The sequence below is a fragment of the Embiotoca jacksoni genome, unplaced genomic scaffold, assembly GCF_022577435.1.
Source record: "Embiotoca jacksoni isolate LCO1_2020_lvr unplaced genomic scaffold, fEmbJac1.0.p SCAF_10, whole genome shotgun sequence".
Lineage (NCBI taxonomy): Eukaryota > Metazoa > Chordata > Actinopteri > Embiotocidae > Embiotoca > Embiotoca jacksoni.
Window position 1 is genome coordinate 6301405 of NW_027185230.1, and position 70849 is coordinate 6372253.

Sequence of the window (70849 nt, forward strand, 5' to 3'; positions counted from 1 at the left end):
AATGAAATATGCTGATGAAGGGTCTCTCATGGTTAAGACAAAGCATTTTGGCACTTCTGAGGCATCAGAGTGAGTCAGCCAGCCTGGGGTGGGTGGGGAGGGAGAAGCCTGAGATATTTCATCTGTCAGTCTTCTTGCTGCTCTCTTCCTTGTAGCGCTTTTTCTCAAACATGTCTGATGGGATTCTGTTAGGCACGGCCAAATCTGTTGTCTCTGATCATGTTAAAACTTTTTGCAAATGTCCAACTTCTGTGTTTGTCAGCAGTTGTACCTCCTAAAATGTTTTGATTGAATTAGTAAAACTGTAATTTGCAAGTCATCTATCAGTTTTTAATCTTACATTTTACGGTTTCCAGACATGGCTGCTGTTCAGTTACTTTTAAAGCCACTCATCGCACTGCCAAAAGCCAAAAATGAAAAAAAAAGTCCCCAAATGGATTGCGGGAGGCAGAAAGATAAATGGATCTGAAGTAAATAAAAAAAATTTATTAGCAATATAACAGATAATAAAATGGTCCTGGGCTGATTTTATTTCTGCGGGAAGTATTTGATCCACTTGGTTTGTAATGCACTTTCTACTCTACATATCAAGACAGTCAAGTCTGCACACTCATAATTCTGCACAGCAGTTTTCTGCAGCTTGCGTGAGTCTCATGAAATATGGAGAGTTAAGCTCAGTCATTGCCATTCACCAGTCGGGGCGCCGTGAGTTTGGTGACCCAAACTAAAGAGACAACTTACCCGACCGTGATACTACTGCGACTGTGTTCGGCCTCGCTGTCCTACAACACTGTAGAGAGATTATACTAGAGGAGCCATTGCCTGTATTTTATGCCTCTTGACCTGCCTGTGATTTAACTTCCAAAACTGTATATTGAATCTGTAAAAATAAAGTAAGTAAAACTTCTATTTTGTGAAATCAAGTGACAATAATCTGCCTTTGAGATGTGATTATTACAAATAAAATATTTCCACCTTTTTGTTTCAAATCAAAATCAGTCCTCTTTCACTTTACAATTTTTAAAATGCGAGATGCCGATGCAGTGAGAAAACAAGTACGGTAGGTCTATTTATAATCATATTTAGACTCTGTTGTCCCTGAAGGGAAATCCGGCAAACAATGAGGCACAGAGCTGCATACATTATCATTAAAACTGTAGTTACTGACTGTATATAAACAGTAGATTTAAATCATAGCATGAAAAAACACACAGGTAACAAAGGAGAGAGGAATGCTTATGGGATCGAGGGGGAAAGCAGAATTTGTTCATTTTTTTAAAGAAAAAACGCGAATGACTAACTTCAAGGAGTTTCATGTCAGAGCAAAGCTGATGCAAGGCTCCTCCAACCGTGAGTCATCTCCATTAAGGAGGCACCCGTTCCTCCACCCCCTCCTTCACCGTCCCTCCTTTTTCCCTTAATGCACCTCTACTCTGCATCTCATGGTAGTTTTTCTTAGACTGAGAGCCAGCGCACAGAGAAGCAAGTGCATTAACAGCCACAAGTATGTTCATATGTAATGCAGTGACACATAGAGCAGACCTTAGAGCGTTGCACGGCGTTTTTAAAAGTACAAGAAGTTTAAATATTTCTCAAAAGTCCTTTGAAGTATATTTCTTGGCAAAACTTTTGTGCCTATATTTGATACAAAATACATAAAAGCCAAAAAAAAAAAAAAAAGTCATTTGCTGCCAAATAAAAACACAGCCTGTGAAATAAGAGCGCAGCAGCCTCAGAGAGAGAAGCTTAATGAGGAAGGGGAGAAGGAAATGTGAGGAGAGCAAGATATAAGAGCACAAACAGAGACAATGACAGGTGTTAAACCTTCATCAATCGCTTTTAAATCCGTAGCCATGAGAAAAACTGTCACACACCTTTGAGCCCATTGACAGGAAGCTTTCCCTATCAGCAACCTTGACTATTAAACTAAAAACTTTTAGCCCCCAAAGAGCCATTTGAGGAGGGAACAAACTGTCATTCTTACACAGATGCATGCAAACACATATACTTGCTTGTGTTGCTGCGTTCGAATGGGGTTATATTTACCGTGGACATGAGAAGAGTCCACATGAACGACCACCTCGTGGTACTCAAAGACGTCAGAACTCAAAATATTTTATAAGCCTCACATTGTCAAGTTGTGACGTGTTTGCTGTTGACGCCATGGAAGCTCATTTTTAGTTGGATGTTACGCTGATATGTTTGTGACAGACACGTTGCCGTCAGTGTGGGTTCTTCCGGCACCAAGCCCAGTACAATTTGTAACCGTGTTTATTCCACATAAATAACGTTCTCCTTTACTTGTGCTCTCCTGCCGAGCATTAGAGCGTACGCCACACGTCGTGTCCACAGCCGGCCGGCCTGCTGCTCCGTGTCCTCAGGAGTGCAGACCCGTCTGGTGACCTGCTAGTCCTTTTATGTGGAGAGAGACCCAATCAGTGATTGCCTGCAGCTGTGCCAATTAAGCCTCTTCCAGGCACCGTTCCCTGAACCACTCCCCCAGTCAGTCCCTCCTGCAGCTGAGCCAAACCACGCCCCGCCACCACAATGTTGTAATTGTAGTCATGTAGAGTTTGTCTTCATAACTTAGACAGGAGCCTATGTCTGAAGAAAATGTTGAAATTCCCTAAAGGCCTCATTTTTCCTCGCTGTGGCTTCTAGACGCCGTCTGCATTGCCATTGCCCAACAACTATGTTTTTACGATTTAACAACTTCAACAACAAGCATACTGTGGACACAACTTCCCAGCAAGAAATCAAAAGCTCACGAGTTCCATTTGAATGCAGCATATGTCTGCAAGTTCTCATTCTCCCGACCATTAAGCATCATAATCTCTCTCTCTAAAATAAAAGGTGGAGAAAAGTATGACGCTATCTCCACTGGTGGCAGCTTCCAATCCACGGTGTCCATCCACTGACTCGAAGCATACGGCGAAAGCTGCTGTGTATGACGTATTTTATCCACAAACTCAAGTGTAATTGTAGAGTTGACACACAAGTGTACACACTCACACTTTCTGCTGGCAGTCACAGTGACGTGCAGGATTACATACTGTCTCAGAATAATAAATGGTGCTTAGAAAGATTGGCTACAGTCCCCGCACACTGGTGCCAGGTTCCTGAACCGATTAATGTCAGTAAATACATGTACCAGTAGCCTAATTCACCCCCAGCCATTCTCTGAATCATATTTACTTTAATCCAAAAGGCCCAAAAATACGATTGAAACCGAGACGCTGTTTTGGTACACTCAACATAGTGGAGCACCGAGCAGATAAAGGCCCGGATATCTTTCCCAGGAGTCGGTGGGGAAAAAAGAAAAAAGATGTCAAAACTTTAAATGGAACCAAACCTGACTCACTAAGATGGCTTAATGTGTAAACAAGCAACAACTTTAATGCTTTACATGTTGATTATATGACAAATAGGTGCCACAAAATATATTGTTGCATATTTAAATAACATGCCAAAATGTAGCCATTTAAATGCTGCCAAAAAAAAAAAAAACAGGTAAAATTTGTTACGACCGCCTCCCAGGCTGCAACAAAAGGCAGAAATGCATGCCAGGTTGTGCAATAATAAAATTAAATTGATCAAATAACATTACAAATTAGATTTACAGATAAGGTGTGGCAGTAAGTGGTGCATGTGGGTGCGTGAATATTAGTAGCAAATGTGAGGCGCACGTTGCAAGGTCAAAAACAACAAATGAAAGCAAAGAAACAGAATGGCAGCGTCATGGTGTATTCAAGGACCAACACACACACACTGGCGTCCGAGCAGGTGTGATTAAATAGCTGAAGGAACACCAGCCACGTTTTCTCAGTTAACACATGTTGCACCGCAACTCCACCAAGTCAAGGACATGTAAGATATTACCAACAGTATCCTGGCAACAGGACTCCGGGGCGGACAAAAATTTACCTGACAATATCAAAACATCTTTTAGATGAGATTGAGAACAATTTTAATCTGCAAACCCGGACATTTCCTGCAAATTACCAGGATAATGAACATTGTCTCCCACGTTTGGTTTGTGGAGCCCTATTCCCTCATTGGATGACCGGACGTAAAGGTTACACCATGTCTCCTACAGCCAAATGCTGATTTGATTTGATGACCTTGATTTTTCCCTAACCCTCATCAGAGATTTATCGACACCTAAATTTAACCAGCCACTAACTAAGAGGGGGCAGATCAGAAAACGGCCTCACGGGTTGTTTACGAGGTCGGGACAAATGTTTAAAAGAAGATGCCGTGCTGAGTGCAACGGTTCGACTGCATAGACAGAGACCATCCCCTTCACTGCAACAGTCATCTTCTGTGCTGCAGCAACAGATACGGTTACGTAATGAGTTTCGAATGGATAGTTAGCACGCACGCACGTACGCACGCACGCACATGCGCACACACACACACACACACAAGCCCACCTTTCTAAGCCTCAGTCCCTCTGTTCACACTCTCTCTCACCCGTTTCAGCTGTATCGTGATTCTGCAGCTCAACCTCTGCAGCATGACTCCACTTTCCTCTCTGCACCCCAGTCTGCCTCAGTGGCAATTTGTTGACAAGTCCAAGAGAAATACTGGAAGGGCTTAAAATAACTGGAGGCAGCCCTATAGCCCCACACACACACACACACACACACACACACACACACACACACACTCATATACTGTGGAAGATTTTACCTTACACACTTCTGTAAACAGACACGCCACAGACAACACACTAAGTGGTACATAAAGCAGCACAGACAGTTTATTCCCTCTTGATGTAGTCATTAGCCGTTTTAAAGATGCTCTTGCACACACAGTCTGATATAATGAGACAATATACAGCTGTTCCACTGGAGCTGGTAACGTTCTGCAGCACTGTGTAAACAATACAGACATTCTCCCTACATCTCTTGTTTAGAGAACTGGTTCTCAACCAAGATCCTTTCTGGGGTTGCCGAATTTCTAGCTTAAGGCTGAACTGTGTATTAAACATTAATGGAAGGGGAAAAAATGATTACGTCTCAAGACCCTGGTCAGCAGGAGGAGTCTCAAGGTGGGTCACATGAAAATCCATCAGCAGCACCATCAACTGAGAAATGCAAGATACAGATGGCCGTAACTCAAAAAGGTTGAGAACCAGTGGCCTACGGAGAAACTGGCCTCTGTTTGTCTGTATTCTTTACATGGAGCCACCGCAATCACAAAATAAAAACAGCATTATTCTACTAATTCATGTTGCAGTCACAAAAGACTTCAAAATGAAGAACACAATTGTGTTGTGAAGGCTGACAAAAATAAATATCTCTAGAATTTGACTGACTAGCTGCAGCGACTCGACTGCAACTCCCACGGTGGGTGATGTAGGCCACGTTTTGACGTGAAAACATTTTCATCATGAGTCAGACAATGTTATCCAAAGAGCAATTTTAAAGCTGTGAAGTGCTCTCGTACTGTGGAGTTCATGAATGTATCAATCAAATCTTATGTCAATCCATCCAATAGCTGTTATTAGGCTTTGTGGAGTGGGCTGGTAGAAATCACCTGCTCCTGAACGTGGCCAAGACCAGAGAGATGGTGGTCGACTTCAGCAGGCAGACGACGGCTCCACAACCGCTGAGAGTTCTGGGAGAGGAGGTGGACATGGTTGAGGAGTACAAGCACCTGGGTGTCTCCATCGACAACAGACTGAACTGGAAGACCAACTTTATACACAAGAGATAATTGAACAAGGTGGAGACAATCACGTCAGGGGAAGTCAATCGAAACAGCGGGAGGACACGAGGAAATGAAGAGAAGCAAGACGAGGAGACACACACACACACACACACACACACACACACACACACACACACACACACACACATACACACACACACAGGTGTTGTACAACAGCTACTGACTCATCACTTGGATGTAGGTGAGTCATTCAAGTGAAACAGAGAGGACCTGAATAGTATTAACAGTATCTTTCTCCTTCGCAGTGACATCACACCTACAACATTTCAGGGTTTCATTTAACTTTGTGCTGACAGATTTTGTCCAAAACAATACAACTGATTAGTGAAGGAAGTTTACCAATGTGATAAACTAAGTGCTTACAATGACATGGCTCAGCATGTGACAAGTGTTGGCTGTATTATGATCTATTTCATGCATCTCATTCATTAATGAAGGGTCTGGTTTGATTGGCAATTGTTAGTGAGACCTGTTTTCAGTGCTTGGGTGCACAACACACCAGCAAAGATGATCTGACTGAGTGTTCTACGACCGGGGGGAAATCTGTACGTCCAGCTTTAAAAATGTTAGCCACCACCGTCGTCTGCTACACCGTGTAACATTAAAAAGACCAGTACATTCCAGGAACATCTAGAGCCGCCAGCAACTTAAGGCAATCACAGTCTCATTCAGAGCTTCTTAACTACCTCGGAGACCAGAGCAAAGGATCAGAGAGACTCCGCCCGAGTCTCCAAACTCTCTACACCTTTGAGTTTACCAGAAAAATCTGAAAAGACACTTTACAATCCAGTATACTGCCTCAACTGGATTATGAAACTATCTTGTATCCTTGTGCTGCTGTCTGGATGCTGTCGACCGCAGCGCCACTCAATTTATTACTCTTACTTCAATGGAAAGGTTGTGTGGCCTTTAGTCTCGACTGTCTTTAGCTGAGTTCAGAGCTAATAGCCAGATCACAGGAGAGACCGGCTTTTAAAGGTCTTCATATCAGCTCTGGGGGGGAGTGGTTTCCAGTGCTATTGGACTGAGCTGCAACACAGTTTGAAGTTAAACAGACACTAATTTGTTCCCAGGTCTCTCTTGGAATAGAGGTGTTGATCTTAATGAGATTTCCTTGAATAAATAGTGCCTAACTAAGTCTATGTCACATTCAAATGTCATTAAAATGTGTCCACATCTGTCTGGTTTCCTTCCTTTGCCTGGTGCAACGGAAAAGACGCACTGAGTTAATATCCTGAAGCACAGGTCGCAAATAGACGATCCACAGAGGGCATTCGCATTAAAATGTCTTGAAGAAAAAAAAATGATGGCTGTGTGAAGAGACATAAAAAGAGAGACAGTGAATCTGCTTCTGTGTAGGTGGAGACAGCAGAGGAGGGAGGAGGGTTGCAGAGACGGAGGGCGATGAGTGACTCTGCAGATTAAAAAAAATGATGCCAGAGAACTGGAAATGAACTAGGATATTTCAAGATTGATAGACAGAAGTCAGGTGGTAATGCTGCTAACCAGCGATAAAAAATGTACAGTATTTCTTTATGAAATGATGTGTTTACTTTACTGAGTTCCTCAAATCCTACTGATGATCCTACTGATCACAGGCATGACTCAGGTACTTGGCACCCGGGGCTAACCCATCTGGTTACCAGCTTGTTCTCTCTCATGCATGTTTATTTGTATACAAGCGTTCGAAAGTGTCAGGTCGAGGAGTTTTTAAGTAATAATTCTCTTACATGATGAACTCAGCCTGATTCGGTGAAGGAAAACGAGACAGATAAAACAGAGGAAACGTTCGACACTGATGAAATAATTACACAGGGGTCTCAGAGTGGTCAGCCTCACTGGGGTAATTCAGTTTATTCTGCCTCGCTTCAGCTGATCGTTCACTTCCACGTGAGCAAAGCTGCTGACTTCAGCTCTGAAGACTTTAAGACTCATCGCGAGGCAGGACCTTGTCAGCATGTGTGAGGACGAGAGACGGAAAAAGACAGAAGCGCGGCGGTCTTCTCAGTACCGCGTGTCTGTCTCGACCCTGAGAAACTGCATCCTCCCACATATGTCAGGTCTGTGGGGGATGCTCTGCACCGATTTGCAAATGACAACATGTGTAAACGCATTTGTCTCGATGACTTTGGTGCAGGGACGTATTGACAACCTGCACACAATACATGCTGACACACGTGGTTCAGGGACAACAGGGGCTCACGAAGCTGGGGATGGGAGGACACTGCTGAGGGCGGGAGGATGTGCCTCACGCATATACAGTAAATACTCCATATGTACTGAAAGCATTGTTCCTATGTTGTCAGAGCACTACGAATGCACCATACTAACGTAAACAGGAGTACATTATTTTCAGTATGTTCATGAATAAAATCAGATTGTTTGTACTTTTACTGTTCTGCTATTCCAACTCCCTCCAGCAACCCCATAGATCCGCTGAAAAACTAAATGAAATGGGTGAATGTGATAATTCCATCAGGTGATAACCTTGAAGGGCATTCAAAAGTAAGTTATTTACATTAACTTTAATGTCAACCAATTTTCAAAGCATACTGTGTGTATTTCAACTGATTCCAAACTTTCTTGAGACAGATAATCCATCAAAATTGACAGTTTATTTAAAGTTTTTGAGCTTTTTTTTTGGCATATGAGGACTTATGTGATGGCCAAATTCAAACCATTTTTTCTGCGACACATGCTTGCTTGTTGTTTTTTGGTTTTGAGACAACATACAATCACAGACTGTGCCGAATTTTAGGCACTAAATGTGGAATAAGGATGCTTAAAAAAAAAAAAAAAAAAAAAAAAAAAAAAAAACATGAATCAGTTGATTTCACAGTAGTACAGTAAACAGAATCAAATCTGAATCAAATCAGGATTTGGTTTAACTACCATTTGCCTTTAAAACAGTTATAGCTCTCCTAAGAACAACTCATGCACAAAGTTTTTCAAGATCCACAAGTAGATCGTTCCAAACATCTTAAAGCAGTTGCTACATTTCAACTGCAGATTCAGGCTGTCTCACTCGGCTGTGTAATGATAACTGACTCCCTTATGTTGACATCACAGCTCTGTGGGGGTCACATCTGTTGCAGGACTCCTTGTTTTTCTAATCGCTAAAAATAGTTCTTTATGTCTCTGGCTGTAACCAAGACAGAGTTCTTTAATGTTAGGATGACAAAATGGACCAAATAACAGCCACATATTGTTTAGTATGGCTTTCCCAACTAATTGAAATGTCTGTGATACTTAAATTCTATGATCTAGTGAACAAAATGAATAGAATTGCGACTAAGAATAGGAAGAAAGTTCAATGTCATGCTGATCATCCTGTTGTTTGATCATAAAGATTTTTATTTTACTGTATATCAGGCACATACAAAGCAATCAGGGTAACTGATGGTGGTCTGACTGGAGGTCAGAGGGAATATCATCACAATACGCAGCGTGAATAAGCAGTCTAATTATCAGGGTAGACTGTAAATCATTTATCTGCAGCACCAAATGTTGCATAAAGTGCAAACAACAACAATATAAATCACTGCCTAAGCAACACTAAATGAGTTTTTGCTTTCATCCCAGGGACATGAGGAAACAAATTTAGTGGACTATAACGTGTGTGTGTGCGTGTGTGTGTGCATCACGTTGGTTTTGCATTAACTCAGCAAGCTGACAGATTTATAGTCCTCTCCCCACTTTGTGTGTCATATATTTTGCTGCGTAACTTCATTAGACAGCGAGAGATTGAAACATTTTATTAAAAGTTTGATGTCTCTTCTGCTAAAATACTGAAAAATATAACTGCTTAGGTTCCTTCTGAAACATTAAAGCAATTTGCGCGTTGCTGCTTCTTCAATCTAGGTCTTGTTTTCCCAGTTATTACCATTATTGATTGGCGCACATGAGCTTTATTGATTAACGGCTATAACTCTTAAGGGCAACTTATTAGCATTTCCACTGCTGATGCCTGAGATGCCCACAAGTCCAATCTGTGAGCTTCTTCTTGCGTTTGTGCTGTAATCAATGTGTGTGTGTGTGTGTGTGTGTGTGTGTGTGTGTGTGTGTGTGTGTGTGTGTGTGTGTGTGTGTGTGTGTGTGCGCGCGCGTGGTGACATACGTATTTCTTGGGTTTTCGCCAGCCATTTCCCCTGTGTGAGGAGAATGTGGATCAGTTTTATTTCTGTAGCTACTTAGCCGTCCACAGAGGATCACCTATAAGAAAAGACGCTGCATCTATACACTGAGAGGGAGAGAGAGAGAGAGAGAGAGAGAGAGAGACAGAGAGAGGGAGCTACTGATGCATTGCAGATAAACTGCAGATCCTAGTGTAACCCCTCCCTTTCTATTCTTCTATGCAACCCCCACACACACCCCCACCCTTTTTTCTTTTCTTGCTCCGCCACTGACATCACTGCCTCCATACCTTCCACCAACCCCATACAGCTATCTACAACCTGTCCCACCCTGCTTACCTCAACATCTGATCCTCTTACCCTTCCAACTCTCCCCCATCCATCTCGGGAGCCAGTGGAGCTTTGACCTTTCCAGAATGCTGCAGTCTCAAGTCTGAAGCTCCACAATGAATTGCTGTACTTTCTGCCAAAGACACATATAAGACAAGTGTGTTAAAAGTGCATGTTACACTCAATGCTTCGTCATACTTCTAAAACAGGTTGTTTGTGACCACGGATCAGATTCTATACTTTAGATTCACTCTGTTACAAGTACAAATATTTCATTCCAAATTTTACTTTGGTAAAAAAGCATAATTAAAAGCAATAGTGGAATATTATGAAAAATACATTATCAAGTAAGCGTTACTTTAGGTGGAGCTACTTTGAGCTACTTTGTAAGCCTATGAGATTGCAACCTGGTATCACAGCAAATAGTCACGCCGGTCCACTACAGCAAACGTGAGATAGCCACGCTTTGCCTGTCTATGTGTGACATTTACCCGTTTTTCTGTAGTGGACAGAAAATGAAACTTACTGCATGCTTAGAGCCGTGTGATTTACAGCAAAATTAAACTTTTAGCAAAAACACATAGTCGGGGTTCCAAAATAACCACATGGTTGTCAGAAGATTAGAAGTATAAAGTAGCATAATATGGAAATGCAGTAATTGAGTAAATGTAGATAGTTACAGCATATACGTGAGCCACAGCACTCAGGTTTTCTTTAAATTGTATTAATTAGTTTTACATGGACGACGTAGGCGTTGTAACTTTTAAATAAAATACCATTTATACACATGATTTTTATTTGTAGCTATCTTGCCGTCCTTGTCGCCATTTTGGTTTGAGAGACATGCTCCTTTATTACGATGAACAGGGGCACCAGTATACTTTAGCAGTCAGTCCCGCTGTCCTGTAATAACACTATCTTGCTGCCATACAGAAAGCGAATGAAGGAAATACACCATTTACTCCAGTTTGAGTAATGGTTGCTAAAAACTTGAGTGCCCAAATTTTGGACGAAAATGTCAACAAGGAAACCATAAATTGTTTGTGTCCAAACATTTCCCCCAATTCAGTTGGACGTTTTGCACAGCACTCGTTTGTAACGACTCACCCCCAACAGGTCAGTGAGCTTTGATGACTTAAACGGGTGAATTAAATTGATCTCACCAGCAGAACATGCCTGGATACCTAAATGTCCATCTTTAAAAGCAATATATACACATAAACAATCACTGTGCTTAAATCCCTGCAGGTTCGGTGTGCTGTTTTACAAAATTATTTTCTATCAACCCAAAAGACAACCCACATATAGATTTTCCTGGACAATATGCGCATCAGCAAAGCTGTGAAAACCTCAGGGAGAAAATGTTAATCAATATACAACGAGCCTCCAAAAGGAGCTGAACATGCATTCATGTAAATCCACTAGTGACACTCCATGTGTCTGTGAAGTGCACACATGCTCACTGATGCACATGAAGAAAATATGCGATGGAGTAAAACCGGAAGAAAATGCGATGAATTTTTGAAACGACACGGTCATTCTTTAATGCATCATTACAGAACATAAAGCACACATTTGCCTCGGGTGCAACAATGCATCAAAACACAGTTATGACCTTGACGTGTTTACGGTCTCTACGCTGCGAAGGACACCTGAGTAAAAAACTGCTCGCTGGTAACTGATGCCGGATATAGCAGATGGATGATAACGTTGTGGAGGGTGGAAAAGCAACAATGTTATCACGGCGAACAAAAGAAAGCGACCGTTACGGGGACGGGGGAGGGTGCGAGCCAGACACAGTGATGGAGGGAGAGACGGAGAGGAGGCGGGAGGGAGACAGCGGAGGAGAGAAGAGGGGAGCAGATGGCAAGAACAGGACTTGATGTGGGTTTCATACTTTGGTTTGGAGCACGTCCGGCCTACACAGAAGCCACAACTTCATCCGCCACCTGACTCACTTCAAATACAAACGTTTGACATTCATTTATACACTAAAAACAACGCAGTCTTCATTTCAGCTGAAAGTGCTTCTGTGTATATTGTCAGAGAGCCATGTTGGAGGTGATGCCTTCATAACAGTGACGTCACCCATTTAATGCTCTGGCCTCACACACACACACACACACACACACACACACACACACGTCGTACACTTGTGAGGTCCCGCTGCAGCAATGAACCATCAACTTAAATCTTAATTCACGATACCCTGCGTTTGTTTCCTTCTTAATCTCAGAGTCACTCTTCCTCCCCACTGGCTCACGACTCTCCTCATGAATATTTTAGGCACGCAAGTGCAACTGGCCGCCATGTTGATTGCGTGGCATACACAGCTGTTGTGAAAGAGGTATTCAGATCCTTTACTTTAGCTGTGGTAACTCAATACTCCATTACAAGTCCTGCATTAAAATCTTTAATGTAAATAAAAATTGTTTGACAATGCTTCATATTTTATATAAAAAAAAAATAAAAAAAAGATGAAATGTTCTTTATGTTCCAATCTTTCTGCACACACACACACACACAAAAAAGCATAACTGTAGTTGTTAAGATGTGTAGTATATCCATCCATTATCTATACCCGCTTTATCCTGAACAGGGTCATGGGGGGGGCTGGAGCCTATCCCAGCTCACATTGGGCGAAGGCAGGGTACACCCTGGACAGGTCGCCAGCCTATCACAGGGCCAACACGTAGAGACAGACGGAAACAAAGACCATCCACGCTCTCATTCACACCTAAGGGCAATTTCTAGAACCACCGATTAACCTGAGGTGCATGTTTTTGGATGGTGGGAGGAAGCCGGAGTACCCGGAGAGAACCCACGCAGGCACGGGGAGAACATGCAAACTCTGCACAGAAAGGCCCAGGACCAGGTTCGAACCTGGAACCTTTTTGGTGTGAGGTGCTAACCACTGCACCTCCCCATGTATAGTATACATAGTAAATATTTCCCTCTGAGATGTTGTGAGTACTTTACAGAGAACCAATACCTCTAGACTGAACTAAATTACAGTGGTTGAGAAAATTTACATTCCAATACTGCATCACATAGATTAATAAAGTCAAGCTTACGAGTCTTAAGAGAGACTCCTGGAGTCCAGAAACTAACCCAATAACTCTCATAATAAACTTTAAAGTGGAAATGTATGTTTCGTGAAGGAGGAAATAATAAAATTTTCCTCTCGCTGATGAATGGTTCTACTTTGTGTAGAGAAGAGCCTAAGGTGGCCTTGATTAGTTTTTTACTGTGACTGTGTAACTTGTATTATTGAGTCAGTAAGTCTTTTGGAGGAATTTTTAAATTTTCTACAATTACATTATGTTTAAAACTTACCATTATTCTATAGTTATTACTTATGATCACCCTGGCTGCCATTTCACAAAACTTATTAAGTTTTGCTATTTAAGTTCAGGTTTTTTTTTTTTTTTTGAGGATTTGGGAGCCACCTGCAACCTCTACAAAGACTAAAAACAACCAGAAACATTTAAACTTTTTCACTGGTCTGGACCCTCGTGACTTTCTTTTCACCAATTAAATTATCGAAGGATACCTTTGAAAAATACCCTCTGTACTACATTTATATATTTATTCCACTCAACAGCTGAATAAAAGGTCACACTGACCTTGCAGCAGACTGTATAACAACATGCCTTTGCAATGAAGGTAGCTGTGCTTTGACCCCATTCAAGGGGAGTGCACTGTTTATCCACTCCAGCTCTGTGGTTGGGTCTCTGCAGGTTGCAGCCGGGGACCGATTGGGACTAACTGGGATGGGCTCGTCTGCTTGTTAAAGCCTCTTTCTGCTGCAGTGCCATTTGAAAACACTCCAACCCTTCTGCAGTGCGCTGGATCCCAGAACTGATGTTGAATGACTCCCCTGTTTTCGCCCAACCCACACACCCTCACGCCAGCGTGTGCATCACACCACCACCGCCGCCCTCGTAGAGCAGCCAAAATTACCTCAAGGATGTCAGTGAACCCGGCAGTAAGATATACACGTGGGACAGCCTGCAGGGCCTGAACGGAGAAAGGTCATAACGACAGTGGTCAAGGACTCAGCAAGCGAGGGGAGTATGGGCGTGGCTCCTGGAGTTTAATCATTTACAATACATGTTAGTGCTTAAAATAGACAGACAGGACGCACAGGATGAGAAAGTCATTGTGACCGTCTCTCCCTCCCTCTCTGTCTCGCTCTCTCTGTTTCTCTCTCTGTCTGCCTTTCTGTCTCTGGAGCAATCTAAAATTGGCCATGCTTGATGCATTAGTTCGGCTTGACTGAAGCTCGCAATGGAAAGCCAATGAGGGAGGACAGGAAAGTGTTGATAAGTGACTATTATTCTTTGGGAGGAATTTGGTTCAGGGTGCATCAATAGCCAGTTGAATAACCACAAGCAATGCAGCACACGTTTGTTTTGCAAGATTTTCACTGTGGCTGCACCTGCAGAGGGTCGACTGATCCCACTCACTCCCTGTCCCACTACCTCTACCTGTACTGTACTGTCTCCCTGTGCTACCTTAATAGGACTACACAGACTGACTCACACAGACACAGGCTTTCGCTAAGCGGGTACAAGCCCACACAAACGATGTGAGATGTGCGGTATCTCTCTGGGGTTTGTCAGGTGAGCACCTCACTTTAAAAAAAAAAAAAAAAAAAACCTGATGCAGCTGTTTTTGGTGCATTACCTCCGACAATTGGTAATCGTTTGACATAGACTGAAGTGACCTGATATTTGCATGATGCATCAAGGTTGATAGAGGAATCAATAGCCTGTTGGTGAGGCGGGGCCACCAGGCAGGCGGCCCACACTCTGAGGCTGCACTGGTCGGCGGGGGAACGGTCTCATCAAATGCACGGATAACTCACAATTCCCATGAAGCTTTGCACCAACTAGAGTGAAGATCGTACAAATAGTTGTAGAGACACTCTCACAGAGGGGAAGTGTATGCATGTGCATGTGTGTGGGATACAAGTGATAACACCATACAGTGAAGCCAGCAGGGAGATATGTAACTTGGCAGTTGAAAACGTCTACATCTAGATCTCAACGTGTCCTTACATCTGCTGTGTTTTTTAGACTGTATTATATTTATAGTTGTGCTTTAGTGCTTTAAAGTCCAGATGTTTGAAAAGATTATATAGTGGCATTTTGCAGGCTTTTCAGTTTTACTGTTATTATCTATAATGGATAAATTACCATTTAATTTCTACGCATCCAACTAAATAAAACAAAAACATATAACACTCACCATACATTTTGTGTTTCACAAAGCATCTAAACACCAGCCTAATCTTTCATTGTTAGTCTGATCATGAAGACAGACCGAGCTCGTCCCAATCAATCAATTAGTGGATCAATAAACAGGAATACATTTAGATTTAAAGTTGTTAATTATCTGTATGTCACTAGTGATATTTTTTTTAAATGTACATCATTTCATTTTATAACTGGAACTAAACACTTGAGTGAGCCAAGCAGAACGACTATGGACAAAATATAAATGCAATAACACTCATTTCTAATTACTGCCAATTTTAATTAAACAAAAATATGACTAACTTGCTGTACTTCCTGGTCCTTTTATGTTAGTTTGATCAAAGGAAAAGTAGGAAATACTACTTATGCTGTGTGTTCATCAATATAGCCTACTACCAAATACAGGCTTGGTTATTTAGAGACAACAAGCACACTATTAACAAGCTGTGTATCTGTAACCTCCCTTTGAAATGAATAGACAAGCACGACAGTCTTCACATTTCTGAGACTTTGTGTCAGCAGTGTTGTCATAGAGTGGTGTTGCATTCATTGTTCAATTCAATAATCTGTGGGAGAAAAAAAAGAAGGTCTGCTGTCCTTTTATCAGAGTTTTTCAGCCAAGGAAACAACTGACTGCTGGTGGTGGTCGCTGTCCGTGGTGCTGAAAAGACAGGCCCACTTCAATGATTATTTCAAAAGATCTATCTATCTATCTATCTATCTATCTATCTATCTATCTATCTATCTATCTATCTATCTATCTATCTGTGTCTGTTTACTTTAAATTGGACACCCACGGAGCTCCTCCAGCCCACGTGGTTCAGAGTGAACGGGACCCTGGACCATTAGCAGACTGCCTGAGGGGGATGCGCCCTCCCCTCCCTTCCATCATCGACTTGCCTTGTAAGCGGCAGCGCCTCATATATAAGGAGCAGGCAGAGAAGGTTTCAGTCGCTGAGAGCCATACACCCCTCACCTGCACACACACACACACACACACATTACACATATACACCCACATACACGCCTCCACCTCCTGCACCGTGCCGCGTCATTCCTGCACACATCTCCCCCACGGTAGTCTGACCGGATGAGCTACCCGGTGGACACTATAGGGAGTCCCTTCAGGAGAGCTATGGATACCAGAACGACCAACTACGGCTACAGCCGCTCCAGCGGCACCCCATCCAGCGGCTTTCGCTCCCAGTCCTGGTCCCGGGCAAGCCCCGGCTCCACCATGACCTCATCCTACAAGAGGAGCGCGAATATGCCGGTATCCCGAGCATACAGCTCAACGGTGCTCAGCTCCGCCGACAGCGTTGATTATAGTCAAAACTCCATCCTGAACGGAGACTACAAGCGATCTAATGAGAAAGAGCAACTTCAAGGGCTCAATGACCGGTTTGTTAATTACATTGACAAGGTGCACTACCTGGAGCAGCAGAACCAGCAGATCGAGGCAGAGATCCAGGCACTGCGGCAGAAGCAGGTGTCACGCTCCCAGCTGGACGACGTCTATGACCAGGAGCTGCAGGAGCTGCGCTCCATGCTGGAGCAGATCCACCATGAAAAGGCGCAAATTCAGCTCGACACCGACCATATCGAGGAGGACATCCAGCGGCTCAGGGACCGCTTTGACGAAGAGGCTCGCATCCGCGAGGAGACGGAGGCAATAATCCGCGTCCTGAAGAAGGACATGAGCGACTCGGAGTTGGTGAAGTCTGAGTTGGAGAAGAAAGTTCAGTCGCTGCAGGATGAGATCGCCTTCATCCGCAACAACCACGAGGAAGAGGTGAGCGACCTCATCGCCCAGATCCAGGAGTCTCAGGTGACCATGGAGAGGAAAGACCTGCAGAAGACGGACATCACCGAGGCTCTCCGGGAGATCCGCTGCGAGTTGGAGGGCCACTCCAACCAGAACCTGCAGCAGGTGGAGAACTGGTTCATGTGTCGCTACGCTAAGCTCACCGAGGCTGCAGAGCAGAACAAGGACGCCATAAAGTCCGCCCGGGATGAGATAGCCGACTACCGCCGCCAGCTGCAGTCCAAGACGGTGGAGTTGGAGTCCGTCCGCGGGACGAGAGAATCGCTGGAGAGGCAGCTGAACGACATCGAGGACCGCCACAACAGCGACCTGGCCAGCCTGCAGGTAGGGAAACACCCCAAAAGGCAACCACGACCGTACAGAAAGAGAACTAAAGACACGCGGAACCGTTTGAAAAACTTTTTTACATATTAGAAATAGTCTATGATTTGAAAAATGTATAAACAAATCTATGTTTAAAAAGTAAGGGAGGGAGGGAGGAGACGGGGGGGAGGGGCTACTGTAACAACAAATTGGTTAAATCCATCTGTTTATTGTATTCTATTTTTGTCTTAATGACGCAGTTTTATTTCAGATAAGAAATAACGAACTTGCCTTTAAAAGGACAATATTTGTTTTTGTCATGATTCAAAGCTTTATGTTACAACATTGTCAGTTGCGCCAAGACCGTTATGAACGCGCCACTGAGCGCATAAAGTACACGGAGGTGACTTTCTTTACAAGCTGGAGAGATTTCCAAGTGCTAAGAAATTATTAAAGAGAGACGCTGCAGTAGAAACTCTCTCTCTCTCTCTCTTTCTCTATTTCTCTCTCTCTCTCTCTCCCTCTGTCTTGCTGAGTCAGAGGCAGGGGTCGATGCCTTCATTGGCTCTGCCCTTACATCACACCACTGAGGTTTTGGGGCGGGGGGGGACGGGGGGACGGAGGGGGGGGGTGTATTGCGTGGAGGCTGCCCTTGAAACAGAGGCCTTCAACATTTAAAAAAAAACAAAAAACGGATTGCGTCAGAATATATTAAAGCAACAACCTTGGTGCATTGAGTTTACAAAATATACACAGATTGCAGTGGCTTAGCGAGAAAGAAAATATTACACTTTTTCCAAAATTGTTGCCACGACTCCGATTGAACAACAAAAGAGAGAAAATAGCTTTGTCCTGCATGTAGCTCTGTTGTGCTTAATCAAGCATATCGTGCGTTTGCTGCGTGTTTCCTCAGGAGACAATTCACCAGCTGGATAATGAGCTCAAGAGCACCAAGTGGGAGATGGCTCGTCACCTGCGCGAGTACCAGGACCTGCTCAATGTCAAGATGGCCTTGGACATTGAGATTGCTGCATACAGGTACACATTAATGCACCTTTGACATTCGAAAAGGAGTGGTAGTTTCTTGAAAAGTCAGTTTTGAATGCGTAATATTTACATTTATCTTCCCACAAGGAAACTCCTGGAGGGTGAGGAGACCCACTTCAGCACTTTCCCTTATCGCCAGGCATTCACCTCCACCAAAATCTCCAAGCCTAAATCAGACGCCTCCAAGCTTAAGGTGCAACACAAGTTCGTGGAGGAGATCATTGAGGAGACAAGGGTGGAGGACGACAAGGGCGACATCGACGAGGACCTGGCAGAGATAGCCCAAGAGCTGTCCGCCGCACAGGCAGAGGGAGGAGAGGAGGGAGAGGAGGGAGAGGGGGAGGAAGGTGGAGAGGGAGAGGAAACCGAGGGGGCGGAAGAGGAAGAGGGTGGAGAGGAGGAGGTGGTAGCCGCCTCTGAAGCCAAAGTTAGCTCTAGCGCACCTACTAAGGAGGAAGAGGACGAGAAGGAAGGTGATGAGGAGGGAGAAGAGGGGGAGGGAGAAGGTGGTGAGGAGGGAGAGAAGGAGGAAGAAGGTGAGGGAGAGGACGAGGGGGACAAGGGGGATGATGCAGAGGGAGGAGATGAAGATGGAGAGGAAGGAGGAGAGGAAGAGGAAGTCGAGGAGACAGTGTTGTGCTCCAAAACTCCAGAGTCCAAAGCCTCTCCTGTCAAAGAGAAGGCTGGAGACAAGGAGGGCAGCGCAGGGGACGAGGAGGAGGCCGGCGCCGAAGAGGAGGGTGGTGAACAGGATGAAGATGCAGCTAGCGACAAAGCATCCAAAAGTGGAGATGAGAAAGAGGAAAAAGAAGATGCTGACAAGGGCAAAAAGGAAGACGAAAAGAAGGTGAAAGACGAGAAAGCAGATGACCAATCAGAAAAAGTTGTAGCCAAGTCAGAAGCTCCAAAGACAGAAGCTGCAAAGCCTGAGGCCAAAAAGGAAGAGGCCCCCAAAACAGAGGCATCAAAATCTGATTCCCCCCAGTCTGAATCCCCAAAGCCTGGCTCCCCCAAGTCTGAATCCCCAAAACTTGGCTCCCCCAAGTCTGAATCCCCAAAGCCTGGCTCCCCCAAGTCTGAATCCCCAAAGCTTGGCTCCCCCAAGTCTGAATCCCCAAAGCCTGTCTCCCCCAAGTCTGAATCCCCAAAGCTTGGCTCCCCCAAGTCTGAATCCCCAAAGCCTGTCTCCCCCAAGTCTGAATCCCCAAAGCTTGGCTCTCCCAAGTCTGAATCCCCAAAGCCTGTCTCCCCCAAGTCTGAATCCCCAAAGCCTGGCTCCCCCAAGTCTGAATCCCCAAAGCTTGGCTCCCCCAAGTCTGAATCTCCAAAGCCTGGCTCCCCCAAGTCTGAATCCCCAAAGCCTGTCTCCCCCAAGTCTGAATCGCCTAAACCAGAGTTTCCTAAATCTGAATCTCCCAAAGAAGGCTCACCAAAGGCCGGATCCCCAAAACCTAGCTCCCCCAAAGCCGAATCCCCGATGACCGAGATCGCCAAGCCCGAGGCTCCCAAGGCCACCGAAGACAAACCCGAGAAAAAGAGCGACTCCACAGACGAGAAGGCAGAAAAGAAGGATGTTGCCATGAACGGCGACGTGGACAAGAGCAGCCCGGAGGAGAAGAAGGACGAGGGGAAGGACGTGGATGTGATCGCGAACGGCGTCGACGAGAGCCCCGTGAAGGACGACGGCAGCCAGAAGGTGGTGATCACCAAGACGGTGGAGACCATCACCACCGGGGAGGACGGCTCCCAGCACGTCACCAAGTCCATCACCGTGACAGAAACGGTGAAGGAGGTGGAGGAGGTGGTGGAGGAGAAGCTGGTCTCCACCAAGAAGACGGAGAAGCACTCCAGCCAGTCCATCAAGCAGGTGACGGAGGGAGACTAGGCAACGTCGGCGAATCGTGGAACATGAAGAGAGAACATGACTTGCAATCAACCCAGAACTAACATTAACAAGAACATCATACAGCTAGAGCGATGTAATGTAAAGATAACCACTCTCAAGCATACAAAACAAATCATAGAGAGAAGCCAAAACTTAAAACGCTACGAATTTCAAAATTGCATGTTGAGAGAAAGCTTTAAAGGGGCTTCGCTGCAGATGCAGTCGGGAGCAAAGCGACCGAGACATTTTATCCTCCTTTTTTTTTCTTTCTGTCTGCAATTCACGAGGGGAGCTCGAGGGAGGGAGGGCGGGAGGGAGGGAGCTCTGCATGCTAGCTCAGGGGAGGGGAGCACCTTCCTCTCTTATCTGTATGTCTGGTAAGAAATACACTGTTAAAAGAGTGAATATGTCAAAGGAGTAAATGAAATGTGGGCGGGAGAGTGAAAGAAATATCATTAATGTTAAGGAGGATTTTTGAGTTTAAGTAAAACAAAATTAAAAAAAAAAATAAATAAATAAAAGTGGGGGGAGGGGGGGCAGGCAGGCAGGTGGGGAGGGTCCTCGGCGCAGACACCTACTCCACTGAAGAAGCCTTACTTGACGTGAAGATACCAACTGAGCCAAAAAGAAACTAACAATAAATACACAACGTGCTGCGAAGAAAGACATGGGCAGCGATTATGATAAACACACGATCATCTACATCCAGTGAACGCTTAACAAACCTGAAGAAACTCTTAGCCTTAAACATGCTTTTTATCAGTGTCTGTTATGTTTACCTGAGAGCAACTGAAAAAAAAAAAAAGAAATATATATATATATACATAACTGTAAATGCGTAGATACATGCATTGTTGTATGCATAGGATGGACTTGAATTTAAATACAGAAATAATGAGGTGCTACTGTTTGCAATCCCATGACTTTACTCATCATGAACGATTTTCCCAGCAGCATTTGCTCAATAAATGTCATAAAGATGTTAAAAAAAAGTTTTGTCTCTTGTCATTTTATTTTTATGACTCTATTATTATTAACATTGAAATATGGTTCGCAATGGTATATGCAGATATCAACAATGATATATTTTGTAGTATTTGAATGTAGTTAGCTGCAAAGAGCTTGAAAATACTGAATATTATGGTCAACGACTAACTGAAACTCTAAATTAACGTTCGAATGTATTAATGACCGTCCTGTACCATTTGGAGTTCACACTTAACCAGACAAAGTAAAAAAAAAAAAAAAATCTTATTTTCATTTAGTGCAAGAAACGTGTATTTATCTTTTAAAATGTTTCTTACTGCAGCTCTCACAATGTTACTTGTAAGAAAAAAAAAATTAAACTGAGGCAAATGAGTCTTTTATCCCTTATAGTTTATGATGTTCATGGATTTCCTTTAATTGGATGATATCCACTGATCATTTTAATGACATTTTTATTGGATATTTCTAAAATGTGATGCAGAGGGGGGGGAGCAACATGTATTTCTCTGCTTCTCTGTTAAAATATTTCTATTCTCAGTTTGCTCCATGTTAGTTTGGCAAGATGCTTCAAATGTGAGCCATGGTTTTCAGTCCAAAGCAACATAAATGCAGAGATTGAGGGCCGATTTAACCCTCGTGTTGTCCTCGGGTCAAAATGACCCGCAGCTGTGTTCAACCAATTTCTATTTTATTTTCATATTTTTTGGGATCATTGGTGACTAGGAGGCTGTGAGGGTTTCTTTAAAGAATGATGACCAATGATCCCAAAAAAAATATAAAAATATAGAAATAAAATAGAACTTGGTTGAACACACGAGGACAACACGAGGGTTAAGTGCCAAGACAGAGCACTGTATCAATGACTGAAGTGTTCAATCTTTTCAAAAAAGACACAACCAGTGCTGTGAATGCTCCATACCTGCCTGCAAGTAATGTATATGTCAAGGCAGTGAGATAATAGAGCAGCTGTCAGGCGTCCGAGTGTGTTGATGAATTCACACGGAAAATGTTATTTGTGAAAAAGACAGAAGACTGTAAACTGTCTGTAAAAGTAGCCATTTGAGGTCAAAACAATGTCATGGGCCATTTTGTATCAAAATCCTTTGCCAAAATTATTTCAATAGGTGCCCCTGGAGGGACATTATCATCATTATGTTTGTCAGTAAAAGCAGGTATGTAGAGCTTTGACTTCAGTTTAGACCAGAGGTGTCAAACATACGGCCCCGCGGGCCGCGTCCGGCCCGCCAGGGGTTCCAGCTCGGCCCGCCGGATGACTTTGCTAAGTGTGAAAATTACAGAAAGACATAAATTGCATTTCTATGTGAATATGGAAGTTTACGAGTGAAAATGTTTTGTAATTTTTTTTAAAAAATCGATCAAGTATATTGCTTCAAAAACAGCGTAAATGCGACGTCTGCTCCGGAGGAAGAAGCGCTCGCTGCTAGGGAATCTGCAGAGGAGAGTCCAGGCAGATAAACAGTGGGCTGATGTCTGAGTTTTTGCTCTTTATGTTTCTAGTTTATTGTAGAAAGACCTTAAAATAGGGTTTATCATCCAAAAACCTTCACCAGTGATTTAAACATAGAGAAATATTGTCGTTATGTATGCGTTATTATGCTGTGATTTTACTGGTCTGGCCCACTTGAGATCAAAGTGGGCAGTACGTGGCCCCTTAACTAAAATGAGTTTGACACCCCTGGTTTAGACACTTTAGAAACCGCAAGAACAGTGTATGACTATCTTATGTCAGCGAGCTAATATTAGCCCACTTCGGATAAATTTGTGTCTAATTGACGTTGCGGTGTAACTTCAGTCGTGAATCCACTCTTGTCTAAACTCTTGCAATAACTTAGCATTTGCAATTGCTTCTTTTAAGCCCCAACGTAGTGAGGTTTTGTCGCCAAAGCAAATTCAAACAAATAAGAAATTGCAAAAAGTATTGAAACGTGAAACCTGTAATTCCCGCTAGTGGCTACAGGGGGCGTTGTTTGACACACACACACACACACACACACACATACACACACACACACACACACACACACACACACACACACACACACACACACACACACACACTGTGGTTGCTGCTGGACTTATTTGAGGTAGCTCAGTACGGATCGTTTTCACGGCAGACATTTTGACTTGTCACACGCTGCGTTCAAATGGGGTCGTACGCACACATCGTTGGAACTGAAGATTTTCTATGAGCCTCTAGTTTACGAGTTGTGACGTGTCTGCTGACGTGTACGGAAAGAGCAGAGGCCATGGAAATTCTTTTTTTTTCCCCTTTGGATGTTAATCTAATATATTGTAATTTTAGTCGTGTCCAGTTTGTCTTCATCGCTTAGATAATAGCCCACGACTGAGGCTTCTAGATGCCGTCCACGTTGAACGCCGAGCGTTACAGTGTACACGACTTCCCATGTTGTAACCAGAAGCTCACAAGTTTGTCCGTAACGCACAGGTTTATTAATGAGTTCCAAGTATCCCAGAAAGTCAACACAGTGAACCAACATGTATGACGTGTACAAAGCAGCAAGTTTGCAATAAAGGCACGCGTTGTTGTTGTTTTTTTCCCAAAAAAAGAGAACACTGTTCTTTTGCACCATTGCACTACGACCTTGTTGAACTCTGACCAGGGTTTATAGTGCAATGCTGAATACATCAATCAACTTACTCTTTTGTAGGCTGCAACGTTTACTTAATAGCGGCCTCGGTGACCTTTGGCTGAAATCACAGCAAATTGACACATTGAGTTTTCCTGATAAGCTGCAGTTTGTGGTGTAAATTTAATTTTGTGATAAAAAAAAAACCTTTGTGACGCAATGCTAGACTGCAGTCTAAATATAGCACAAATGGGGTTGAGTTAAACAGCAATGTCTATTTTAAGTTTGCCAACATTAGCTAACATAACATAGCTCATAGAAGCTCAAATAAGTAATGTCAACCAAACACCTCCTGGGTGTCGGGCGCGTTTTATTGCTCATAAATTCTGTTTTTAATTTGTCGGAGAATGATATTGCTATTTCTAACTTTAAAAGTCAGCCTCACTTTAAATGTTTAAAACAAATCCTTAATACACCGGGATGTATTGTGACAGGCTGCCTGCTGTATTGCAGCAGTAGAAGAAATCACTTTACAATCGCAAAGGCGGGAACGTCACGGTCGCTGTAAAATCGAGTGAAGTAAATTAATCTGCCGTGTTTTACTTCCTCACAAACTCACCGCTGAGACGATTGGAGAGCAGCAGGTGTCCAAGACAGTTTGCAAGCTCTCGGGGGGCCACATTGTAAATCTGTATTCTTCTTCTACTTTTTAGGGATTCAATTTTAAACCAGAACTCAGAATCAGTGAGACACACATGGCTTTGAGAATCATTTATTTAGACCAACAAAAACTTACGCGCTAACGTGTACATTTAGCATTTTCCTGTATTTCACTCGCAAGGAAGTGTGCAGCCAGGCCTTTATGGATTACTCTGGATATCGGCAGAGTAATGTAATGTAGCAGTTAACCTTGATTTGTTGCTGTAAATGGCTGTTGGACGGTTTGATTGAGCACCATGTTAACAAGCAGATTGGAGAGGACAGCGCTGATGCCTCCTCTGGTTATTGAGCTGCGGTTTGAACAGTCTTCACCGAACTCTGTTGAGGCCACCAGCTTACTTTTTCTCCTTTGCGCTCTTCTCCTCAGCAGGTTCGGGTTTGGCTGCTTTTTCGTCCTCTTTCTCCTTTTTTGCCTCGGCTTTGTCTCCTTCTTTCGGAGCAGCTTTGACGTCTTTGTCGTCGGCTTGGTCTTCTTTCTTGGCGTCAGCTTTATCCTCCTTCTCTTCGCTCTTCTTAGCTTCCTCCTCCTCTTCCTCCTTTTCGTCATCTTTTGCACCCTCACCTTTGGCATCATCTCCTTCGGTTTTTTCCTCCTCTTGTGCTTCTTCTTGAGCCTCACTTTCACCTTTGTCCTCCTTCTTCTCCACAGTTTCAGCAGCCTCGGCCTCCGCTTTTTCCTCCTCCTCCTCTTCCTCACCACCTGTATCGATAGATGAGAGCTTTGTTATATTACAAATCATAACCTTAATAACTGATGTTTATCTTAGCAATTACAGAATATGATTCAAAAAAAATGCACCAACCCTCTTCTCCCTTTTTCTCCTCTTCATCTACTTCCTTAGCTTCATCTTCTTTCTCTTCATCTCCCTCTTGTTCTCCTCCCTCTTCCTCCCCTCCCTCCTCCTCCTCCTTCTCCTCCACATCCCCCTCTTCCTTTTTCTCCTCTTTATCCTCTCCTCCCTCCTCTTCCTCTTCTACCTCCTCTTCTGCCTCCACCTCCTCCCTGGGCGGGCTGGCCTCTGCTTGTTGGGCATGGCTGGCAGAGATGATCCCCTCCGTGGTGCTGGCGCTGGAGCTGAGCAGGCGTGATGTCATCAGGTAGGAGGTGCCGGAGCTCAGGCTGGAGAAGACGGGCCGGGAGTAGGAGGGCACTGAGAAACTGTGGCTGTACAGAGAGGACACTCCCCCCGGCACTCCCACGCTGAAGCGAGACTCCTCCCCCTCCAAAAGCTTCCTGCAACCGGGAAAAACACAAGCGATGAGGACAACGGTAGATTTAAAAGTGCAGGTTTTTAATTAGTGGTCATTTGTTTTACGCTCGGGACTACAGTGTGCGAGAAAATGTGCAGAAAGCGAAACACGTTTATTCGGATTATGAATTTATGGATTTATTTATGCCAAAATGTTTACCTGATGAAGCCCAAATGAAATTGGCAGATTGAAGTCTTCTTCTTTTCTATCCGGTCACAAGAGCATTTTCATGCAACTTTCATATTGCATGCAGGTTAAATCAATTAAAATCCTGATTAACAAATAATCATCATTATTTTTTTACCAAACGAAAACGAGAAATACAACAGAGCTTTTTGAACTGGCCAGTCCGCCTGACTTATTTTAAACCTAAATTACTTAAAAATATGTCTTGTGTTCCTCTGTTGCCTCCAATCAAGTGTTATGTACCTCTACCACCTGCTAAAATCATCACTAATAAGTAAATAAATATAATGTCTTTTGTCTGTTGACTGATCTCTCAGCCTTTCTGATTTGACCTCTCACCTGTATGCAGCAATTTCGATGTCAAGAGCCATCTTGACATTCAGAAGGTCCTGGTACTCCTTCAGGTAGCGTGCCATCTCCTGTTTGGTGCCCCCCAGCTCATTCTCCAACTCTGAAATAGTGTCCTAAATAGAAGCCAAAGTCAAGTTGTTGTTTTTTTTGCAAGACATAAGAACATATAATATGTGACATGATAAAAATAAAACTAAGTAATATATTTAAAGATGAACATAGTGAATAATTAAAAGCACATTATAAATGAATAGCGAGAGCTCCATCCCCTCTACTGACCTGCATAGCGGTGATCTCAGCGCTCTGCTTCTCGTCCATCTCGTGCAGCTGTTTCTGCAGGGATTCATTGAGGCCTCTGCAGGCATCGATCTCCAGTATGCGGGACTGCAGCTGGCGTCGGTACTCCCCTGCTTCGTCCTTGGAGCTTCTCACGGCGTCGCTGCGCTGGGCCACGGTTTCAGTGAGGGAGCCCACCTTCCCTCTGAACCACTCCTCGGCTGCCTGCATGTTCCTCGCTGCCAGCCTCTCGTACTGGGACCGAATGTCCCTGAGGGCCCCCGAGAGATCCGGAGTGGCGGCTTCGGACTCTACAGCCACCTGGACACCCAGCTGGACCTGGGCCTGCAGCTCGGCCACCTCGCCCTCGTGAATCCTCTTGAGGAAGGCCAGCTCCTCCAGCAGAGTTTCAATACTTTTCTCCAGCTCCGCCTTCGACAGGGCAGCCTGGTCGCCCTCGCGACGGGCCTCCATCAGCCGGCCCTCAGCTTCTTCACGAGCCAACACTTCTTCCTCATATCGACCCTGCAGGGCGCTCAGGGTCTGTTCCAGCCGCTCTCTCTGGCCCAGGACAGCCTGCTGTTCTGCCCTGGCTTCATCCACGGCCGCCCTCAGGGCCCGGGCCTCTTGCTCGTACAGTGCTCTCAGGCGGGACGGCTCGGTGTACCTCTGCCTCAGCAGCAGCAGTTCTGCCTCCAGAGCTCGGTTCTGCTGCTCCAGCTCACGCACTCTCTCGATGAAGCCAGCGAAGCGGTCGTTGAGACCCTGCAGCTGGCTGCGCTCCTGTGTGCGCACGGCTCGGAATTCAGAGCTGATCTGGGCCGCCTGGCTGAGCTCCAGCTCCAGGGAAGAGGCCGGCGAGGAAGAGGAGAACAGCACCCGACCGGGAGAGGAGTACTGCAGACGGGAGGAGGACAGCGGGGATGCGTGGGAGGAATAGGTGGAGTGGGTCCTCCCTCTGGTCACCACCGGACGAGGGGGGGCCTCGGCATACCAGCGTCTGTATGACGAGGTGGAGTAGTAGGGGTCATATCCGATGCTACTCATGGCTGAGTTGTGGGAGGATTGGCTGCTCCCCTTCTCCTCTTTGTGTGTATATATATGTGTGTGTGTGTGTGTGTGTGTATGTGTGTGTGTGGAGGTACACCAAGGGCTCAGGTTTAAGCCACGACTGCTTGCTGCTGCAGCAGCCTGTGCTTTTATAGCAGGACGATGGGGGTCTGACGTCAGCACTTCCCCCAATCTCTGACAAGGGATGCTCGATAGGCTTACACTGCAACGCACAGAAATGAGAGAGGGACCATGGGAATAAGTGTAGGAGGGAAACGAGTGACGGGTTACAGACAGGAAGGAAGAGGTTGCAGATACGACGTGTTAAAAAGTCAAATGCTTCTATTTGTCTTTGTATTGACTTTTAGCATTGACAGTAATATTCAAGCAAACCGAGTTTTTAATTCAACTGCATTTATAAAAACAGATTCATCACAGTGCAGCAGAAACATAAATAAATGCAAAACAACAAAAAAGTCAGCACACCACCAGTTTCAACATACAACAGCAGCCTGTGGCCCAAAGCAATGCTGCAAAATTTGTATCAACCAAATATCAACCTTAATATTTCATAAAGGGCAAATACATAGCTCAAACATACCTGCTATGATCTTCTCACTGCAAGAAGGAGGGAGGGAGGGGGAGGGGGGTATCCTGATTTAACAATCGTGACACAGCATCTCTCCCTCTGGTGGAGAGCAGAACTACATCCATGACATCAAAAGACCTGCAATGATAAACTCCCACCTAAACAGATGGTACAGTATGTGATCACATGTTGGAGACACAATACAGGGCAGGAAAGTGTGTAATTCAAATGATACAGAACCAGTTATATCTATTTATATCAATAATCTCCAGTGTTTGCTATGAAATGTAAGTACATGCTGCTTCATTCCTCTTTTTGTTCATGTTTACTTACCATTTTCAACTTTTTTTATTTCATGAATACCTGCATGCGACGTTGTCCTTGTGATTTGTCAAAGAAAAAAGTCATTGCTCATCAAACCAACAGTTCACATTGTACCATTTCTCAAAACAAGAAATGTTTGAGATGATTTCATCAGTGAAAGAAAAGTAATCTTGTTTAGTGTCAGATTGTTGTCTTCAGTTCTGTAAAAGACAAACAGTCCCTCTCATTTACAGCACAGATATACTGGAAGGTCAATTATACCTAGCTGCTGATGGGCATTTTCTTTTCTTGTGTGACTGCTGTCTGTGGGTCTGTGTCTGTGTGTGTGTGTGTGTGTGTGTGTGTGTGTGTGTGTGTGTGTGTGCGTGTGCGTGCGTGTGTGTGTGTGTGTGTGTGTGCAGCGGCTCAATCAAAGTTTATGTTTGAAGATTTGTCTTGCGTTCCAGCTCTGTGCATAAATGAAGTGTATTGCGAGGTGTGCAGGATGTGTATTTGTGTGCATCTCTGGGTATGTGACTTAGCTGTAATGTGTGCCGCTTGTGTAATATTCCTCTGCAGCAGAGGCCCTTATTACTTTTAGGCAATGCTGTGCCCAAACAGGAGTGAGGCGGGCCGTGAGAGGTGGGGGGCTTTACCGGGAGCTGCGTGGAGTCTGCTGCAGGCTGAGTCATCGTAACAGTTGTGATCACACAAAGTCCCCCGTGTACACTTTTTCCCACCCTAACAGCAGTCTAACAATCTGCACCAGGGCGATTTTTGGCAGACAAGATGCTTACAGGACCTAGGGAAATGAAACGGAGAAAAGTAGATCGTTAACTTCTCCTCCCGACCTAATTAAATCACTGAAAGTGCTAATTTCCAGGTTGTTACTTGTTCTCTCTGCGGAGCTTCAACATAAAACTCATCTTAAGTATCAAATTATTAGTTATCACTCCTGGTAATTTCCAATATCATGTGTACAAACGATAAAACTGGATCTAAAGATGACTTCTCCACCCATTGGTTTGCATAGAGAATGGCTTTATAGTCGCACATCTTTTCTGGTTGGAGCCAAGACCTTCCGAGTATGGGAGGCCAGGTGGCGCAGCTGAGTGACGCGTAAAACCTGACTGGAGAACAGAGCTAACACATACAGCATCGTCGGTATGGTAGCCAACAGGCAGGGTGCTTCGTACACATACTTCTAATCACTCAAACTGCATGTAAAGTGCACTAATCATTAAAAAAAAACAAAAAACATTTACTTACCAAAAAAAGCGACGTCGTGGAATCTCTCGAGGATCCGTTTTTCCAATGACCTGAAAACGAAGAAGCCATAATTTTGATAAACCGTATACGGATTAAAACGACCAAACAAACAGCAAAACTATCTGTGAAACATACATTGCCTACTCTTCAGAGAAATTACCAAAAAAAAATAACATTCATTATATGATAATTGAATCAAAACAATGTCCGTGTGACTTAGGTTCAACAGTGAATGACCCTCCTGGCCTGCCGTGCGCTAATGGCTTGTCAATCACACCAGACCAGAAATATCCATCAAACATACCTCTCTTTAATGCGTATTATCTAATTCATTGTTGAATTATTTCTTGTTAAATCCACCAGAACACTGATCAGAAGGAGTGAATTAAGATAAACACATAATGATGACTTGTGCAAAAAACCTACTGAATTTGTATTTTGTGAGAGAAGTCGACGTTTCTTAAATGTGACTCTATCGGAGCCAGAGAGTTTTTGGAGTCTGCCCTTAATGACCTTCAGTGGTACGGCACCTAAAGCCACGTTTGTGCCACTGGGAATAAACTAATGACGGTATCACCGTCCTTTCAAAATAGCAGTTTTGTATTGCATTTGAACTTTACTCTGGGATTTCCTCTCTTAGTGGCAAAAGTGGTAAGGTTACATATTTTGCTTCGGAAATAGAATGTATGAAGATGCATTAATCCATTTCTGAGAACCAAAAAAAAAAAGCACATAAACCGATGCACAGCCACCATCAGACACAACAAACTTAGCACTCACTATCACTTGTGATTTTGTGCATTTGGTGAGTAAGAGTCCGGTTTTCATGGTAATTAATTTAAGCTTTGATTTTGTGTCAGCTAACTCTGCACTTGAGCTGTTAAATGTGTGACAGCAGCTTGTTCAACAGCTGTTCGGTGCTGGGCGGTCAGCAGACAACTAGTTTATCGGAATATATTTTTGCAGGGACATGGTTTATCATCACTATCAAGTGAGAGGACATTTTTCTCCTCGAGCATCCTTAGCATCAGTCCCTGCTCTGTTCAGTACAACTACCCAGTGTCCTGATCACATGATGCAGGCTGGCGTTGCAGCAGGAATCTCATTAATATTATATTTTTGGACTATTGTATTTCCCATGGATCAGAATTTGATTCTGAGGGGAATTAAACTCCCACTTTGCCTGACAGCTCTGCTTTCCCTCAGTGGCTCAGTTTCCAGGCTTCATCAGCTCTTTCTTCTTTGTCCTGTAAGTTCAAATGAATTTCTGCTTCCCAGCATTACATTTTCAAAAAAGCAGAATATCTGGCTTCAATTATGTGTCCTGGTGGTCTTTTTTTTTTGTATTATATTTCCACCTGGGTGGAATACATGCCGTTTTTCATCCCAAAGCTAAGAACAAAGAATAACTACGTTTAATGCAAATATGTTGTTGTGATAGTGCCCGTTTTTAAAAAAAATTTTTTAATCAAAGGCAGTTATTTGATCTTGTGTTTTCAGTTCACCGTATCTTTACTAATGTAAAGACTTATGACATTAAGTCATTATGTCATAATTTGCTCACTCAAAGTTTAAAAATGCATTTTCTAGGTGTTTTTATCTCATAAATACAAGTTGAATCGGTGTCATGGACCGCAGCGTGGAACATTGCATTAAAAAGTGACTCATTTACTCGATACGAGAGCAGCTCCTACAGGTGATGGATACACATAACACTTTATATGTTTAAGATTTAACATGAACTTTATGATTGTTTCATGATGGACCAGGTTGAGTACATGTATAACATGTTCCTTTAACTGTCAGACATTTGTACTCTCCTTTAACACTTTTTTGTTGTTTCTGCCACTTCACCTTGTTCTTAATTTTTTACCTCAGTAATTATCATTGTAGCAGTAATAGTAGATGCATTGTTGACAGTCAGCTGCATCATTTTACATTAAGAAAGATGCACCACTTCAGATTGCATGCAGCTCTTAAGCAACATGCTGACTGTGTCATATCCCTGGACCACAGTGTTACTGAGTGGACCTGTATTTCCATTGTTATACCACACATCAAATGCCCTGTGCACGATATTATTATAATAATAATAACATATTTACAGAACATATGAACTCTTCTCCGTAGAAATATGTTCTGTGTTACTGATGTCAGCCTCAGCTTGAGGCGCCTCTCTGCAGCCAACTCTGATCTTTACACTTTTGTTCCACGGATCTCAGTTTAAAAGTCATGTTGCTATTTTGGCCTATTATCTGACCTTTGGCCTTCCCAGCCACCACATGTCCCCCCCCCACCAGCCCAGCAAAGGTCTGCTTCTATTGGCCTGCCTTGCGTGTCCATCAGAGCATGAAAGCCTCTCACAGGTGGAAACTAAAGAGGACCCGCCTGCTGTGCACTGCCACTATCCAAGTTGCTATAAAAAGAGTGTGGTATGCCGGCTTGGGCTCACTGTTGGTCAGCCAGTGTGTGTGTGCGCGCGTGTGTGTGTGTGTGTCTGCAACTTAGAGGGGCTGAGGATACTGTGTCTGGTTTAAGGTAAACCCAGGAGAAACACCGTTAAACATGGCCGCCGCCGCCCATCGTTTGGTTATCGTCCGCCACGGTGAGAGCTCCTGGAACCAGGAGAACCGCTTCTGCGGCTGGTTCGACGCCGACCTCAGTGAGAAGGGTTTGGAGGAGGCCAAGCGCGGGGCTCAGGCCGTCAAGGACGCAGGCCTGAAGTTCGACGTGTGTTACACCTCTGTGCTGAAACGTGCAGTCAAGACCCTGTGGACCATCATGGAGGGCACAGACCAGATGTGGCTGCCCGTGATTCGTACCTGGCGTCTGAACGAGCGTCACTACGGAGGCCTCACCGGGCTCAACAAGGCCGAGACGGCGGAAAAGCACGGCGAGGAGCAGGTGAAGATCTGGCGTCGCTCCTTCGACACCCCGCCTCCACCCATGGAGAAGGACCACCCTTACCACAAACTCATCAGTGAGGTAAGGCGGCCGACAGTCGGGAAGGAGAGATGGCGGTTCATCTGGGAGAAGCAAGACGCGATGACTTTTCTTACCTACGAATCATTCCTTGAATGCAACTTCCACGGAACTCATGAAGCGGCAACTGGCACAAATCCACTTCAAAAGATCTCCAGTGTTTTCTCAACAGTTTTGTGGGAGTAAAGTACTTTCTGCTGTTCTTTCTACCTCCAGTCTCGGCGCTACAAGGACCTGAAGGCTGGTGAGCTGCCCACATGCGAGTCACTGAAGGACACCATCGCCCGCGCCCTGCCTTTCTGGAACGACGTCATCGCCCCTCAAATCAAGGCTGGGAAGAACGTTATCATCGCCGCCCACGGCAACAGCCTCCGTGGCATCGTCAAGCACTTAGAGGGTGAGCGTTACACAATAACCAGAAGATACAATAGATAAGAGGTGAATGCAGATATCGAATTCAACATTGCAAAATGGCACAAAAAAAATCCAGCAAATTACACAAAGATTTTGGTTTGAAAAAAAAAAAAAAAAGCTTTCACTGCATTTGAATAGTCAGTCAGTCAGTTATCTTTACACACACACACACACTGCATATAAATAGCATGCAGGGACTCTCACTCCGGAGCTCGGGGACAGGGTAGAGGGTCATGAGCTCGGATCCCGTTACAGTCACGACCTTTACGTAGAAAGGTTGTACTTTTTCGAGGAGCGGCCGGACACACGGATGAGGGAGTTTTAGAAAGGCGAAAGTAAATGTCACATACAAGTGGTGGGCGGAATGGCAGATCAAGTATCTGAGATTATGAAGTCCTGCTCCGCTTTCTACTTTTATTATGCGAGACCATTGTCCTTCCACTCCCAAGTAGCTGGACTCCAGACAGCCGTATGTTGCATCAATAACATTTCCTCTGTTGCGTCACCCGAACTCCGTATCTGTCGCTCTGTCTTTCAAGGGATGTCCGACGCAGCCATCATGGAGCTGAACCTTCCCACAGGAATCCCGATCGTGTACGAGCTGGACGCAGACCTGAAGCCCGTGAAGCCCATGTCTTTCCTGGGCGATGAGGAAACCGTGAAGAAGGCCATGGAGGCCGTGGCTGCCCAGGGCAAAGCCAAGAAGTAAGCTACGGGGGGCTCCACGAGGAGGCAAAAACAGAGACTGCTACCCCTTCGACCTGTTCGTCCCATCATCCTCGTAGTCCATTCCAACTGGGGAAATGTTTAATGGTTCTTTTGGAGACGGGCCACTTTCAGCACATTTAGCCTCCTGTTTGCTTAAAATGACAGACAGACGGATGACCTGCCAATCCAAGGAGACAGTCGGGCCCCACATTTATGCAGCCAATCGCCACTCGGCCCTTTTAAATTGTGGTCAAGCCCTATTTTGAGGGTCCCACCCACCCTGGCACAACCAATAAAGAAACCATGTTTTTATGTAGGCTTTTTTGTCTTGTTTAACTTTCCTCCTTATCCGCTCACGTGTCTTTCCCCTCCTTTTCCTGTGCTCAGATTACATTGTCATCCTGATCTCTTACACTAATTCTTCCTCAGTTTCCATTTGGAAATCCGTGGTTTCAGCAAAGTGCAAAGGTGGTGTGAAATCTAATCCGGGAGGTAGAGAGAGATGGGAGGAGGAGGAGGAGGAGGAGGGGAGCGGGGCCGGTGAAACACAGTGTAAGAGATAAATCAATGGGTTCATCTTGGCAGCACTCCAACGATGCAGGAAAAAGCTTTCCTATCCTCCACTCCAGAATCACCCAAACCATCAGAAACATGCAGACAGACTCATTTTAAACAGCTACAATCACACATGACGGGAGCAACAGCCGATCCACGTCTGTTCGGGCCGACAGACGGGTGACAAACGTGGAGAATGCAGATGCTTCCATGCAGGTGGCGTTTTTTTCTGGCACGGTGTGGTTGCGCTCGTCCTCGAAAACAAAGTGTCGCTACAAAAGGGTGTAAATTTATTCTGAGTAATTGCCTTAATCTTGTCTGATGGGAGCGATATCTTCCAGGATGATAATGCCTCCATCTAAAGAGAATCACCCAACATTTTGGTGAGTTTAAGTGTGCTGTCCATTATATATATATATATATTTTTTTTTTTTCCAGTCACCAGATCTCTGCACAGTTTAACACCACGGGGAGATGTCGAACCTCTCCACTATCAACATCAAAACCCCAAATGAGATATTCCCATCCCTGCAGAGATCGTTCTGGTGACTTGACGCATTCAGACACTTTGTCATCTGCCTGTGCGTACGTCAACATGCCTTCCCAGGACTTGAAGGGCTTTTGTGTGGCACTCAGCCAGAGAAATTTTCTTAAAAACTGACAAGCCTAAGACACGTGTCAAATCCTAAAAATGTCAATTTTTTTTTTTTAGGCATGAACCCACAACTTTTAAATACAAACTGAAATACATACATTTTAAAGTTTAAACCCTCCCTAGAAACTCTCGGAGGCTGGATTTACACACACAGCTATGCTAATGTGTGAACACCGCTTTCATTTACTACGAACATTAAAGAAAAAGTACATCTTCAAAAACAAAAGACTTTTAGACGTCTTCTTGTACGTCATATATCATCATTATGATTCTAGTACGTGTCGTCTATCTTCCACTGTCCCAGCAATCCTTTCTCCTTTTTCATTCGTGTTGCAATAAAGCACCAATAAATGTGCTGTAACATTCATTACAGGTTTATTTAGGAAAGGCATCAACTTCAGACAGACATTACTTAACTTAGTTTAACACAATGTCACATTACATTATATTGAATTGGTAAAAAACAAAAAAAGACAACACTGAGTATCACAGACATAAACACAGCAGAGTTTAACAGGACTGCAGAGAGGAGGGAAGGTATTTCCTGGTTGGAGTCAAAGCTACAGTAATGTTACAGTGCCCCCTACTGGCTATCTGACTGAGGGACTGGATGAACAAATTAACTCAGGCATTATTGTTTTATCCAATTTAGCTACTGTACTGCAAATTGAACGATTTTGCCATAATACAGTTTCAATATAATTTTTGACGTGTAATTTCTGCAAAAGCTCAAATTCACTATTACGGTTTAAAAAAAAAAAAAAAAAAAAAACAGCTTCATCAATATCCTGTAGAACAGAGTCTGAGGAGCAGACAGGCAACAGAAATCAGATGAAAGTGTTTTCTGTCGGGTAAAGGCTTTGATCCTGATCAGGAGATTTGGGGCAGTCAAAAGTTCAAACAGGTGGAGGAGCTCAGTTGTGATGCAAGTCGGAGGTGTTTTGATCAGTAGTAGTTTGGGCTGCGGTTTGTCTCTTGAAGGGCTTTAAAAAGTTTGGGAGAGATGCTATCTTGTGAGGATTTTTCTTGTACGCGACTGCCTTACTGGTTTCTGCTTTGGACACATCTACATACTCTGCAGCACTTGTCACATTCTTTTCTATGTTGTTGATTAACTCCCCCTGTTAGAAGAAAAACACGATTGACAGCGGTCAGGTTTCACCCACGAGTATATTCCTTCGTAGCCGTCTTCAGAAAGCATTTCCATGTGAAATTTTACCTGAATCTCCAACAGCATGGCAGTGTCAGCAAATATCTCGTGCAGCTCTTTAATGCTGGACTCGAGGCAGATGATGTCCTGATGACGACATTCAATCTCAGTCAGAGCCTGGCTAGAAATCTTAGCCTCAGAGTTGATCTGTGAAAGAAAATATCATCTTAATTGCTTCGCATTTACAATCCAACCGCATTTCTAGAGTGATCGACAACAAAAAAAACAAACTCTAGCAGATGTTACTGACTATTAAAAAACTATGTATTGTGGCACAGAAAAGAAACTCTATTGACATTAGATATGAAGATGGCAATATTGTCCAGATGCAGCATCTCCTCCAACTCCTCATCTGTCGCCGCTTTATCCACTGAAAGAGACAAAAGGGAAAAAGATTAAAGATGTTTAACATCGTTCGTCTCAAAAACACCATAAAGTGCACAGGCATTAGTTACCACATCAGATAATAGACAAATGCATACATATATCAGGTGACTGTGGCAGAACCATTTTCAGATGTCATAAATTACAAAGTCAATATTTTTATTCTGCTAAAGCTGAGATTACATGCAGCTTTAGATGTTAACCACAGGATGGCGCAATTGCAACTCTCCTCCTCTCTGCTGCTACATGACAAGCAACGGTCTCCGAAACTGATAGTATACTGTACATTTAAACCACAATGTGTGAAGAAGATGAAGAGAAGTTGGTAAAGCGCTACACCAATCTATTTAAGGGACTGGAAAGACTCAAAACAAGCACACACACAATTTACAAAGGACACATGAACACAGTTCAATAGCAGCTCTGACTTGAAATGATAGTTGGGTATTAATTGACCTGTGCCGTTTTAAATGATTAAGATTATGACTCTATAATACACAAGGAAAACAAAGGAGAACCGTCAATTATGTTGGTTGTTATATCAAATATGATAAGTTGATCAAATTGTGGTCAGGTATGGGAAACAAAACAAAGACCCTAAAACACAGATGAGGGACAATCTGTTTTAAAATGGCTCAACAACATGTAATCCTTAGCTCCTTACTCAAGGTACTGATGTAAATGAAAAGAAGAAATAATATTACCATCCCAACTATACACTATCAGATTATCTGAAGTTCCATTTCTATAAAAACACAGGTGTTCAGATCACTGCAAGTTGTCTTGCAAGTAAATAGTTGGCAGAAGCTTCATCCTCCATGAACTACAGTAACTGTGCTGATATAATACGAACCTGCTGTTTGAAATGAAATCCATTTACAACAACACCGACATGAGTGTGGGGGGGAAGCAAGAGCTAATATTCTGCCTCGCAGTGGCAACTCACCGATCTCCAGCTGTCTCTGAATTTGTGCTTTGCATTTCTCCCTGAAGGAGATTTGGGCCTTATGGTGGTCCCGCATTACTTCAGCAAAGCACCGAGTGAGGTATGAGTTCTGGTGACAGGGAGGCAGCAGGACTTAAAATCAGATTATTGAGCCAGAGATGAAAATAAATCGATAAAGACATCACTCCTATCAAGAAACCATTGTGGAGAGTCATTTTGTCAGGTGTGTATAGACCGAGGCTTCTTTGAGATGTCTAACGACGCAATCCTCTCGCAGCCGAGCATCATTACGCACCTGGCTTATTACACACAACAAAAGTACATCCAGACCTGGTTCTTCTGAATACGTTGGATCACTGAGGCACTCGTACTGTCCTCGTCCACAGGCCAGTTCGTCTGCATCGCTGAAAAAACACGAGACAGCGCTAATATAAATACAAACAAAGGATCAAGTTAGAAACTCTGTTAAAACTACATAAAGTGTGTTGCTGACTGTTATGACCCTTTTCTCCATTTACAGTATAAAGTCTGGTCTTAAGCTGACAGCGCTCAACTGATGAGGAGCAGTAGAGTGGGATAAACTACACTTCCTCATTTATCTATTTGCAAGTCCAATCCTGTGTTATGACCTATGCAGGTTCAGTATTTGAGGAAGTCTGACATGCTGCACTGTTCCTCCTCCCCGTCATTTCATTTCAATAACTGACAAAAAAAAAAGAGCCCATTTTGCAAGGATAAAAAATAAATAAATAAATAAATAAAAACCATTATCTGCACCTACATTTTAACTTGGCTCGCACCAAGTTGGCGTTCTTCTTGGTCTCATTGTTCAGCAACTCCAGTTCCTCTTTGTTTCCTGAGAAAAATACAAGTTCACATCACAGAAGAATTTCAGCTTACGTTGTGGTGAGTTTCATTAAGCTGCGTGCTGTGAAAGATTAATGTGACCTCAAGAAGGATTGTTCCGAGTTTGTTTTTTTTAGGAGATAACTGGAAACATCTTGTTTGGATCATACAGTGTTCAACTTTAAGGTCTGGCACGAATCGCGTTTGCATTTAATTGTTAAAAGTGACATTAACGTCCAGGTATTTATCATCACTGGAAGAGCGTTGGGGAGGAGGGCAGTCGCGTGAAAATACTCAAATATGAAGGGACATTTTCATTCGTGTTGTATCTGAACATTTTTGTTGACACTCCATTAAATAAAATGATTGTTACAAAAATGTTTTTGTTTTTTTTCATGTGTCTCTAATTTATATATTTAACAAATTTAGTCTTGTGATAATTTGTTAATCCCATCAATATTATTTGACATCAAAATATGGCAGACCACTTAGGTAGAAGTTAGGAAATCAAGTCCAACATATCTTAATAACATGGTGTGAAGTGGATGTGAAACGTATTATCTGGGAGCATGTATGTGTATTCAGATTCTGTAGCCATGTCTGTGTCTCGACACGAAGTTAAACGTTCATTTTAGTCCTAAACTGCTGAAACATTTCTGTTGCTGTGCATTCCTCTACAAACTGATGAAGGTGTTTGTCAAATCTGTTTACCCTTTGTGTTGTTCTGTTTGTTTACCTGGTGTCACTTGCCCTTAAGGAGTTGACAGACGCCTCAAAGCATCTGCATAACAGTGACAAGATCAAGTTTTCCCTACCTCCAATAAACTGCACTTTTAATTATGAAAAAAAAACCTCACTTACTCTTGTCCTGGTTTGGACCGGAGAGGACGGCGCCATGTCTCCTCTTCACCTCCTCTGCTTGACAGGAGATGTTTTCAATGAGGCTTCTCACCTCCCCCACCTACACATGGATAAAAGTATTCGCATAAGGGGAGCTTGAAATGACCAAATGACAATAAACAGCATGTGCTTGCAGTAAAGCTGTGGTGGGAACTGGTTCGACTTCACAAACACTTGTTTCTGCGCCTCGTGCATTTTCTGCAAACTGAACACGAGTTCTTCTCGCAGGCACTTTGTTTCTGGCATCCAAAATTAAATGAAGTGACACCGTTAACTGTAACTATACAATTTATAGTGTTACCTTTACAAAGCACACAAAAGGTAAAAAAAACAAAAAAATTGAATTAATTAAATAATACAAATTTGAGTTGTTTGTAGGGAAGCATCAGAAACAGCGATCTATAGAGGAGTGTAGGAGACGGGACAGGATGCGGGACATGTTTTTAGACCGAGCAACAGGTGCAGCAGCTGAGCACAGCAGTGGGTTTTTACTGCTCCAGGTGATTCGTGTTTACACACGTCCCTTGCTCCTTAACGCATCCGTGGTGATTACCGTTTTGAACAAGTCCTCCATGTTGACTGTGCTCTCTGCTGTCATATTACCCTGCTGCTGCTGCTGCTGCTGCTGGGGGGGGAAAAAATAAGAGGGAAATAATCACCCTACTTTACAAAATTACACACGTCACTCCAGATAAAGTCTCTTGAACGTTTTTTTTTTTTTTTTTTTGCTTTATTGCTTTAACATCGCCTATTCAAAAAGTAAAACGCCGCTTTCATGCACCGCATCTGCCGTGAAGTAAAACCAGCTGGACGTATTGGCTATTTTCAATCTTTTAATTTTTAATCGCTGTTAATGATGCAGTCTTGCGTCTACCACGTGCCCGTTATCCGTCGCAGCAAAGACGAAAAGAAGACGTGCTTTATATCACGGTTACTTTCGCTATGACGCTCGACTTTACCTGCAAGTCTTTGTCTTCTTGTCCGCCGAGCACCTGTGGAATAAAGAGCGCGTGCACGCAGGCGCGCCGCCTTCACGGACCAAACGGAAGAGCGGCGGCGCAGGTACGCCGACACACCTGGGGCGACTTAAAGCGAGTTAACTCAACCTTACTTTGACTTCATATTCTGTTAACAATATAATGGGTAGCTGATTTCCGAGGCCAACAAATAAGCTACAAACTGACTGACCAATCAGATCACCGGGAACACAAGTCGTCATTCTTACTGGATCCCGTCAGGGACAAAAGAGTTTCCGTTCAACGAGTTTTCCGTCTGTCACTGGTTTTAAAAATGAAATCGAATAAACTGAGGGATTGTTTACCGCATTCATTTACAACGTCATTGTAATAATAGCTGTAACCGTGCGAGGAAAAAAAGGGGTGACTTTATGATAGTTAGAAAATAAAATAAAAAAAAACCCTCTTTTGCTTTTGTTTGAAAAATAATCCACACACTGTAAAATGTTCCCTATTATTATAAATGCAATATTGTGGTCAAACAGTCTGAAGACTCATACAGTTCATCATTAGTCTTAAATATTTACTTTCATTATATTTCTGGGGTTTCAACAGTTTGTTATTCAATTCTAGTTGTGTGATTATATGGTTTACATATGATCTGGTGGACAATCACTTCTTACTGTCAGTATAATCGATTATACATGCAGGTATCACTGCTGCATCTCGTATAATATTATGTGCACTCGTGGTTCTGACAATGTTGCTTATAATTGTAAGTAAACCCAGAGTTTCCAGAGCCAGTTGGATGGCCAGCTTCGTGATACTGATTATCGAGGACAACCCTGCGAACCCCAAGAGAACCATACTAAGTTAAACTTGATTCATGGCACAGGTCCCCCGGGGATCTTCTGACGCTGATTACGGCACAAACTCCCTCATGTGCCAATCATTGCAACTGCGGAGGTTAAACCTCCACCCTGATGGAAGCATCTCGAACTCATTGTGTAGAAGATGCAGGGGGTGTCTTACTGCACTCCACTGAGTCTATAGGAAATTAAGTAAGATAATGCAGTCTAGCTCTGGCTTGATTCAAGTGATGAGGATGTTACAGATTAAAACCATTGATTTTATGTCAAATACTTTTCTAAAGTTGATTTTCTTTTTTTTGAAAGGATTATGTAAATGCATTTTTCATTAAAACATTTATAAGTTGATAGTAAAAAAAGAGAAAAAAAGACAAAGATGTTAATTCATGAATAGGATTTCCTGTAAAAATTATAACGTCTGAGTGGTGAAGAGCTGCACAACGTTATCACACACCTCAAATCTGCAGCTAGCAGCAGATGGTGACGGTTGTTATTTAACCTGTACAAAAATGATAGAATTAAAAAATGTGATATGTTGGTTAAGTCATTTATTTTGATGTCAATTACTGGAGCGAAAGATGAGTGTGTAATTTCCTCCAACAGGCTCCAACTGTTGCAGGATCCCTCTTCTCTGCGGGGTGTAGTACAAAGGTGGACAGATGAATAGGACAGTCGTCGAGGCCATCTTTAGACATTAGAAAGACATGCAGTGCCAAATTGCGTGAGTATGTGTGAATGTCTTTATTACCAGAGGGCTGGTGAGTGGACAGTAGTCAGTGTATCTTCCTCTGCATCAGAGACTGTAATGCCACGGTAACCTCCTTCTTTTGAGCAGTAGTCGATAAACCTAAAAGAAAAGGTCAGCTTATCGGGCATGTCGGAGTTATATATTTATCTCACCCGTTCTCCTCCACAGAAAGAGAATTAAACTGATGTAGTCTGATGAAGAGCCTTACTTGTTCCAGGTTTGGTTAATTTTCAAGACCCTCGGATCTCCCACCACAATCAGTAGAGCTCGGGCTCGAGTTATTGCCACGTTGAATCTCTAAAACCGTTTAGTTTCAGTTAGCGTGCAAGTATTCATGTGTGATTGGGACGTGGTCAATTAGTGCTACCACATTTGCCAGCAGTAGTTTTATAGAAATCCAATTCATCCTCATGAATATGCAAATATTGGCAAAAAATATACTTGAAACTCTCGAAGGCTTATGACATTTACTGCAGCTGTCTAGCCCAAATTATTATCATTTTTTGAGTCGTTTTTCTCACCTTCTCATCACTAACGAAGCCGAGAGTGAATCGTTGATCATGTTCAGTCAGTTTGGGATTGCTGCGCACTGCAGACACCAAGATCACATTGAACTCTTTTCCCTGAAATTTCTCTACTGTGCCAACCTGCAAAAAAATACACGCAAATATAATATTACAAAATCTTTCTCAAACATGTTTTATGACAAATGTACAGTCGCTGTCTGTCTTCATACAGTTATGTTCTTCAAGTTCTCCTTAATGAGATCTTTGTCCGTCTGAAGGGCTGTTTGGATTTTCTCAACCTGTCGGCACGCAAAAACAGGACAATGTGAACAGAATTACCCTTTTCACTTGTGCTTTTGTGATAATTATAATAATCATTATTATTGTTGGGCATTGCAGTGTTTACAAAAACACATACTCCTTTGTCTATAACTTTCATCGTAGCAAAATCATTTTCCTAAAGAGATTTTTACTTTAGTAAAAACAGTATTGCTGAAGGGAAGCATTATATGGACATTTATTTAGTGGAACTAAATGCTGGACTCCAAGATGACACCCATTCAGTCCAATGTTAGTTCTTCACCCAGCACATATGACAAAATTTGACCGTCTAGCATCTCTTACTCTGAGTTACTGTGTTGAATGGTGCTTGGGTAGAAATGGCAGAAATGTCATTCAGGTCTGTCACAGAATATCATATTAACATACTCACTTGTTTCCTGTAGGGGGCAATGATGCCAATCTCTCCTGTTTCAATTGTGTCCACACCCTTTTTGTGAAGGGTGTCAATGAGGGATTTTAAGTATTCCTTCAATACCTCCACCTCTGCCATGTTGTAACCAGACGGGCTATCGGGTTCACGTTCATACGTTCCTGCCACTCCATGGAAGATCATTGGGAAACCCTGAGACCCGGAGAGAGAAATGAGAACAGGGGTGGAGAGAGAGAGAGAGACGGAGAAAAAGTGCATAACGTGTATGTGTGTCTACATTACTTTGTTGGGCAGGAGTTCCCATTTTCTGTATAAACTTTTCTTTTGATGGGCACAAGGCTGAAGTTCTCCTCTGTAGAAGAGCTCGTTGGGAATTTTCAGGATCGCGGGATGGGACCTGAGAGGGAATGAAGAGGAGAAGAAGACCACCGAAAAAATGTGACGCAGGGACAACAGGGTTCTCCCAACAAGTATAAGGCTTCGGCGTGGCACCCACGCCATTTTGGGCATCACTTTATCTGAATTATTTTGGAGAGCATCAAAACAAGCTAAATTATTTTCTTCAGATTCAATGTTTGTATTTATGAATCTCTTAAGCGAGTTGTATAGTTGGGCTCTTTGGTTGCTGTTTGTTTAATATCTTTATTTAACTTTTCCAAATTTGGGGGGAAATTTGATCCAAAAATGGAAATCATAATCAAAATGTGAAATTGTATATTTTTTGTTGAAAAATCCCCCACCAGACAGGTGCACTAATGTTTTCCACAAACGTATGGAAAACGCTGGACAAGTTCAGCCACATGGGCGTGGCTAAATAGACATTTCAAAAACTGGTTTAGAAATAACATCGTAACAGGATAAAGCAACAAAGAAAAGCAATAGCAGACCTGTAGTTCTTCAGCAGTTTGGTGACGAAGCGGTTGTTGAACCCGTACGTCTCATGGTACTTGTACAGGCTGATATCCCTCATGAGTCTCTCCAACAAGGACACACCTGCACAGAGTCAACTGCTTCAAACCTCCTCTGGTACGGGCATTAATAAACAGCATTTGAACAGTAAACTCATGATCTCTTTAGATTTAGATCGGATTAGATTTTCACTTTATTAATCACGCGGTGGGGGAATTTACTCGTCACAGCAGCGTAGAGAAAGACAAAAAAAAAAAAGTGCATACAGCATGAACAAATTTACAAATACTTATGAGATATAGGAAATAATGATGAATTAGTAGCTGAACAGATCTTCAGCTTTCGTCATTACTTTCACACGTTGCATTCGATAAAGTTTTGATACATCAAACACTTGAGAAGTAGAAAACGAATTGGTCGTTTAGAAGCCTGTACACATGCTGTATATTGATACATAGAGTGTGTCCCTATATGTATACGCGGTGCTCACCCAAGCCATGTTTCTCTGCTATCCTCGATGTGATGGACGGGCCGAGTTGTTTAGGATCTCCAGCCAGCACCACCTGGCACGTCTGCGGTCTCAGTAAACCTGCCGAGCAACCGCAGAAACATTAAAGCAACATACAAGCGGGATATCAAATACTGTTTGTCAAACGAGCCGAGTGTTGTCGTCACCTGCTATAGGGATTATAGACTCCGTTTCTGTAGCCTGGCCTGCCTCATCCAAAAAGATATATGTGTAATGACCTGGAGGAATCCCTCCGCTCACCAGCCTGATGTGACAGAGAGAGAGAGCTCATCTTTGTGTTCAGTATTATTCACTCAGTGTTATAAAGAAATTGCAATTGTGGTAATAACTGTTTGTAATTCATTTCTCAATTAATTTAAAAACTCTGAAGGTTAAAGTGCAACTTTTTGTACCTACTTACTGACTGTATGAGTGTTATGTGGGTGTATGAATCTGCAGATAAGACCCAAAACAAGGTGCTCTAATAATAAGCGCACAAGTGGAGATTGTGAGAGTCCACATTGAAGGACAGAGGAAGAGTGTTACTGTAAACTACGCCCGGCTATAGCTCGGTGTCCGCTTGTGTTAGCCAGGGGATCATATAAAGAACACCGTGTCTGTCATTAGATGATTCTCAGCTATTGACCTGATATGCATGTTACCACAATACCTGCCGCTGGCACACCTAATTGGAATGCAACCATTAATTATATTGTTAATAATACACATCTGCCTTTTTCCTGCTGTAACATGTCAAAATAAGTCAAATGTGTTACTTTTGAAAAATGCTCATAGGCAAGAGTAAAAACAAAAGGTGAAAAGACAAATTTCCCCTGTAGATTTAATAACATTACATCAAATTCAAACAGTAAGACCACTGTACCTGCCCACAGTTATGAGGGTGGCGGCCATGATCTGATAAGTCATCAGCTCCTCTTTAGGGGGGATTTCAAGTGTGTTTGTTTCCCTGTTCAGGTTGCAGCAAGACTATGAATAAGGACAAAGCACATATAAACATAAAAACATACAGTGCAGTTAACATGCAAAGAACAGAATGAAGTTCGATAGCGCTAAACAGAGCGAATGAATACATCATTCAGAATAAAACGTCCTGCTTCGCTAATTTGATTCCCTGCTGACACACGGATGTGAGAGCAGGACTTAATATAGTCTGGATCTACTCACTAATGTACTACGTGTTCATAATCCTTGTAAGAAATTGTGGTTTATGCGAGTTCATAAATGTTCATATTGTGTTTGGGTCCAAATAAAGAAGAAAACAGACCTTTAGATTTTGGGGAATATTTGCCACAGGGAAGTTTAAGGCGTAGAAGCGATACACTTTGTTGCTGTCGATCTTTCCTTCCAGGATCTTCTCACATAGGTGATCAGTTGCGCTGTTGGAAGGAGCGCAAACCAGGACGTTGCACACACTTTGAGTTTTCACAATGCGCTTGATGGCTTCCACCAAAGTCATTGTTTTGCCTGAACAAAATACAAGTAAAATTCATTATTTCAGATGTAAAAAAAAGAATCATAAAAACAATTCACCATTAGAGGGCATTGACACAGACATGCTTGTACAGTACCGGTGCCAGGTGGTCCAAATACCAGGTACGGGGCAGGTTTGGCAGTAGAAGCTACAATATGTTGAACGGCCTTGCACTGCTCCGGGTTATTCTCAAGGTCTGGCATCCTACTAATAGAGACACAGAGGTGCAAATGAATATCAGAGGTAAGTTACATTTAAGTCAATCAGAGTATATTTAAATTTGTAGGGACAGGTGGACCGCATCAGTAAGTATGACCCCGTCTGCATTTCACATTTTGATTGGTTTTCCTGGAGTTGTGACCTTAAGGGAAGTCTGACCTGTGCAGATGTGAATGGTGGGATGAAAACTGCCCGGTCGGGAACAGCACCTCCTTTAGCCTGTACTTGTACGCCAGCTCAGCTGCTCTGTGCTGCATGCGCAGGGGCGTGCGGTTGATACCGAAGCTTACACGGAACTTCGTGTCCTTCCTGAAATGTCTCGGGAAACTGCAAATTCAAGTCACAGACGCAGGAGTCGTAGCGCACACTGAACAAATTCGACAAACGAAAAATAAAAGTAACCCAGAAAACAAAAATGACTTTAATGCCCTGTCAATGTAGCACCAAAAAAAAAAATAGGACCACAACATTTTTTCCATTTTTCAAATGATGCTTTTGAAGAGACCCAATAATCATGGGCATCTTTGGTGTCATTGTCTTCCATTTGTCTACAAAGTCAGTCTAACCACAGAACCCCGACGCAAAGTAGCTTCTTCCTTCATGCTGGATTCCTCTCTGCTTAGTTTCCATAGTACTGTATTATGTAGTTGGAAATTAAACTCTTTTGTGGCTGTAAAAATATTCCTTCATGTCATCCCTTGGAGCAACATGCAATTAAATAGGTCTCTTTATAGACCTCGCAGATGATTTTATTCTGCAGCAATACAGATGATGGTGCAGACAGATTTAATCCAAATGAACAATTACCAAACAACAAAACTGGTGCTGTGTTAAAATCTTTTGTTCTTACTTTTCTTTGAATCTTAAGTAGACTTGCTCCACGTCCACATGAAGAACCCAGCCGTGGTACAATTTATCTTCTTCTGTCTGGTTTAAGGGAGTCACTTTCACCTGGTTCCCGGCCAGCATCAGCGGCGAGATGCCGGCGATACCGGGAATCTGATGACAAAAAAACATTTCTGCGTAACTTGTGGTTTCATTCCGAGTTGTTGAAGTGCGTCAGGTTCTGCTGTCAGGTTTCATGTTTTGTTGCGTCTGTACGAGACGTGTCACCTTCAGAATGAGAATGTCTTTGCTGCTCTTGTGTCTGAACATTGCCGCATTATCCTGGTTGTATTTGTCAATCTCTGTCTTCCAATAGAGCTCCTCGACATGAAGCAGTAAGTGGAATTTCTTGTCGTAGTTGTTCCAGTTCAGAGGTCTCCACAGCAGGCTCCTACAGAGACACCGGAGATGTGAAAGGAGCACTCGCCCCAACAAACACTGTTTTCTGCCCTGAAAGAATACAGCTCCAATCTTGCGTGCAACCTACATACGAGTTCCCTTTACACCGAGAGCAAAAAAAACACGCAACTCACTACAGCATGTCAGATTAGCTTGAGAGGTTTCGCTCAATGTTTTGTGATAAACAGCTCATTTTTCGGGGTCGACTCGAGCGAGACTGTTTCAAAGATGAGTCCTGATTAAATGAGATTCATTTTCCTTTCCTGTAAAGTTTTCTGTAATATTCTGCATTGACATTTGTTTGGGTCTTTATGAAGCTGAAACATACATCTGCCCCAAAATCTGAACTGGTGTAGATAGATAGATTACATTACATTTAGCTGACGCTTTTATCCAAAGCGACTTACAATACACCGATGGTACAACATCGGGAGCAATTTTAGGGTTCAGTGTCTTGCTCAAGGACGCTTAGGCATGTGGACAGGAGGAGCTGGGGATTGAGCCACCAGCCTTCTGATTAGTGTGCAACCCACTCTACCGACTGAGCTACAGCCTCCCTGGAGATAGATAGAGTTACTTTATTAATCCCACAAGGGGACATTTTTTCGCTACAGCAGCATTATAGGTTCAGGAAAGCAATAAAACAACAGAACAGACTCTGAAAATAAGCCCCGCGGAATTAAACAAATATAAATAAATAAACAAAAGACATACGTTTCTGGTTTACGGAGGTTTTCCATGTTGTTGGGAATTGAATACATCTTCAAAGACACCACATCCTCCAGCAACACCTCTCCACCCCTGTGGAAGTGAAAAAAGGAAAACAGAACAACCATTACTCAAATGACTCATAACACTTCGTAATCAATATATGTTGAAGTCTGCAGTACGTACATTTGGATGTTGTCTGAGTGATTGGAGACTGTCAGGCAGAGTGAACATTCTGCCATATATTTTGAATGACACAGGCTCATTCTGAATCAAATTATACATCGCTTGAAAGCACAGCATGTTAAGATACCTATACCACAGCAACACTAGTCACTTACTTCTGTTGTACTAAATAAGAGTCCAGGGAACAGAATGATTCCAGGCTTGTAGTCTTTTTGGGTTTTTTTGCAACAAAGTGGGTAGATGTTATGCGCTTAATTGTATATAATAATATACCTGTTAGCAAGTTTGTCGAGGATACAGGAAGAGTCCGTGGATGGCGGGAGGTGCTCCTCATTACAGGATGTCCGATGAATGACTTCCAAGAGGCGCATGATCTCAAACTTATCCGAGGACTGCTGGCTTGTTTCAAACTTAAAGATTAGTAGCTGTTCGTAGAAGCCTGCATGGTCAGAGTCAAAATGGACCTTGAATCTATAGACTTCTCCTAGGAACAACACAGAGAGGTGAAGAAATGAGGAATACGTGGGAGGATGTTACCGTGACATGTAAATTAAACAGTATTTTACACCACATGGAGTCACAAAAACAGTTCATGTTTTCTGTTAGTTTCAGTGTTTTCATAGTCCAACCACCTACTGTGTGTTGTAACATCTGTGCAAAGCCTGTAAAAGGGTTATGAGCTGGACAGAATCGACACATACTAAATTTTAATTATACAAATGGCAAAAAGTACTTCCCTATCACATCCTTAATCAATTTTGCCCATTTTGGTTTTACTAGATCCAGGTAGACGATGCACAACTGCTACCTGCGGTATTTGTAATTCTTTTGTCTATTTGAATCTATAATTAAGAACGGTGCTGTAAACTGCAAATGTGTCACTACTGTCAACATCCAAGAACCAACTGGCAGCTTTGTGTGTATTCTTCATACCTGGGCCAAGAGTATGTTGCCTGATACTCCTGATAATGTTTCCACAGCAGTTTCTGACAGTGAAAATGTCCTTTACGAGGTCTGAAGCCTCAAAAGTTAAAGAAACTGTTCTGATACCAGAGTTTTTCACTGTAAACGGCACAACTATCTGTTGGGGGGTGGAAACGAGTTAAATGTAAAATGTCAGAATTATCACAGCAGTGATTGGGAAACGGATATACACATGCACGGGGAAAAAAACTGAAAAAAAGAGTTAAGACCATAGATGGTGTGTTTTCATCACAGTAAATTCATTTCAGAACACCGGGCCTGTGTAGCACGGCAGAGTATTTGTGAACTCATACAAGATCTTACGTCATTATGCGCTCGCATTTGCAATGGTGAAACTTGACCAACATTAATTTAACCAACACTATACGCTTGTATTCAGATGTAATGCAAATAGAACATCAGGATTATTACTTAATAATCTCATAGGTTTCTCACCTTGGTCATTTAAAAAGCATGAATTAGCAGTCGTCACAGTCTGTCTCACCTTCTTTTCATTGACAGTGAGGCAGATCTTCTCTTCTATCGAGGCAGGGACTGATGTTACAGTGACACCATGTTTATTGGGGATTAACTGAGCCCTGTGTTTTTGGATGACAAGTAACAAAACAAAATTTGCTTAAAATGATTTAAAATGCACTGCCAAACAAAAGCATCACTTCAGTTGCAAAGCTGAGGTTATACCACTTCCACTCGTATTCATGTTTCCATCAAGGCTCATAAACTGAAGAGATTTTTTAAAAAGATTTCAACCAATCAGGTTTCAGTGTTGTGAAGTTCAGCCTGCGAGTTCATTTGATATATTTTCTAAGAGGTTATTTAGGTTAGGTTAGGTAGTTACTTTATTAATCCCCGAGGGGAAATCTATTTTCGCTACAGCAGCATACAGGAAGCAATAAGATAATAATAGAATAATAGAAAGCAATAAAATAGCAGTATAAAATATAAAATGCACAGTATATATCTATATATATATCTATATACTCATACTCAGTCTACGCCGTAGAGCAGGGGTGTCAAACATACGGCCCGCGGGCCGGATCCGGCCCGCCAGGGGGTCCAGCTCGGCCCGTCGGATGACTTTGCGAAGTGTGAAAATTACAGAAAGACGTAAATTGCATTTCTACGAGAATATGGAGGTTTATGAGTACAAACGTTTTGTAATTTTTTTTAATCGATCCAGTATATTGCTTCAAAAACAGCGTAAATGCGACGTCTGCTCCGGAGGAAGAAGCGCTCGCTGCGAGGGAATCTGCCGAGGAGAGCCCCGGCAGATAAACAGTGGGCTGATGTCTGAGTTTTTGCTCTTTATGTTTCTAGTTTATTGTAGAAAGACCTCAAAATAGGGGTTTATCAACCAAAAACCTTCACCAATGATTTAAACAGAGAGAAATATTGTCATTATGTATGCGTTATTATACTATGATTTTACTGGTCTGGCCCACTTGAGATCAAAGTGGGCCGTATGTGGCCCCTTGACTCAGATGAGTTTGACACCCCTGCCGTAGAGTGCTTGAATGTCACGGCACGTTACGTCTGATTGCACTCGTCCGGTTTCAGAGCTCTCTTACTTGTATTGCTGAAATAAATTTGCCATCTTCAGACGGGCTTGAATGTTTGTGTGGGCGTGTTGAGCCACCCGTATTTTCACGGTGGGTGTGTTTTGTGGCCCATTCATGCAGCCAGATGTTCCCGCTCCTCTCTTTGGGACAGACTCCGCTGCAGGCGACATCTGAGGCCTCCATCTCTGTGGTGAACTCATCTGGACCCGACAGAACTGAAACACATTGGACAACAGATTTTTATATTCAAAAAAACAAAAAACACTCGGATTTAATTTCAGGTGAAAGATTCAATCAAAAATAAAAAGAGGCCCGAAGTTCACTGAATCTTGAACACGAGATGACTGAACTTTATACCATTTCTATCACAGCCTTATCAGAATTAACTTTCAGGGTGCAGTCATCTGTGTTTTTTTTTTATTTGATTTGATCATCTTAAAAGATTTATTATCATTTTATCCGCTGGGAGGCACGTTAGCTCGTTAGCTTCAATTGAGTTGCATTTGAACTTGGCAGGAAAAAAAAAGAGTAAAACATTTTGCATTATTTATTTACTTTTTTTTTAAAACTAACTGCGCAAATAAAAACAAATCCAACCAGCCGGTCGGAGACTAAATGTTCAGTCTGTGTTTTATTTACAACAATCTACCAAACGATGCTTCTGAATACGTGCTAGCTTTGCTAACTAGCCAAAGACGCCGGCCCGTCGCTACACGTCGTCTCAACAAATCTTAACCACCACAACAAACAGCAGTCATGTGACACCTATTTAATTATTATTATTTTTATTTTTTTTAATCTAATCTATTTATTTCAGATATACTTACGTTACAGATGGAAAAACGAGCTCGACAAGGTGAATTCATCGTTGAGTTTTGATTTGAAAATTCCCAACATCCTGGCAACTAATGTACGGAAGCTCGAATGGCTCAAACGAAGGTTTGTTTTTTATTATTATTTCAGGACGACTTTTGCGTTCCGTCCCGTTACTTTGTTCTCCGGCGGTGTGTTGGTCCATGTCGGCTGTAACACTCAGATACTGCGGGAACTAGAGACGATGTGACAAGTTGATGCATTTAGTGCTCGTTCATGTTTAAAAGGCGGATCCGCGACAATAGTTCAGCTTCTGGTTGTGAGCAGAGCTTTCAATTGATCAGTTGGAAGTGTCCCTGAAAAAAACCCAAATATATATATATATATATATACATATATATCAAATTAAAGTACACTAAATCAAAACCTCAGATGGTTGGGTTTTTCTGGAGTATATTTTTAGACTTCAACACATTTTTTTACCTCAACAGTAATTATCTCTCCTTTTTTATTCCCCCCCTCCACACCTCTATGATAATAACTGCACTAGTGGCAACCAAAGGCTCGCCCAGCCCTTATTTATACTGTTTGTTTAATGGTAAACATCCAAGTCAAACAGTCCTTCGTGCACTGCTGTTGCCTGAGCTGTAACTGCAGCGCTCTTATAACTCAGTCTGCACAGGTGCAGCTTTATAACAACAGCACTTTCACATATGATGTACTAGAAATTTATTGGAGTGCCTGTTGTGTATATTCTAATTTTATATGCCCAACGGCAAGACTGACACTTTTAATTAACATGATGGTAGAGCTCAACCCCACTCTATGCGGCTGGTTTACAATATGCCAATTGCAATATCAAATATAGGGAGGAAAATTGCTAAAGGAATCAGACTTTCTCCAGGTCCAATTCAAAGTTAATTACATTGCCCTGAAATTTCACGTGCATTGACAAAAAACAACCACATTCTGCCAAAATGAAGGCAAGCAGGTTTGCTTTCTACACGCTGACTCACTAAATGTACCATTCCTACACTTCCGTGTCACGATGCATTCTGCAAACCCTTTATCACAGCAGGGGGGGGGGGGGGGGGGGGGGGGGGGGCAGCTGCAGCCAATAAAATACACTTGACTGTGGCGTAAAAATTTGCATGCACTGGAAATCCTACCCATTGTTAATGCTTGGCCAATGAATCACAGATCAAAGCCGTACATTTTTTTTCTATGGTAGTATCTTCTGCTGCAGTTTCTGTTCAAAACAGTGACTGAACATGACCCGAGCCTTGTTCTGTCCTTTCACGAAGACCCTTGGGGAAATGAGACAATGGCAATATCTGCCACTTCAGACAAAACCCTGCTTCAGAGACCTACAGGCTGACCTGTTCATGTAAGCGGCACACAGTGAAAAGCTTCTGTCACCAACCAGAAGTGTGGCAAGTGCTCGTGAATACTGACGGGCTGCTTAATTTCTTGGCTGGAATATTTTCCATCATTTTACCAAAGGTCATCAGGGCAGGTGTCTTGCTGCAAAGTCTGAAAGTCACTTACTTTTAACTATCCATAAAAAAAAAAAAATTATATTCGTTTTACTTGCACATATTTGCAACAAACCCTGGTGACACGTTTCCATACATGAACACAGAAAGTATGAGATACCCATCAACATAACTAAGCTAAACAAAAAATAGAAACTCATAACCTCTGGCTGTTACTGTTTTTTTTTGTCTCACCCATGTGTCTCGTACTACATCCTACAGTATGTCCCATTGCACTAATAAAGTTGGGAAAGGGATGTTTGCTCACCAGTATCTCGTTGTCAAACACCTGTTCAAAGTCAATATTCCCTTTCTTAATTATCCAGCTCATAAAGTTGTAAAAATGATCCAAACTTGGACCAAAAAAAGTGATGTGATTTCAGGAAAGACTAAAATGTCTCAAAACATGTAGTTATTTCATTAGTTTAATATTTTAATAAGAAACATTTGTTTGTTCTTTTAAAAATAAAAAAAAATAAAATTAAAGCATTTCAATATCTAAAACAACAGACAAAACAAAAACATAAAGCCATAATTTAGTGGGTCAATTCCAGTTATGCTGCAGCTTCTATTTGTAGCAAATATGAAAATCTGTCCTTTAATTTACACAGTATATTATTGAACTTGTAAGTGCCTATTACTCTTATATTATTTAGGACAGACTACAACATATTTCTGTCCAAATAAAGGGAGAATATTCATGCTCATATGGGCTTGCATGCAGGAATTCAACATAAAAAAAACAACCTTCAGTCACTGCTGCTGCCCTTCAGACTATATTTTATAAATCAGATTTGTCCTTTGGAGAGACCTGGAAACATTTTTGTTCAGCAGCATTGTATCCACTGTGGTATTGATAGGATATGATATAGTTTTGATATTAGTTAAAGTTAATGTTGTTTTACTACGTCTTTTGACCACTAGAGGTAGCTTCAGCATAACAATCTAAAGATGGAAAGTACTTTTTCTCTTTGGCCTCAAAGCGTGAGAAATGATGCTTGAATTAGCTCCTCACCATAATCGTGTCTTCCAAGTCCTGAATCCACATTTCACTACAAATAGCAATTCTTTTTTTTCATTTTTTTTTTTTTTTTTTTTTCATTTTTAGCAGACCCAACTCAGGCATAGATAAAACATCTGATGGTGGCAAATCAAGGTGCAATTTATTTTGTGTTTTGAGTCAGCAAGGGACACCCAGTTTAGAAGAACAAATTACATGAAGAAAGGATCATAAATGGGGTTTTCATGGCCACTGGACGCATTCTCCTACAATCCCTGGCAACACCTGCAACGCCTTGCATAGTTAATTCTGTTGTTTTTAGTGAGTGTCCTGCTGAGGCAATAATGAGCTGGTAATTACTAATTAGCAGTCTGCCCATTGCAAAGCTAAAATAGATGTACCAGGCAACTCGGTCTGCCAACATTCTCCGCCCAGCCTCTACATCGAAGACAGTATGGCTCTGTGGGATAACAGTGATGGAGCTTAAGATGTTGTAACATGCCATTGTTGCGGCGGCTGCTGGGACTCCTTCGCAGAGACCTTAGTAGTGTCACACTGAATTAGCTCAGTAAGCGGAGTGGTTGTATGCTTGTTTCGGCAAGCAGAGACAGTGTAGTCGCTGAAAAAGGTAGGTGGACTTCTCAAAAAGAGGAATGAAGTCACAATCAAATGCTTATTTACTCCCAACACAACATCGTACAATGTAATTACATGCAGATGTATATTATATTATTGAGTGATTTTCAATGCACTGCATCTCTCAAAAACTATAACTCCTCGATAAACATCATATCATTTGTTTATAAAAGTTAATATGTAAATGCTGTAAGATTTGTTCACACATTGCAACTATGTTAGACAGTAGGTTACTATCAAGAACTCGCGAACTGTTTACACATCAGTGGAGGAGTTGATTTGAGTTGTAATTTACAGTTTAACTGGACTTGGTCAAAACCTTGTATATGACTTGAACGTGTACAAAACGCTAGAAGGCTTTTAATTAGAAAAAAATGTACACGGTATTCTGCCTATTAATGGTGTAACCTGAACAGTCGCTCACTGAAAATCAGGTACTTTTATTGTTGTTATTAACCAGCAGTGACCCCCGAGGGATCAAACCACCCAAACCTTATAGTTTTGATGCCATGATCTGCCGGCGGAGCGATACAGGCCCACACTTTTTCTTGTTAACAGTTTTCAATGTAAATCAATAATGCATGCTTGCTGGCAGGCTCAGTAGTGCTTAGCAGTGATTTCGCGGACTAGTACACCCAGGAGTAGGCAGGCAGGCAGCTGGGAAGCAATTTTGCTACATCGCTGATGATGAGTCCCTGGTGAAAGCAGCAGCAGGAAACCAGTGAGGAAAAGTCCAGCTGTAATATGTGTCAGGCTACCCCTTTGTGTAATCTTGTCAAAGCAGCGATGACTAGAATTAAAATACATGGATTGGGTGTGACTATCACCTGGCATGAAAATATAATAAGTAAATATAAAATAATTATCTATAATTGCTCACTCGCTCGCTCTCTTTCACACATACACATGCTTACATAATTTAATATATCCACACCTCTGCTGCTCACACTCCTGGCGCCTCCTGTCTCCGCTTTGCTATTTTTAAATTAGAAATTGCATTATCATTTCAAACACCATCACAAGACAAACCGTACATGGTGATTTTGTCTGAGGTGGGAGTTTACAGTCAGTGAATTTAAGCCCCTGCACATGAACCATCTAATTAACCAGGCAGGTGTCGAGGTTTGTGTTCGGTGCAATCAATCTTAATTGTTTTCATTTTGATGATTAAAAGCTGAATCTGAATCATGCAATGCTCAGTTGGTGGACTGCAGCAACAACACTGCCTGAGTGAGTTGCAGCGAGTCCCCGATCCAAAAGCACACACTCCTCCAAGGTTGTACTGGAAATGAAAAAGTCCAGGGTGTGTCTTCTACTGGTAAATATGATAAATCAAGGATGTCCAGAGTATAGGTGGGAAATATATGTGTATTTTTCCTTTTTTTTTTTATTCATTTTCTACTTCTTCCTCAGTTATTGACATCAGAACATGCCCAGACGTGAGAGTGATCATTTCCAGTTAAGATAAAGCATGTCACGCCCCTAAACACAACCTTTTACAGGCGTAATGGATTAGAGATGGAGGACTGAATATATTTTTCCTTTATGAGGGAATTTCTCACTGTGTGACCATTAAATATCAGCAATGTAACAGGAAACAATGAGCAAGGCATACGATTTGATCTTCTATACAGAAAAAAATATGCTTCCAAAAGACAAATAATAATAATTAGTAATAAAAGTAATAATTTGGTTATTTTTCAAGAATAAATAAATCCAGTCTTCTTAAATCAGACAAAAGGAAAATAATTGCTAAATGGCACAGGTAATGAAAATGATTATATGTTTTCATTGTCTATGATCATTAATTCAATATAAAACAATTTTAAATGTGTAATTGTTAATCTGTGATACTTAAATAGCAATTAATAGCATAAATAGTCATCAGATGGACTTTTTTTTAAATCTTGATTTTGCCTACATTACAAATTTTAAATATAAACTTAGTTAGTTTGTGAAGGTGTTAGGATTCCTGTCTGTTCCTAGTGTGTTTTCCCCTGTTTAACCCCCGAATACCTTTCCTCCTGTGTCCTGTCATTTCCCTGTCTGTTTTTCTCCCTCAGCAGTACCTTCCTCCAAGCACCGCCCACTACCGCACCTCTCCGACAGCACAGCTGAGCGGCATTCCAATTGATTACGCCAGCTGCTACTAATACTCCGGTCTCCTGCCCATCCGGTGTCAGTTCGTCCGTTGCCTACCCGTCAACCCGTCCAGTAAGTCCGTTCCGTCTCCCGTTGTTGAGATTACGATTCTGACCTGTTTCCTGCCGTTCAGTGTCGGGCCACGGGCATCCACCTGAACGAAGAAGATTCCAGATCGTTCCTCGGAGATCATCTGCTGCAATCTTGGCAATCCTGTGTCGAGCTACGAGTGTCACACAGTCGACCCTGCCGGTTCCGTCCAGTGTCGAGCCACGGGTATCACCTGCACGAGGAGACCCGCCAGTGCGTTCCTCGGAGATCCGCTGTCGAGGTTTGGGGCGATCCTGTGTCGAGTCGCGGACGTCACACAGTCGATCCAGCCAATCAGCTCGCTGAGGAGAGATCTGGGGATTCCTCCAGCGGAGCATCGCCGTTCGGCTACGTCACCCGGCCACGTGTCAAGGGGAACCCCGGGGATTCCCTCGTGTGGCGAAGCGCAAATTGACACAGACTCTTGGCGTGCATTTCCTGTTTGTTCTCACTGCCCGGGAAATAAAGACCTGATTCCTAAGAGATTTTGCCGTGTGTCTGCATTTGGGTTCGTTGATCCCCTCACCTCATAACAGAACGAACTGACCAGACATGAACCCAGCAACCGCAGCAGAATCCACCTCTGCGGACCAACTGCAGAGGGCTCTTACGACCCAGGGGATTCTCGTCGGGCAGCACCATCAGCTGAGCCAGGGACTGACTGACGCTCAGCAGGCTCTCGGCTCCCAGGTGGCCGAGCTCGGGGCTATGATGCGGGATCTCACTCTCGCTCTCCAGGCCGTCGCTGGTCCGCCCGTCGCTGTTCCACCCGTCGCTGGACCGCCCGTCGCGGCTTCACCTCCTCCCCGTGAGTCATTTGTTCCGCCCCCGGAGCCCTTTCACGGGGCTACACGGGGTTGCCGAGGATTCTTATTACAAGTGATGTTAGTGTTCCGACAGCAGCCTATCTCCTATGCCTCGGACAGTTCGAAGATCTCCTATATTATAGGGTTGCTGCGAGGACGGGCCTTGATCTGGGCTGAGGCATGGCAGACTCGGAACCCAGTAGACTCTACCTCGTTCGCACGGCTGAGGGAGGAGTTTGAAAAGGTGTTTGATCACCCGGAGTACTCCAGTAATGCGGTACAGCGGCTGCTTCACCTACGCCAGGGCTCTACTAGCGCCGCTGAGTTTTCAGTGGAGTTCCGGATCCTAGCTGCCGAGTCCGGCTGGGACGAGAGGGCCCTGCGGGGTGTGTACCAGAACAGTTTATCTGAGGAGCTTAAGGATGAGCTCGCCGTTCGGGAGGAGGCTGACTCTTTAGATGAACTCATCTCTCTCTCCATTCGGCTGGATAACCGGATGAGGGAGAGAAGGCGCGAGAGGACCCGCCGGACCGCCCGGCCGGGCCGTCAGTCTAACTCCTATTCCTGTTTCCCGCTCCAGGCACCCACACGTCGACCCACTCCCGATCAGTTGGACCACACCGCTACGACGCCGCCAGCGGACGAGGAGCCCATGCAGCTGGGGAGGTCGCATCTCACTCTGCAGCAGAGGGAGCAGCGCCTCAGGTCGGGAGTTTGCCTCTACTGCGGGGAGCCAGGGCATCGCATCGCCTCCTGTCCAGTTCGCCCAAAAGAGGGGGCTCTCCAGTAGTGGTTGGGATACTGGCGAGCGAATCCACGCGTTTCCCCCATCCCAAGTCCCGCCTGACGTTGCCAGCGAGCCTGGTTTTGCCATCAGGTCCTCTTCACCTCTCGGCCATTATTGACTCTGGAGCCGAACAGAACTTTTTAGACTCCACGTTCGTCTCCAGGCACGGGATTCCGGTGGAGGCTCTGGAGCGGCCGCTGTCGGTGCGTGCCCTGGATGGCAGTCCGCTGGCGACTATTACACACCGAACTCTGCCCATTCCTCTGCTCATGTCAGGCAATCATCGCCACAAGATTCGCTTGTATGTGTTCCCGTCTCCTCTGACGCCCCTGGTCCTGGGTCATCCTTGGCTCCGGGACCACAACCCCCGGATCGACTGGATAGGAGAGAGAGTCTTGGGTTGGAGCCCGGCCTGTCACTCACGCTGCCTCTTGTCCGCCGTTCCCCAGCCTGAGAACATCCCCTGCAATTCTACGGCCGGACCCGATCTATCCTCCGTTCCCCGGGAGTACGCGGACCTGGGGGAGGTTTTTAGTAAGGAACAAGCCCTCTCCCTACCACCTCATCGACCGTACGATTGCGCCATCGAGTTGCTCTCTGGCGCATCGTTTCCCTCCAGCCGCCTCTACAATCTGTCCCGACCCGAGCGAGAGGCGATGGAGCAATACATCACAGACTCTCTAGCTGCAGGAATTATCCGTCCCTCATCCTCCCCTCTGGGAGCAGGGTTTTTTTTTGTAACCAAGAAAGACAAGTCCCTGCATTGACTATCGTGGTCTCAACCAGATTACCACCAAAAATAAATACCCTCTACCACTGCTAGACTCCGTTTTCGAGTCTCTCGCTGGGGCCACCGTGTTCTCTAAATTGGACCTCCGTAACGCCTACCACCTGGTCCGAATCCGAGAGGGAGATGAGTGGAAGACGGCGTTCAACACCCCCCTTGGCCATTTTGAATATTTGGTCATGCCTTTCGGTCTGACCAATGCCCCTGCTGTTTTCCAGGCCCTGGTGAACGACGTTCTTCGGGACTTCCTGAACCGGTTCGTGTTCGTCTACTTGGACGACATATTGATTTACTCTGCTACCCCCAAGGAACACTACCATCATGTCCGTCAGGTCCTTCAAAGACTCCTGGAGAATCGGCTCTTCATTAAGGCAGAGAAGTGCGAGTTCCATGTCCCCTCAGTCCAGTTTTTGGGCTTTATCATAGAGGAGGGGCAGGTCCGTAAGGACCCGGAGAAGGTTAGAGCTGTGACGGAATGGCCTGTGCCCTCCTCCCGAAAGAGACTTCAGCAGTTCCTAGGTTTTGCCAATTTTTACCGGCGATTCATCCGGGGTTACAGCCAGACCGCTCTTCCCCTTACTCGACTCACATCCACCAAGGTGGATTTTAGCTGGACGCCCGAGGCCAACAAGGCTTTTTTGGCCCTCAAAGAACTGTTCGTCTCGGCTCCTATCCTCGCACATCCGGACGAGAAGCGCCAGTTCGTAGTCGAGGTGGACGCCTCTGATACCGGGGTCGGGGCAGTATTGTCCCAACGTTCAGTTGCTGATTCCAGACTCCGACCCTGTGCGTTCTTCTCCCGAAGACTCTCCCCAGCCCAGCGGAATTACGACGTGGGTAACCGAGAACTGCTGGCTGTGAAATTAGCTCTGGAGGAGTGGAGGCACTGGCTGGAGGGATCAGCGCAGCCTTTTGTCGTCCTCACCGATCATAAGAACCTAGAGTATATACACACAGCCAGAAGACTAAACCCCCGTCAGGCCCGCTGGGCATTATTTTTCTCCCGCTTCAATTTCACCATCACTTTTCGTCCAGGGCACAAGAACACTAAGCCCGACGCCCTGTCCCGTCAGTTTTCCCCGGATGAAGAGGAGCCAACCCCGGACACCATTGTGCCTCCCTCCTGCGTGCTAGGAGCGCTGACTTGGGAGGTCGAGACGGCGGTGCGTGAGGCTCAGCGGACCCAGCCTGACCCCGGAGGAGGTCCCCCTAACCGGCTGTTCGTTCCTCCGTCCGTCCGTTCCCAGGTCCTGTGGTGGGCTCATGACTCCCGGCTCTCCGGCCACCCAGGTATCCGCCGAACCATACACTGGCTTCGCCGCACCTTCTGGTGGCCATCCCTCGAGGAGGACTCGCGAGCCTACGTCTTGGCCTGCACTACATGTGCCCGCAATAAGGCTTCACACCGACCCCCTGTGGGACTACTACAACCGCTCCCCACCCCCCAGCGCCCATGGTCTCATATTGCCATGGACTTTGTCACGGGTTTCACTCCATCTGACCGGAATACGATCATCCTCACCATAGTGGATCGGTTCTCGAAGGCGGCCCACTTCATTCCACTCCTCAAGCTTCCGTCTGCCCAGGAGACCGCTGACCTGCTAACCCTGCATGTCGTCCGACTCCATGGCATCCCTGTGGACATCGTGTCTGACCGGGGTCCGCAGTTCGCCTCTCAGGTCTGGAAGGCGTTTTGCCGGACCATCGGGGCCACGCCCAGCCTCTCCTCAGGGTTCCACCCCCAGACAAATGGACAGACCGAGAGGCTGAATCAGGAGTTGGAGGCCGTCCTTCGGTGTGTGACCACCGCCAATCCCGCATCCTGGAGCCGTCACCTTCCGTGGGTAGAATACGCCCACAACTCGCACACCTCCGCTGCCACTGGACTGTCCCCCTTCGAGGCCTCCCTGGGCTATCAACCTCCCCTGTTCCCTAGCCAAGAGGTCGAGGTAGCAGTCCCATCGGTCCAGGTCCATGCCCGTCGCTGTAGGCGGGTGTGGAGGGAGACTCGGGCCGCCCTACTCCGCACTGCAGAACAGAACAAGAGGGTGGCAGATCGTCGCCGAGTTCCCGCTCCCGTGTACCAGCTCGGACAGCAAGTTTGGCTATCAACGAAGGATATTCCCCTCCATACAGAGTCAAGGAAGCTGTCCCCGAGATTCATTGGGCCCTTCCCGATCACCGCTATAATCAACCCCGTCACAGTCAAACTACAGTTACCAGCCTCCATGAGAATTCACCCTGTCTTCCATGTCTCTCTCCTGAAACCCGTGGTCACCAGCCCATTAAATCCTCCGGCCACACCCCCTCCACCACCCCGCATTATCGATGGAGGGCCCGTCTATACGGTCAATCGCCTCCTCGATGTCCGCCGCAGAGGTAGGGGGTTCCAGTATCTGGTAGATTGGGAGGGTTATGGGCCTGAGGAGCGGTGCTGGGTACCACGCTCCCGAATCTTGGATCCTGGGATGGTTCGCACCTACCATCGACAGAACCCTGACAAGCCTGGCGGTTCGCCAGGAGGCTCCCGTTGAGAGGGGGGTACTGTTAGGATTCCTGTCTGTTCCTAGTGTGTTTTCCCCTGTTTAACCCCCGAATACCTTTCCTCCTGTGTCCTGTCATTTCCCTGTCTGTTTTTCTCCCTCAGCAGTACCTTCCTCCAAGCACCGCCCACTACCGCACCTCTCCGACAGCACAGCTGAGCGGCATTCCAATTGATTACGCCAGCTGCTACTAATACTCCGGTCTCCTGCCCATCCGGTGTCAGTTCGTCCGTTGCCTACCCGTCAACCCGTCCAGTAAGTCCGTTCCGTCTCCCGTTGTTGAGATTACGATTCTGACCTGTTTCCTGCCGTTCAGTGTCGGGCCACGGGCATCCACCTGAACGAAGAAGATTCCAGATCGTTCCTCGGAGATCATCTGCTGCAATCTTGGCAATCCTGTGTCGAGCTACGAGTGTCACACAGTCGACCCTGCCGGTTCCGTCCAGTGTCGAGCCACGGGTATCACCTGCACGAGGAGACCCGCCAGTGCGTTCCTCGGAGATCCGCTGTCGAGGTTTGGGGCGATCCTGTGTCGAGTCGCGGACGTCACACAGTCGATCCAGCCAATCAGCTCGCTGAGGAGAGATCTGGGGATTCCTCCAGCGGAGCATCGCCGTTCGGCTACGTCACCCGGCCACGTGTCAAGGGGAACCCCGGGGATTCCCTCGTGTGGCGAAGCGCAAATTGACACAGACTCTTGGCGTGCATTTCCTGTTTGTTCTCACTGCCCGGGGAATAAAGACCTGATTCCTAAGAGATTTTGCCGTGTGTCTGCATTTGGGTTCGTTGATCCCCTCACCTCATAACCGAAGGAGGGAAGAGGGAGACATGTTGTCTGACCACATTCTTACAGATAATTACTTTAACCCATCTACACTTGCACATTTTGCACAGAAGCTTATCTGCTGGCCTGGTCATGTGAAGCGTTTAGAGGCTGTTTTCACTCAACAGAACCAGTTAGGACTTTTCACATGCTCAGTAATCAGTGCTGTGTTTGTTGCTTAAAAATCAACACATCCACATACCAAAACAAAACAATGGATTGATTTCCAATGACTGTCAATATCAAACATATGAGCATTTTAGGTGCACAGTTTGCTTCTGTGCAGCATAAATAAAGTTCAGGCTCTGGCCTTTATGTCTTTAATGTGGCCACTTTATCTAAAGAGAACAGCGTTGTATTTTGTGTTTGCACTACTATTTTTGATTGATATTTGATAATAAAAAATATTTATGTTCCTCATGTTCTTAGCCTGAATTTTGTTCGGGAAAACAGTTGTTAACTTGTTTTGCCAAGAAAAGGGAAACAGACTTTACCAAAAATGTAAAACCGAACCAAAAACCATGACCACAACCGTGGTATGAACCGGACTGTCAAACTGTTTCTCCCACGTGAGCCACATTTACCCACACATTAATTGTCTCTTGATGGCATAGACAAAACTGTAACTGCTGTGAACACTTAAAGGATCTACCCCTGGGAGTCCCAAGAGCACAACGCAGTTCATTAACTTCTCTTGTCGCTGCTGTAATTGTGTGTTTTGTGGATTAAATTGCATGCACTGTGGGGCACAAAATAACTGACACACAGGAAATTAAGGTTGTAGAGACACAGGCAGACATAAAGCGTGAAGCTTTTGTTCCAGACACATTAAAAAAAAAAAGTGAAAATAACAGTTACTCTGGTTTAAACAGACATTCTTGCTTACACCTGTTAAACTCCGGTCTGCCTTTTATTTTTAAGTCCTCAAATTTGAGATGAATATTTCTCAAAACTCCTCCCCATAAATAAAAACCTTGTCATGCTGAATATAAAGCACTGCAGCTCATGCAGTTATCTTCAGACTGTACAGCCTGTTGAAAAAAGGAAACCAGTCTGAGATCTTACATGTAAGATCGACTTACTCTATGTGGGTTTTGGATGCAAGATAACTAACCAACCACCTTAATGACATGCAACTGAAGCCTAAGCTCTTGTCCTTAATCACTTCCTGTTAAAGGAGATATACAGTCTCGATTACCAAAGCATGGCCACATCACAAAGTCTCTGCTTTCTATCTGCTCTCTCAGAATGTGATGTGAATGTCAATGGAGTCTGGCTGCAAGCATGGGGCCAAATCTACCCCGTGATGCTGTACACAGGCAAATAAATCAGTAAAATGTTATGTTGGTCGGAGTCTCGCAGCCACGCTGGAGGGCAAAGGCAGATAACGACAGCCTTGATGTTTACCTGTCAGAAGGAGATGATGGCTGTTAGTGGCCTCTCCATCTATTTTACTGTCTGTAACTGTTGACAGCATCAGTTGATCATTTTTCTTTAATTTTTAGAGAATAAATGAATGTTTAGTCACAATTAACCACAAAAAATATCAGCAAATAAATCACTGATTAAAACAACCATGCTTGTCTTACATGTGTTGCAATCTACTTTATAATTTATTTATGATTAGTAATTAAAAAATTATTCTGAAATGTTCTTGGCTGCGAGAAGTTGCACGCATCACAAGAGAGAGGCGCGTTGGATCACTACGGCTTTGTTTCTGAAAGCTGCTTCTAACATTTAGTGTTTTCTCTGAGTCAACCTGGCGTCCACACTTCCATTACCTTTTATAAAGAGCTGCGAATGCCATTCATGTAAATGGAGGGTATTTCATATTTAGCACAAAACTGCAGAATTTCTGTGCTTCACTTTAGTTTCAGAGGGACAAACAGGGGACGATGCAGCTGCTTTTCTACCATCTGAGCTCAACATAAATGGATTACATCATTTATTAGAATAGATTGTAGTTAAAGCCTCCAAACGACGAATATATACGTAGCAGAAGAAACCTGGAGGAGGAGGATTCGGAAGGAAATGAAGAGGAATGACGCAACCTCAGTTATTTTCCATCACAAAGCTACAAAACACTGATATGTGACTTTCTCTGCTGATGTTACAATTTTATTCAGTTAAAGAAAAATCTGAAAGCGTATCAAGATACTGACATCTTAATTTCAAAGAAGACAATATGAACTTCAGGGAGAAAAAGTGTGAAAATAAAAATAAAAGCCATTCAGAGGTGCAGACAAGAACCTTACAAAGACCAGTTCTACAACAGTTTTGTTTTGGGGCAATTCCTAACACATTTTATCCATTTATTTTCTCATTTTATTGTTACCATTGACTGTATTCCTTATCATACAACTAGTGTAATCAACAACTGCCATTTTTTTCCCCTTTTTAATTAAGTGATTTGGTCTATATATCCTATACCCAAAAGCTGCAGAATCACATGTCTCTCAAACTAGAAATAAAATTGTGTAGGCTGTTTGCAGTGTTACATTATGCAATGACATAAAACGAATCACAAAGTTTGTCAAAATTATATATTCTGAATGAATATAAATAAATAAATAAATACGGTTTAATTTTTTTTTTAAGGGACACATTTCATTTGAAATATGTTTAAGAGCCCCACAGACAGCAAACCCTCTCAATCTGAACATGGGGAGTGTAAAAAAAAGAGCTGGTAATGAACAGCAGCTGTTAAGCTGCTTTTGCAGAAAAACATTGTTCACAAATTAATTATACATTAACAGATTTAAGTTTTAAATCACTGCCTGAAAGACTAACACACTCTGAAGACTTAAACTTCTAGCTGATGAACCCTCTCAGGACATTCTGACCTTAAATCTTATCATTTAAAGTAAGTCTCTGATTATGAGAAATCAAGGCTGTAGCCATGGAGTGAATATTGCTGGGTACCAAATCTCCTGCGGGGTGTGAAGTGAAGTGTTATTGGCACGGTGAATACTAAGTGGCCCATCAACAACTGATGGGTACATTAATGGAAGCTAATTTTACGCAAAGCTGGCTAGTGGAAAATACCATAATATACGGACAGTTTACTATTGTGTGAAATGTACGAGGGAGGATAAATAAGAGAGAATGCTCCTATTGCCCATGAACGATGCACAGCACTGTGACGTGCACAGAACAGGAGGAAATTATAACCCTAATGAGGAACTGTTAAAAATGTTGTTACTTGATCATCATCAGCTCCCGAGTTACACACGTTTTTGTGAGCGCTCACCTATGTGCACATCAATTTCTCTGTGGACATGACCAGAGAGCGCACATTTTGTCAAACTCTGGAAAAATGCAAACGGTGTACCGTGAATTTGTCCCTCAGAGTCAGACTGTCAACGTCTGAGGGAAAACATTCGTAGCAAATGACCTGAACGGTGGCGCGATGGCACTTTGATTCTCCAACATGACAATGCACCTGTTAACAGCGAATTGAAACGCACAACAACTTTGATGTGCACTCTCTGCTCAAGAAACAACATATCTCCGACGCACCCGGACCACTGACAGTGGCATGTGTAACTCAGGTTCTGATTTTGGTCAAGAGATGAAACTTGGAGTACTTACTCACAAAGGGTACCTCTTCTCTCTGTTCTGTGAGATATATTGTGCCCTAATTTGATAATTGACAACAATAAATCGACAACTTCCTGTCTTTATGCTTAGTCATTCTTTCAGTTGCTCCAGGAGTGACCGTTGGCTTTAAGCGCAGTCTAACATTTTCAGCTGAGGCAAATGATTACAGAAAGCCATGAAGTGTGGCTCAAGGCTCCTGTGGTATTCAAGACTGATGGGACACTGACAAGATAAGTTTGGAGCAGATGAACCTCACCGACTCCTGGAAGCATCACTGATCACAACCATGACAGCGCAGAGAGGGGAGTAAGAAGGACTGGACGTGAGAAACGGAAGTGGACGGAAGCTTAAAATACAAAAGAGAAGTAAATACACCCCTGCAATAAAAATAAATGAAATATATAAAGTCTTATAGGTTATTATACTAGAAATTTAAGAAAGTATAAATACAGTAACTGTGGGATGTGCAAACATTTGGGAACCCTACTGAGTCAGTACTTATTAATGACTTTGGCTGATGCAACTGCTTTGTGGAGCCAGCTAAAAGCCCTTTCTATTCTTGTTTTCAGAATTTTCACCCATTCTCCCCAAATTACTTGAAGCTGTGTGATATTTTCGACTGTTTTACAGCCACACCACTTTTAAACTCTACTCACAGATTTCATCAGCTTGCGTTTCTTGAAGTGGTCTATGGTGGAGTTTGGATCATATTTTTGTTGTAGAAGCCTGCTTCTTTTCAATTTCAGATTTCTTGACTGACTGCATGATGTGCATCCACAATTTGCTGTTATTTACTGCAGCCCATTCTTGCCTCCCCCTGCGCGGTGTTTTCTGTGCCACCGGCTGCTGCACAACCCCAAGCCAGGCTTAACGATTGGCAAGGCGAACCGAGAAATGCTGCTCCAGTTTTCCTCCAAACATTCATAGCTTAAATTTAACTTCCTCCGTCCACAGGAGCTGTTTCCAAAAGGACTCTTGCTTATCCTGTTGTTTCTTTGTGGATTTTGGATGTTGAAGATGTTCGATGAGGTCACAAGTGCTGATGGCTTTTCCGTGTCAACCCTGTTGCAGAATGGAGCACTACTGCTCCTGTTTCAGCGGAATATTCCTGCAGCTTCTCTGTAGTCATATGTGGGTTTTGCTTCAAATCTCGGTCTTCAAGGTTTTGCTCCTTAAATGCCATTTCAGAAGGTGGAAAATGCAAGATGGACATGATTTGATACCTTTCCCTGCATTGGAAGGCAAGAATTAGGTTCATTTTCAGATCCTGTTATGTTTCCATAGGCCAGAAAATTCATCAGCTCTGAAATTGTCATGAGCTCATTATTTTGTATGATAGCTCTTGACCTGCCTCATAAGTCCTAACAAGTGAATAATGCCCTGTGACTTTACAAGGGTGCCCAAATGTTTGTGGATGCCACCATTACTAGTTGATTTCATTCTATTTAAGTTAATGAAATGAAAACTAACATTAAAAAAAAGCTAATTTATTATGTCTGTTTCATGCAAGGTTGTACAGTATTTACGTATTTTCAGTTCAAAAATCAACTAAATATGCAATTTCCCCAAGGGTGCCCAAAACATTTGCATACAACTGTATATAGATCACTTTTCTAGGTTATAAGAAATGGCTATCAAATTAACTTAAAAAAACAATTTAAATGAAAGCATATACTGTATGCTTTCATTTGATCAGAGGTTCAGAGGAATAAAATTAAATACTTTTAGTCAAACTCTCAGTGGAGGGAGCACTTGACCTCCAGATTGCAGTCTTACGTGAGGAGTCTCTGCTACTCTGACTCTATTTTCAGCCAGTAAGTGTGGCAAAGCTGAAGATTTACCAACATTAATTACCGTGATTGCCATTGTTTACTTTCATTATGTGATGTTGATTGAAAGTGAGTCCGCCTCCCTCTGAAACCCAATCAAGCTCCAAATCACTCCCAGCGCTATCGGAGGAATATTAAACACATTGGTTAGTTCTCGTGAATTGGCTGTATCTCTGATCACTGTCACAGGTAACTTTGGCAGAAAAGAACACAGAGGGTAATACTTTTATGAGCTGGAGGGATGAGGAGCTCATTTTGATTTTGATCCTCCGCTCAGCTTTCATTGCATGGCGAGGATTACACAGTTGTGTTGCTTCATATTTCCAGTCCATATCTACCTTCCCCACCTTTTTGCCTGAGGACGCTCAGGCAGCTCTAAGCACTTCAGTAAGTGATTTCTCCTTTTCAGATTCATTTATCTGAATAATTATCTTGCTTTGTCTTTCAATTTCACAGGAAAAAGCAGGAGGTCTAGCAGAGAATTTTGTGTAGCAGTTTGTGTTGCATTAAGAAGGACGACAGTATGAGATCGTACAATCTGTAAACTATATGGAAAACATTTTGGTGAGCAGCCGATGGATTTTTGAGGCTGATGTTAAGGTTTTAGAGTTTAACCCCTAGATAGAAATGTTATTTCCCTTCCCAGCAATAAAAAACAACAACTAAGACTTCTTAGCAAACAAACAGAAAACCTTTTTTTTTTCTTCTCTGGAACCCCAACTGATCTCGTTGATCATATCTATTCTCCTTTCGAATCACCCCTTATTCTTTTACTATGATCACATCATTTTAATCATTTCCGCTCGTCTTTTTACTTGTCTCCCATTGTTATTCATTTGCCGGTAGCAAAATGACAAAAGCAAAGGCAGACAGAGAAAGAAACTGGACAACGAGGACTTCATGTTGGTGGGATTGAGAGAAAGTTAAAGCGCCATTTTACTGAATCTCCTTAAAACAACAGAGCTGAAGATGTCAATGCGCGAGTGGAGAGTCTCACTGAAATCTTTCAACGTATTCCCGCCCATACTGACAGCACGTGTTTGTCATTCGTCACCACACATGTCTTCTTGATAAATGGTGAGGGCAGATAGGAGGGGACGTTTAAAAAACAAAACAAAAACAAGGGAACAGAGTGATAGCTCATTTGTATTCTATTCATCCAAACATGCAGTTCTTATGAAGAACAATCTAAAGAACCCTTTACTTTGGTTATATGAAGGAGCGTACAGGAGCCCATGCTTTGACACTCAAGAGAAAGGATTGGCAAGTGTGAAGAATACCATTTTTAAAAAAGTATTAGCCTCTGACACCTTTGGAATGGGACAAGAGCAAAGAGGCAAACACGGGAATACAAATATTGGACACTACTGATCTGTTTTATGTATGAGAGCTTAAACTTTAGTTTGAAACTACAGGAACAATCAATAACTGGGGACTACCTTTGACAGTCTTTCTCACTTAAAGGAAAGAGCTATACTACTGTCCATGTCTAATGGCCTTGAGCTGTTTACCAGGCTGAGAGCAGAGTAAACTAAATATAGGATTCTAATTAAGTAATGTACCTTTACACAATTTCTTTGGCGACTCCTTGGCTGCTGATCACATTCTAATCCATTCAGTAACACCATCCTATTAACCTCAGTATACATCTGACATAAGTTTTACATTGTATTTGTGCTCCAGATCACCAGGCTAATGTTACCTTTTTGTGTTTATGGGACTTATATATTGGTGCCAAAAAGCAAAAACAGAATCCAAAAAATGGAAAATCACACTTTAAGGAAAGCAGGCAAAGATTTTTTTCCCCTCTTTAGAAACATTTATGCACGAACATATTATACTTTTTATCTTTGTATTTACATGGTGAATTAGGTGTTGATGGAATTTATGTAGAAATATACTGGATCTCGTTTATTTTACCCAGGGAAGTGACAGAGATAAAATATATCTTGTGAGAAACAAATTGATGCGTAGAGCATTTGAAAAGCAGTTCACTGGTGGAGAAACATTATGGGTGGATGAAATGATGATTAGAAACATAAATTACTTAAACTAACTAAAAACTCAATTGACACGAGACAATACAAATTTGATTGAAAACCAAAAA

At 43.4% G+C, this 70849-nt stretch overlaps 5 protein-coding genes across 5 annotated transcripts; 2 read left to right on the forward strand and 3 right to left on the reverse strand.

The window, feature by feature from the left end:
- Positions 1-16405: 16405 nt before the first annotated feature.
- nefma (neurofilament medium chain a) lies at positions 16406-20818 on the forward strand. Its single transcript, XM_069162914.1, has 3 exons — positions 16406-17609; positions 18502-18626; positions 18723-20818. Exons 1-3 carry the CDS (start codon positions 16551-16553, stop codon positions 20518-20520), a joined length of 2982 nt encoding a protein of 993 aa, XP_069019015.1. The 5' UTR covers positions 16406-16550; the 3' UTR covers positions 20521-20818.
- A 4343-nt stretch (positions 20819-25161) lies between these two features.
- Positions 25162-28124, reverse strand: nefla (neurofilament light chain a). The gene is made up of 4 exons (XM_069162925.1): positions 26904-28124; positions 26613-26737; positions 25640-26070; positions 25162-25536 (listed from the first exon to the last, which is right to left on the reverse strand). The coding sequence occupies exons 1-4, from the start codon at positions 27945-27947 to the stop codon at positions 25172-25174; spliced, it is 1965 nt and encodes a 654-aa protein (XP_069019026.1). The 5' UTR covers positions 27948-28124; the 3' UTR covers positions 25162-25171.
- Positions 28125-32545: 4421 nt separating this feature from the next.
- On the forward strand, positions 32546-34303 carry pgam2 (phosphoglycerate mutase 2 (muscle)). The gene is made up of 3 exons (XM_069162952.1): positions 32546-33096; positions 33310-33490; positions 34047-34303. Exons 1-3 carry the CDS (start codon positions 32677-32679, stop codon positions 34214-34216), a joined length of 771 nt encoding a protein of 256 aa, XP_069019053.1. The 5' UTR covers positions 32546-32676; the 3' UTR covers positions 34217-34303.
- A 1480-nt stretch (positions 34304-35783) lies between these two features.
- On the reverse strand, positions 35784-38288 carry LOC138206337 (syntaxin-2-like). Its single transcript, XM_069162964.1, has 4 exons — positions 37966-38288; positions 36932-37005; positions 36645-36782; positions 35784-36546 (listed from the first exon to the last, which is right to left on the reverse strand). Exons 1-4 carry the CDS (start codon positions 38039-38041, stop codon positions 36340-36342), a joined length of 495 nt encoding a protein of 164 aa, XP_069019065.1. The 5' UTR covers positions 38042-38288; the 3' UTR covers positions 35784-36339.
- Positions 38289-39739: 1451 nt separating this feature from the next.
- On the reverse strand, positions 39740-52369 carry LOC138204801 (putative helicase mov-10-B.2). Its single transcript, XM_069160312.1, has 21 exons — positions 52342-52369; positions 51441-51566; positions 49082-49292; positions 48629-48715; positions 47744-47906; positions 47481-47629; positions 46790-46957; positions 46509-46618; positions 46205-46404; positions 45803-45906; positions 45087-45184; positions 44902-45000; positions 44390-44495; positions 43785-43899; positions 43503-43694; positions 43021-43089; positions 42806-42931; positions 42493-42581; positions 42285-42383; positions 40265-40333; positions 39740-39772 (listed from the first exon to the last, which is right to left on the reverse strand). Exons 1-20 carry the CDS (start codon positions 52367-52369, stop codon positions 40306-40308), a joined length of 2367 nt encoding a protein of 788 aa, XP_069016413.1. The 3' UTR covers positions 39740-39772; positions 40265-40305.
- Positions 52370-70849: the final 18480 nt, after the last annotated feature.

Excerpts from the sequence above, each read along its gene's own strand:
- nefma (XM_069162914.1), top strand. The coding sequence starts at position 16,551 with ATGAGCTACCCGGTGGACACTATAGGGAGTCCCTTCAGGAGAGCTATG. Across the intron at positions 17,610-18,501 it reads GCGACCTGGCCAGCCTGCAG|GAGACAATTCACCAGCTGGA; the intron begins GTAGGGAAACAC and ends GTGTTTCCTCAG. Across the intron at positions 18,627-18,722 it reads ATTGAGATTGCTGCATACAG|GAAACTCCTGGAGGGTGAGG; the intron begins GTACACATTAAT and ends TCTTCCCACAAG.
- nefla (XM_069162925.1), bottom strand. The coding sequence starts at position 27,947 with ATGAGTAGCATCGGATATGACCCCTACTACTCCACCTCGTCATACAGA. Across the intron at positions 26,738-26,903 it reads CTGAGATCACCGCTATGCAG|GACACTATTTCAGAGTTGGA; the intron begins GTCAGTAGAGGG and ends GCTTCTATTTAG. Across the intron at positions 26,071-26,612 it reads ATCGAAATTGCTGCATACAG|GAAGCTTTTGGAGGGGGAGG; the intron begins GTGAGAGGTCAA and ends TCCCGGTTGCAG.
- pgam2 (XM_069162952.1), top strand. The coding sequence starts at position 32,677 with ATGGCCGCCGCCGCCCATCGTTTGGTTATCGTCCGCCACGGTGAGAGC. Across the intron at positions 33,097-33,309 it reads ACCACAAACTCATCAGTGAG|TCTCGGCGCTACAAGGACCT; the intron begins GTAAGGCGGCCG and ends TTCTACCTCCAG. Across the intron at positions 33,491-34,046 it reads CATCGTCAAGCACTTAGAGG|GGATGTCCGACGCAGCCATC; the intron begins GTGAGCGTTACA and ends CTGTCTTTCAAG.
- LOC138206337 (XM_069162964.1), bottom strand. The coding sequence starts at position 38,041 with ATGCGGGACCACCATAAGGCCCAAATCTCCTTCAGGGAGAAATGCAAA. Across the intron at positions 36,783-36,931 it reads TTGCCATCTTCATATCTAAT|ATCAACTCTGAGGCTAAGAT; the intron begins GTCAATAGAGTT and ends TTTCTTTCACAG. Across the intron at positions 36,547-36,644 it reads CCATGCTGTTGGAGATTCAG|GGGGAGTTAATCAACAACAT; the intron begins GTAAAATTTCAC and ends TTCTTCTAACAG.
- LOC138204801 (XM_069160312.1), bottom strand. The coding sequence starts at position 52,369 with ATGGACCAACACACCGCCGGAGAACAAA. Across the intron at positions 44,496-44,901 it reads AGCAGAGAAACATGGCTTGG|GTGTGTCCTTGTTGGAGAGA; the intron begins GTGAGCACCGCG and ends GACTCTGTGCAG. Across the intron at positions 43,090-43,502 it reads TTGCCCCCTACAGGAAACAA|GTTGAGAAAATCCAAACAGC; the intron begins GTGAGTATGTTA and ends GCGTGCCGACAG.